This window comes from Cricetulus griseus, chromosome 2 (assembly GCF_003668045.3).
Source record: "Cricetulus griseus strain 17A/GY chromosome 2, alternate assembly CriGri-PICRH-1.0, whole genome shotgun sequence".
Lineage (NCBI taxonomy): Eukaryota > Metazoa > Chordata > Mammalia > Rodentia > Cricetidae > Cricetulus > Cricetulus griseus.
Window position 1 is genome coordinate 213840555 of NC_048595.1, and position 72089 is coordinate 213912643.

General features: G+C 39.1%; 1 pseudogene; it reads right to left on the bottom strand.

Annotated features, from left to right (window-relative positions):
- Window positions 1-23657: 23657 nt before the first annotated feature.
- LOC113834016 lies at window positions 23658-24539 on the bottom strand (annotated as a pseudogene).
- Window positions 24540-72089: the final 47550 nt, after the last annotated feature.

The following is a 72089-nucleotide window of genomic DNA, read 5'->3' on the forward strand; positions in this document are numbered from 1 at the left end:
GAGTATTGTTGAATAAAGAAATGTCTGACAATCTAACAGTGATCTCTTAGTAATTGGTGGATGGTTTCCAGTGAGTTAGTTATTTTCACTCTTGTTTAGCACATTCAGTTTAGTTTTGTCTTTTAAAGCCCTTTCTCTAATGTGTTGTCAGTACTGTTGTCTCAAGAAATGGATGACAATCTAACTTTGACCTCCTCCTAATTGAGGCATGTTTTCTGATGAGTTGATTATTTTCATCTTGTTTAGTATGATTTGCCATAATTTTGTCTTTCTTCCAACCCTTTCTTTAATAGATCCTCAATTGTACACCTTCTTTGCTAGCTAAGATATTCTCAGAGGAACTGCAAAATGCAATGTCAAGGGTCTAAAAAAGCAGGTTTTACTTCTTAGTAACTACCCAATTTGACATCATTGCAACTGTATTTAAAGGCTCAATAAAGTTTTAGTGTATAAATGAATAATGGGGAAACACTAAGTCCATGATGACTCACAGAATCCAAAGTAAACTCTGTTTCCCAACTCCAGTGGAGGGAAAAGGAGGCTATTGCAGAGACAACATGATTCTCTGAAGACCTGTTTGTACATTTGAGTGACTGGGGAATCTTGTAAAACTAATGATCCCTTTAGTAAACACTGAGGTGAAGTTTCTTTTATAAAAATTAAATTCATTCATGTTGAATATATATGTTATATATTTGAATTATATCTAGTTGTATATATACATATATATGAAAATGCGTTTCATTGAACACCTATTTGGTAAAGATGGAGTCATGTTAACTTCCAATTTCTCAGATTGTTGGTAAAGTTGAACATCTTTCCATGATCCATCAGACATTTGTTCATATTTCCTTTTTCTGTGTCAGTATTGCCTAGCATAAGAAGAATGAAGAGAATGGTTTTTTTTTTTTTTCAGGTAGAGGGCAAATGAGAAAGTGCTGTGCTCTCTGGATGGCAGCTACAGAAAAGGATCAAGAAGCTGATCAATTGGTCTAGCACTATAATTGTTGGAGTTTATCAAGTAAAATGTATGCCATTATTTTGAAATTTGCTTGCAGAAACTACTTGGAATTTGTTCACATCTTCCTTCAGGTTAACCAAATTAACTAAATTAGTTCAAAGTCTACTTCTCATATTTTGCTCCTAATAAAATAAGTCCTCTTGCAGAATATAATGATCAGGAACTAAAAAAAGTTTACCAATCAATATCTCCTGAGCTAATTGGGAGCATGGGGGGGAAGAAGGAGTTAGGAGAAAGAGAAGGAGAGAAGAGGAGGGGGGGAGGAGAACATGAGGGATCAGGAATGTCGAGTCAGAGGAAGAATAGAGGAGAGCAAGAAAAGAGATACCGAAATAGAGGGAGCCATTATAGGTTTAAAGAGAAATCAGGCCCTAGGGAAATGTCCAGAGATCGACAAAGATAATCCCACCTAACAATCTAAGCAATAGTGGAGAGGCTACCTTAAATGCTCTTCCACAATAATGAGATTGATGAGTACTTTATGTGCCATCCTAGGAGCCTTCATCCAGTAGCTGATGGAAGCAGAAGCAGACACCCACAGCTAAACACTGAGAGCTGAACTCCTGGAATCCAGTTGCAGAGAGGGAAGGGTGATGAGAAAAGGGGTCAAGACCATGCTGATGAAACCCACAGAAACCCACAGCTGACCTGAACAAGGAGGAGCTCATGGACCCCAGATTGATAGCTGGGAAACTGGTATAGGACTGTTCCACACCCCCTGAACATGGGTGTCAGTTAGGAGATCTGGGCAATCTATGGAGCCTCTGGTAGTGGATCATTATTTATCCCTAGTATATGAATGGACTTTGGGAGCCCATTCCACATGGAGAGATATTCTCTCAGCCTAGACACGCAGGAGAGAGCCTAAGCCCTGTTCCAAAAAATGCCTCACTCTCCCTGGGAAGCAGAAAGGGGATGGGATAGGGGGTTGGTGGGAGGCAGAGGAAGAGGGAAGGGAGAGGGAAATGGGATTGATGTGTAAAGCAAGCTTGTTTCTAATTTAAATAAAAATAAGTCAATAATAAAATACATAAATACTTTAAAAATGTTTACCAATCAGATTTTTTTGAAATATATTAAGTAGTGCCACTATATTTTAAAAGAAAAATGAGTTTTAAATTATTAATCTTCAAACTAGTAAGATTTTTGTTGTTAGGATTTTTATTTAATACAGAACAATATCTGGTGATGTTGATAAAAATAAAAAGTAAATTGTGATTTTTTTTATAATACCATTGTTGATAAAAATTATTATAATATGTGACAAATTATATAGAAATAAAATTTTTACTCCATATTATTATTAATTCTAAAATGCTTATGCTATCATTCTAAGCAAATATAACCAATCAACTTAGTGATGCAGTTGAGTTCAGGGTCAATGCATAATGCATAACATAACTACATAGTTTTCAAATGGCTACATTAATAATAGATAATCTAGGAGCATGATAACATCCAACTGATGGTTGTGCTGACAGAATCTGATGACATCAGATGTATGGGTTTACCATTGGGCCTTGTTGATTGAATGGGGCTATTTCCATCCAGTCTGGATCTCCACCTTCAGATGAACCTTGGGTACCAGCTTATAGTTTTTTTCTTGAACTGGAAATCACAAGAGAACACTCCAGCCACAGAACCAAATCACTGTCTCTTTCTTTGAAACATAAAATATTCAAAATTGATAGTGGTAGTAATTGCACTTTACAACACATGTAGAGATATAACAATCATGTATTCATAACTCTGTTAAACTAATTCCATGTCTGAGTAAAATTTGGCAATCCCTCACCAAACAGTGCCTGCTTTTGCTTTGTGGCTTTATTTTAGCTTGTATCTGAAAGCGTTCAATTTCCATCAATGATTTTTAATTTCATAACTCACACTACTCATAACTATTCAGAGAAATTTATATTTTGATATCTTTCTTATTTATAGGAAAACATTAGGCAACTGTAAATCATAAATATCTTAGTATCAGTTATTGTCATTTCAGGGAAAATTTCCTTTGAAAATTTGATAGAGGTAACTCTGATCAGTGGAAACAATCAGATTCTTGCATCCCTACCATCCAATCATTTGATATGACTCATATTTTGTGGGAAATAAATTATTAATACAGACTCCTGTAATTCAACAAGAAAAATAGCATTAAATATGAGTAAAACTGTTATGGCTTAAATGAAGAAGCACTACTCAGAAAAGTCCGGGTAAGTTAAAAGGTCTCTCTGATGTGTAATGTCTGAGAGCCTGCATTGGCTTCTAGTCAGATGAACTTCTATTCTTTAAAACTGTATAAATTTTTAATCACACAAATGCCTCATGAATAAATATTTCTGATGTGAATCCAACCAAATACAAAAATAAATCTAAGGCTCTTTTGACTATCTTTCCCTACCCCAACCCATGTAGCTTTATAAAAATTACTATTGTGAGTCCAGATATATTCCCTCATAGTTTTTTATATAGATTTCCCATAAATATGTTATAACCATTGGCCAATATAGCTAGACTTCCACAGGAAATATGTGTTTTTATTGATATTATGTTCACTCAAGTTTCTGCATCAAGATTTTTCCAAACTAGCAATGAACACAACTGCTTGTTTCTGTTTATTTGCTGAAGTAATTGGTGCAAATATGGGAAAATAAATGTTTTTATGTCAGCTTCTTAGTGCAAATCCAGGAGGTGTGATGTATACTTAGAATCAATGGGCAGCTTCCTGTCATCAGAGTGCTTATGCAGTCATCACCCTTAAAAATGTGACACCATATGCTACTTCCCCATTTCTACTGCACAGAGAAGTTTATTGTGTATTTCGTGTGTGTGTGTGTGTGTGTGTGTGTGTGTGTGTGTGTGTGTGTGTGTGTGTGCGCATGTGTAATCATATGTACATTCTGCATGCAGTATATGTGCATGTGTGCTTGCAAGTGAGTGTGCATATCTGTAGGGAGCTGCAGAATACCGCACCCAAAAGATGGCGCCGTTTCCGCCCTCTGCCAGCCCGACGGCGAGCGCTCTCTGTGGTAAACAACTCCAATTTTGGTAAAGGTCGTGTATCCTCTTAATTCTGCTTGGAGACAACCTATCCTGGCGCGCCACGTAGGGTTAGGTGATTGGTAGATGTAGACTATATCAGGCCCCGTCTCCCTCGACCCGGGGCCGCCACCATTATACACTGTAAAAGCAAAGAGGTTCCCGATTAAACTGTGTTGAAGAAGATTCCTCGGTGTGGCGTCGTTCTTGCTGGTCAAGGGTGAACGCCACACATATCCATGTGCTGTATGGGAGCAGAGAAGCACAGCATCCTGCTCTCTTCTCTTTATTCCCTCGAGAGAAAGTCGCTGAACCTGGAACTAGGTTCTTTTGTCTCCACTTCTGTAGTATTTAACTTGGATGTTGGGTTCAAAATGTGGCTTGGCATGTTTACATTACTGAGCCATCTCCAGCCCCAACTTTATTAGTTTTGATAAGAAGTTGAAAATCAGAGCTGGAGAGATGGCTCAGTAGTTAAGAGCACCGAATTGTCTTTCAGAGAACCTGGATTCTATTTCTATCACCTGCATGGTGGCTCACAACTGTTTGTAACTCCAGTTCAGGGGGTTTTAACAACCTCTTCTGGTCTCTTCGGGCACCTAATGTTCAGTGTACCACAGACTCGTCGGCAAAACTCCCCTACACACAATACAAAAAAAATGTTTGAAAGCTGTACCTAAGTGAGTAAGTGAGCTGCTGTAGATCAGGTAGAGACTACAACGACTCAAGTCTTTATATGTCTTCAATGTTTCTCAGATAATGCCACTCTGGCTCTGTGATAGTTTTTACAGAATAAATAGTGAGACAAAACTGTGCTCTCCTTAGGTGCCTGTGTGTGTGTGTGTGTGTGTGTGTGTGTACAATGTACCCCACTGTAGAAAAAAATATGCATAAGGAATAGTTGAAACACCTGCCAGTTTGATGGGTAATGGTAGACTGCTTATTTTAATCCTCAATTTCTCACATTTTTGTTAAATTGAAACATCTTTTTGTAACTCATGGGATATTCTTATTTTCTTCTATGACTTACATTTAATACCTTGAAAACTAAGTGTAACGGTGAACTAGTCCATAGTCTGTATTCTGAGATTCTCTATCTCTAAGGCTTTTATAAATGTAAATATAAGTATAAGGAAAGAAGATAGAATAAATGTAGTTAGCATTTGCACCTGGTTGTTACTGTCAGTTAGCATACCCACCTCCAGCTGCATTGCCCATTTGCTTGCATCCCATCCAGAGAGAAGTCTCTCTCAGCTGTACACTTCCTTGACTTCTCTTCTACTGGCTTTAGCTGGGTTGGGTGAATGGAAAGAACTGCAGGAGGACATCCAGAAAGAAAAAGCTCATAACCTGCTTCTTTCCTCTCAGCTTCTCTCTGGTAGTTGTCTACCAAAGCTCACCACATTCAACTCAAACAATTTCCTGCTTTAGTTAAATGATCTTGAAACTCTCATCTGTTCCCTGAAGGAATTCTGCTGGACATGGTTTCTAATTAGAGCACTAATGACATACTAATTTAAGAGCAGCTAAGAAAATGTCTTTCCTGATTTGGGTCCAAATCTCTCATTTTAGAGAAGTGATATTCTGCATCATCTGTTTCCCCCCCCCCACTGAGTAAATTCAATACCAGTCAATGCTATATTGAGCATTTTCATGTCTTAGGACAGATAATTTGCACTGAAAATACAATTTGAAATTCAAGCTGATGCTTAGATCGATTTTACCAATTATGTGGAATAAATGTCTACTCACACTCTTATAGAAGTGCTTTTTGCTTTGGAGGATTTCAAAGACATACAAAAGTTGACAAGATAACATAATCAGTACATATATGTGTGAAACTCAGTCTCAGTCACTATCAATCTCATCATGTTTATTCCTTAATCCACTCGCTTCCTTCTCATATTGTTTTTCAACAAACTTAAATACATAGTGATTTCTCTAAAAGGTCAAGATCTTCAAAAATATCTATCCGTGAATCATTGTTACATATTAAAATATGCCTTAAAATCACATATATACTCTTCAAACTATCTTATATTTTTATTCATTTCAATTGAAGTTTCAGTAAAGACACATGCTTTAATTATCATCTCTTTCTCCCTTCCTCCCTTTCATTCTCCCTCCCTCCCTTCCATCCTCTCTACCTTTCTTTCTGAGACAGTTTCCCTAGGTAGCTCAGACTGCCTGATACTTAATATGAAGACCTGGCTGGCTTCCATCCTGTGATGCCCCTGCCTCAGCTTCCCTTGTGTTGGGATTACAGCTGTGTGCCATCAGGTCTGGAATTGTTTCTTTTGATTCTGTTTTGAATCATAGACTCCTTGTCCACTGCTTTGTCCATTTCAATTTGTTTTTGTGGATTTGAAATCTGTTGCTTGAGGAATTTTGAATTTTCTGTTTGAATGTTGGTTTTTATTAACATGCCTCTCTAAATTATGTATTTCTTATAAATTACATGTTGTAGGTGGCAGGAAATTTATTACAGTTTGTTCCTTAGTTTTTATGGACTGTTTCATAGCTGATCATAGTGTATTTTCTCTTTGAAAATACCTAATTTCTAGTTTCTTCTCTTCAAATGTTGCTATCATGCACATTTTTCAAACCCCAGATCCATCACGTTTTGCAAAATGCAGTTGTGTCTATCTTCTGTATTTATCAGCTGGAGAACTCTCATTACAGCATTCACAACCAAACCTTCCCATTGCTAACTATTTGGTAATTCGGGGGTATAGATCATATTGGAAAGAAATGTTCAATTTTTAGATTACCTTTTCTCTTTTTAAAGTATTAAGTTAGTTTAGTATACAGTGCAGTCATAATCAGTTAGTTATTATGATTTCATGTGCTTTGAATATTGATGCAGTTCAGTTTTCTTCACTGAGAATCAGTTTGTTCAATCTCCAGCTCATGGGCTTCAACTGGGCTATGTCTTATCAACAAAACATTAACAACCTTTGGCAGCTTCCTGGTTATTTGATATTCACATTTTTGTTCTTTTCTGGCCCTAGATCTGAGATTGACACTCTCCCTAGAATTCTTACTCACTGCCCGACTCCAAATTGGAAAAAATATTATTTTCAGGGCCAGAATTCATATACTATCAGGGTATATTTCTATTAGTTTGCTCATTATTTCTAGGCATTTCTTTTGACAGAATTTAGGAGGGAAAATAAAATGATGTTTTCTTGTTTTTACCTCCTATTTGAGTACATTTGAATTACTTTTTCCTTCTATAGAATCTTAGTAACATATTTTTTTGTTTTGTCATACTAACACTAATTTTAGAAATCTGGTAAGACAACTGCCTTGTGTCAATTGGGCTCTTTTCACCACTTTACAAATATCTGGAACAATTTAAAAGAATCAAGAATTTATTTTGGCTTCTGCTTTCAAAGCATTTGTCCATCTCAGTGAGGCAGGATTAGCATAAGAGAGTGACTCTCTCCAGGGTTCAGGCAGAGGGAGGGAGGGAGGGAAAAAGGGAAAGAGAGGGAGGGGAAAGGGAGAGAGAGAAGGTGAGGGAGATGGAGAGGGGGAGGGGGAGACAGAGAAACACAGAGATAATTTTCTCTTTTATTCCATCTTGGTCTCCAGCGTATAGAACCGAGTTGCCCATGTTCCACATTCAAGATAACTCTTTCCTTTTATTAACTCTCTGTGGTTCATCCTCACAGACACATCAGAGATGTGATTTACTATTCTCCATAATGCTTTTTAGTCTAGTGGAATTGGCCATCAAGGATGCTCATCACAACCAATGATAGTATGTTTACATGAATTCATTATTGTTTGGCGATTTTGATCTTCATTCATATACCTGTTAAAATAGCATGCACTGAATCTTTGGGACTTGAGCTTCAGTGTGTGACTATTCTCTAAAGCGCATTTTAATTCAGGCTCATTTTATGTTATATTTACTGATTTCTTAACACTTTACTTTGATAACAATGTATAATATTTACAAGGTTTCAAGTTCAAACCAGCAGAACTTGTGTTGCTGTCTCCTCAGAATCTCAGGTTTTCTTCTGACTCATTGACTCGATTTCTCAGAAAGGCTCATCATCCTTAACTTTTGAGATGCTCCGAAAATGTATAGGCTTCAGAGCCAAAGCTAACACTGACATCTAATCACAGTACTTTAGTCTTGACTTAAACCTCTTACACAAGGGATCACTGAACACTGTCTTTTCCTACATGTAAGTGACAGACTCCTCCTACATCTAACACGACTATACACTTCTAATCAAAGATGTCCCCAACAGAGGGGATTTAACAGTCCTTTCTAACCCCTAGATCTGTCTTCTCTTATTTGCATTGAACTTGAATACATGTGTTCTTAAATCGGTACAGAATCTTGAGATCTTAAGACCCAGCAAATTTCGGCACAGAATAAATCTCTTATAATATCTTAAACTATAAAACAATGTATGTAAGCAGTTAAAATTATATAAAGCAGAGTATATGCCAAATATATATGTGTGTAGCTTGCTGATAGGAGAGGAAGTGAAGGGCAAAAGTTGATTTAATTTGGAGTATAAAAAATTTAATTGAAAATATTATATATAAGGCATATGTGGCATATATTATATAATCTGTTTATATATTATACAATGTGGTCATTTGTGTATTGTTAATATATGTGTTCTTTCTCTCTCTCTCTCTCTCTCTATATATATATATATATATATGTAAAGCAACACATGCCATCAGAAGATAATACACACACAAAAAAAAACATCCAGAACGTTTCCCTATAGTCTAAATAATAAAAAATATCCTGAGATTTGGAGTTTTTCAGGCAAGATTTTGTTTTAATAAATAGAATTAAGCTAAAATGTGTTTCCACTATGTCTCTCTTCTTCCTCAAAAAACATTTTATTCATAGGCCTGGAGAAATGGCTCAGTAGTTAAGAGCACTTGCTGCTCTGGCACATGAGTAGAGTTTAATTCCCAGCACCCACATGGTGGCTCACAGCCACCTGTAACTCCAGTTCCAGAGGATGTGGTACTCTCTACTAGCCTCCTTGGGCACTGCACACAGAGTGTACACACGCACGCACGCACGCACGCACACACGCACGCACGCACGCACGCACGCACACGCACGCACGCACGCACGCACGCACGCACGCACGCACGCACGCACGCACACACACACACACACACGGGCAGGCAAGCACACATATACATAAAAGGGAATGAATCTTAAAAAAGTAATTTTACTGAATTTCATCCATGTAAAGTGGATTTGGGGTCCACCCCTGCTCGCTTCTCCAACTTCCTTCTACCCCTATTACCTTCCCTTCCTTCCTATAAGTCCCTGTCCATGATTCATGTCTAATTTTGAGACCCACTAAGTTTACCCAAAATTGTCTGTGTGTGGCTGGGTTTGGAACTATCCATTAGAGCCTGGTGGGTCCTCAGTGGACCCAGTTATAGGAAATGGCTACTCCTGCCCCCGGATCTATGAGTAGTTCAACAGGGAGTATAGGGCCCTGTACTCCCCACCCTGGTCCCTGGTCCGTGATTGGCTGTTGACAGGAAAGCCAGATTCTTGAGGAAACACATTTCTGGCTGCCACACCTGCTGTGAGGTCATGGTTATGTGGGTTCTCCTATGTCCAGAAGTCAACATTTTCCGGCCCTCCTCTGTATCTTCCAGCCCTCACACTCTTCCTACCTGCTGCTCTGAGATGATGCTGAGCCTTGGAGATGGTGAAGTAAATGTTCTGTTTAGGACTAAGGACTCAACTGTCACTTATTCTCAGCACCTTGAGTAGCATGAGTCTCTGTACTCACTCATTTACTGTCATTCATTTAGGAGAGAAGTGTCTCTTGATGGAGGCTGATGTTAGTGTTTATAAGGAGACTAGAAAAGAGGCATTGAAGCTTAGGGATTCCCTAAGGGTGTCAGAACATAGGTGATAAGAAAGTTACACATCACTCCACAACATTACCACTTTCATGGGGGAGAGGCCACAAAGCCTCAACCCTACTCAAAGAACTACAGGCAACTAAGAAATACTGGGAGTGGAAGAAATAATCTTCCCTAGGGAAGAGCACACCAATTGGTTATCCAGTACCAAATGGTCAGCCCTGAAAACCTATGTACAAGTAGTACTACGAAGACTGAGCAGGTTACATTAGGAATATATATGTATACACATATAAGCATGAAACTACAATTAATGAAAAAAAGGCCATAAATTTGGAAGAGAACAAGAAGGAGTATATGGGAAGGTTTGGGGGGAAGAAAGGGAAAGAGAAATGTTATTATATTGTATTGTACTCTCAATAATTAAACAATAATTCTCAAATAACTAATAGTAATGTAGAGGTAGAAAAAATAAGAATAAAAGTAAAATATTACTGGTTAGTTGATTACATTCAAAATACTTCATCTTCAGCATATTTTTTCCTCTTTTAACCCATACACAAATGCGTACCCACAAAACTATCACCAAATACCATTTCCTCCCAAGTTACTCAATTTGTCTGCTCCAATTTTTAAGTTGCCAGGCTTTAGCACCATCTGTGATTTGTCACAGCCCACTGTTCTCTCTTCCATATCCACCTTCCATATTTCTCTTGGGAAGATTTCTTGGAATCATCCCTTAATCTCCCCTTCTACCTTGGCTTTCTCACTTGTAACTATTTGTCTTATCAATCACACACTGTATCTGTTGGTGGAATAAATCTAAATTTTGAAAACACAAATGTTCTATTTCTTTTCTTTTTGATATGTGTATGAGTGTGTGCAGGTGAACATGTACACATGTGTGGATGAATGTGAAGGTTTTTCAGCTGCTTTATACCTTCTATAGTGAAGGAGAGCCTCTGCCTGGAGATGAGGCGGCATGGTGTCTAGCCAGTCAGCTTTTCTCAGGGTTCCAGTCTCACCCTTGTCCTTCCCTACCTCTGCCGAGCAGTGGAAATACAGTCTGGCATCCATGCCCATCCAGCACTGATGAGGGTGCTGGACCCTGAATGCCAGTCCCCACACTTAAGCTACACTTTACCCACTGATTCATTTCCCCAGCTCTGTAGGCGTTGTTTCAAATTGTGTTTCTTCCATTTGCCATTTATGCTATAAATTAACCTCCGATGCTGACTTTCTTTGTCAGAAAATCTGTATGTCTTTAGTTTCTTGAAAGGCTTATTTGAGAACTTAAGATAATAAAGGTCGTGACAACTGCTCCCCCCCCCTTAAAGTGGGGATATGTGTCTCCTGGTCTTGTAGTGCCTAGACCCATGCAGTTCTCAATATTCTATCCCTGCTTCTTGTGACCATTCCTAGCCAATAACAAGTATCCCAAGGTGACTCCAAAGAGACCTTTCTCTTTCTATAAATCTGTGAGAATCCATTCACACTTTAACATTGGTAGTTCATAAAGCTCAATTGTCAAGTAAACTGTTTCAGAGTTTCCTCTCTTTCTGATAATGCCTTTTGTGTCCCCAATTTGTACAACTTCTCCCATTAAAGAAACTAGGTCTTGTTTTCTATTTCCTCTGGTCCTGAGCCCTGGGACCTTCTCGGTGAGGTTACATTATCCTAACCAGAGTTTCTGCTTTGTGCCCGGTGACATGTTTTCAAAAAACTGGGCTTTTTTCAACCTCTGCTTGTTGCCTGGTGCTCTGCCAACTGATGGCAGATTCTCCTGATAGGAGTCACCCTTGTAACTCGTTTGTGTGCTCACTCTTCTCAGTATTGTATGGGCCCAGATTTCCCACAGAATTACTGGCAAATGTCATCACACTGAAGTGATGCAGCTGTTACTTGGGCTTTCTGTTTGCAGCATCAAGTATCTTCCACTCCAGATTTGCTGCTGGGCTTGGTCTCACCAATGTGTGTTCCTTCTGAATGTATAGTTGCAGGTCACAGTTTTGACTCTTTGTTCTTCCTTTCTAGTTAATGGATATAGAAACTGTTCCATGACAAGTGACATTGTTACCTTGTCCTTGGAGTTTTGAAACATCTTCTCTTTGTTTTCAGATATGTTTTTTTGTGCATAAAGTTTCCAGCTGACTGGAACTAGACATCCCATGGAAGGCCTAGATGTCACTCATTGAAATAAACTATGTCCAAGTTACCAAGGCTGACATAGTCATTCTTCCTGAACTTTCTCTACCATGGTTTATTTCCTTTCCAACAATACTAATTTCCCTTGGCTTTCACCAGATAGTTAACTCTGAGAACAACACTGTATTCACCCTGTCCCATATCATATTTCTGCTGCTTAAGCTCAGTTTTGCAAAAAATAATCACATAGTAAAAGCTCATTTGTAGATGTGACCACTGTTAGGAAATTCTTTCTAAGGGCCCACAGTAAAGTTGCATCTCTCAAATCAATTTATATTTTATTCAGTTTTGTTGCTCATTGCACCCCATTCCAACCATGCCCTATCAACCAGCATTGATTAATCCATAAAATAACATATTCAGTTGTTATTTCCACAAGGCAATTTACACTCACTTAGCAAACTCAAACAATAACCGTCTATTAGCAAGCATTCTCCTATTTCAAGTTCTGCATGGCATAACTAAGGTTTCGCCTAGTTTCTTCCAGTGCTGAATAAGAGATATTGACAATCCTAATTTTCATCTAGACTCTAGGGAAATATGCTTGGCTTCCTCAGAGAATTCGGATCCTCCCAGTTGTGGAAGGTCTTTGTTTTCTGCTTGTCAACAAGTTTTTATTCTCTCCTCCTGCATTTGTTTTTAAGATATTGCGAGGTTGACTTTTCACCTGCAGTATCAGGGACTTCCTCACCTTGAGTCCTAGTTGCACTCTGAACCTTTACCATCTGTGTCTTTTATTCTAACACTCACATATAAAGGGTATTGTGAGTTCTTATTGGATCTACCATGTATTCTCCCTACATTGAGTCCAGCTGATTCCAGACCTTAATTACATCTGTCAAATTACTTTTTCACATAAAGTAACAAAACCACATGAGTGATCTAGTATCACAATCATAAGTGCACTTCCATAAGCACAAGAGTGTCTCACAAAGGCAGTAGCCCTGTGTGTGGGAGAGTTAGATGGAACTCTCTTCAAAAGCTTTGGACAGCTTTTCCTTTGCTTGGGAATCTTTGCTCAATCTCTATGCAACACACAGAAAACACTGAGCACTGTGATTTTTAGGTTTTTAATTTCACAGTTGTTTCCTTGTGCTTCCAGAAAAGGTGTTTGAATTATCACCTATGCTTCTTAAGGCTCTTTTGAATGTCTCTAATGGCAAAAAAAAAAAATGGTTGCTATAAAGTTTGAAGAGTTTGTTTTTTTTTTAATTTGGAATAGAAATGAAGTTCTAATATCAAAGTGCAGATCATTTAAACTCCTATATTTTATAATTTGTAATTACTTATTTTAAAAATTACATCTATTTGTGTGTATGGCTGTGTATGCAAATATATACATGCCATGGCACATATGTGGAGGTCAGGGGACAAGATATTGGGGCAGGTTATCTCCTTCCACCATCTGAGTCCAGGCATCAATCTTCAGTTGTTGGGCTCGATGGCTAATGCCTTTACCCACTGAGTCATCTCCTCCACCCTTGTAAATAGCTCTTTATGGAGTGTGAAATGAATGCATCCCCTCTTGTCACCTTGATCACGAAGACGGTATTATGTCTAGGGACTGGATGACAATGCATGCTTTCATATAATATCTTCTTACTTTATCTTTTTTGATCATTCCAGTGGATGCTAAATGCCAGAAATCAGCATCCTTCTTCCTTACCCCCCCCCACACCTACCAGAACACTAAAGAATTGATTTAGCATGATGTGTACTCAGCACAGTCATCTATCTATACTTGAGCTCCAGCTGGCCCAATGAATGAATTAGCTATGCATGTCGGGTGAGGGATCAGGTTCATATATAGCACTCTAAGATAAAAATAAAAAGGGAATTGCAGCACAGGTATTATTAAAATGAAAGGAATATATTAAGGTGTACTGTTCTGATAAAAATAGGAAATTCTACCAAGAGGATGGAATATATTAAGAAACACACCTGACTATGAAGTAGTCACTTGCCATTAGAGAAGGAAGGGTTTCAAGGTTGAGAATTCATTTTCCATTTATGATTTGTTTAAATTTCTCTTTTTAAAAGTATTTTACATGCTTATTTTGAATAGCAAAAGTGACTTTTTGTAATTATGTGACGTCAGTTCTTCTGCATGTATGTAAAATTATATGCGTTGTATTATTAAAAGATAGGTTATTGCCAATGTGGTGATGATTAGGTCATAATACTAAAATTGTTGTTTTGACTCACTGAGCACATGAACAACTGGAAAGTGCTGTAACATTCTAGAGCCCTGTTTTGCCTCTCAAATGAAGAGCAAACAGAATGCAGTCAGTAATACATTTCTTTAAGAATTGGTTGAATAAAAAAAATCTGTAACTCCTCAGGACATATTGCTATGCCCATAGTCGGTCACCACTCAATGTTTATCAAAGAAGCTTCTTACAGCAGATGATAATTAACAGAGAGACTCACAACTGGACAAGTTACAAGTGAGAGACTTTGGGCCCAGAATGATTGTAAGGATCAGAAGTGGTGGATGACTCCAAGGAAACAGCATCTTCTAAACACAACAGAACTGATGCATATATGAACTCACAGAGAATGTGGCAGCATGTACAAGCCCTGCCCAAGTCCAAGCTCCACAAAATTCCAGCACAGAAAATTGGAAGTGAACACAAAATCCCACACATAATCAAGAAGCTATTTGCAACTCAGACCTGCTTTGGAAGGGAATATCAGTTTCCTCCAATGGAAACCAGGTATATTGAGACACTCCAAAGCAGGCCCTATGTCCAGAAGTAGTTTGCCAACACAAAATGGGCTCCATTGTGTGCATGACTTTTGTTTTGGTGTGTTTTTTTCTGTTTTGTGATTTTTTTAATTTATGGGGTTTTTTTTGAGAGAGGGAGGAAAGAAAGAGAAAAAAACATGAAAAATATAGTGATGAAATAATGTTTAAAGAAAAATACATGTATGCTTTTAATTTTATAAAAACAAAAAGTGGTTTCCGCCCTTTCCGTGGACTCACCGCAGACCAGGTGAGCCACCCCCTGCTTTTACCCAATTCTTGTCCTAAGCGCCACCCACCCAGATCCCTCCAGGCTCGTCCCTGCTTGAAACAGACACGCCCAGGCAGGGTGGAGCTTCCTGAATCTGGCTTGGTTCAGGACACTCTTCCTTCCCTTTCCGTGGACTCACCGCAGACCAGGTGAGCCACCCCCTGCTTTTACCCAATTCTTGTCCTAAGCGCCACCCACCCAGATCCCTCCAGGCTCGTCCCTGCTTGAAACAGACACGCCCAGGCAGGGTGGAGCTTCCTGAATCTGGCTTGGTTCAGGACACTCTTCCTTCCCTTTCCGTGGACTCACCGCAGACCAGGTGAGCCACCCCCTGCTTTTACCCAATTCTTGTCCTAAGCGCCATCCACCCAGATCCCTCCAGGCTCGTCCCTGCTTGAAACAGACACGCCCAGGCAGGGTGGAGCTTCCTGAATCTGGCTTGGTTCAGGACACTCTTCCTTCCCTTTCCGTGGACTCACCGCAGACCAGGTGAGCCACCCCCTGCTTTTACCCAATTCTTGTCCTAAGCGCCATCCACCCAGATCCCTCCAGGCTCGTCCCTGCTTGAAACAGACACGCCCAGGCAGGGTGGAGCTTCCTGAATCTGGCTTGGTTCAGGACACTCTTCCTTCCCTTTCCGTGGACTCACCGCAGACCAGGTGAGCCACCCCCTGCTTTTACCCAATTCTTGTCCTAAGCGCCATCCACCCAGATCCCTCCAGGCTCGTCCCTGCTTGAAACAGACACGCCCAGGCAGGGTGGAGCTTCCTGAATCTGGCTTGGTTCAGGACACTCTTCCTTCCCTTTCCGTGGACTCACCGCAGACCAGGTGAGCCACCCCCTGCTTTTACCCAATTCTTGTCCTAAGCGCCACCCACCCAGATCCCTCCAGGCTCGTCCCTGCTTGAAACAGACACGCCCAGGCAGGGTGGAGCTTCCTGAATCTGGCTTGGTTCAGGACACTCTTCCTTCCCTTTCCGTGGACTCACCGCAGACCAGGTGAGCCACCCCCTGCTTTTACCCAATTCTTGTCCTAAGCGCCACCCACCCAGATCCCTCCAGGCTCGTCCCTGCTTGAAACAGACACGCCCAGGCAGGGTGGAGCTTCCTGAATCTGGCTTGGTTCAGGACACTCTTCCTTCCCTTTCCGTGGACTCACCGCAGACCAGGTGAGCCACCCCCTGCTTTTACCCAATTCTGGTCCTAAGCGCCACCCACCCAGATCCCTCCAGGCTCGTCCCTGCTTGAAACAGACACGCCCAGGCAGGGTGGAGCTTCCTGAATCTGGCTTGGTTCAGGACACTCTTCCTTCCCTTTCCGTGGACTCACCGCAGACCAGGTGAGCCACCCCCTGCTTTTACCCAATTCTTGTCCTAAGCGCCATCCACCCAGATCCCTCCAGGCTCGTCCCTGCTTGAAACAGACACGTCCAGGAAGGGAGGAGCTCCCCGAAACTGGGTACAGGCCACTCTTCATTCCATTCCCGGCGACCGATCCACCAAGAGGCCTAACGCCATCAGAGTGAGGAGGCTACGAGGAGAGGCAAAACCATCCAGAGCTTCGGACATTGAATTCCTGGCCCACACACACTACAGAGTAACAAGAGGAGATAGAGAGATCCTACCTGCACTCACTGGAAAAAGATATGGGAAGAAGACAGAATAAGAACCCGCTCAACAACAGAAAGACCAATATGACACCACCAGAATCTAGGGACTCCACTCCAGCAAGATCTGAAAAGCCCAACACAGTGCATGAAGAAGAGATGGACCTCAAAAATTATCTGAGCAAGATGATAGAGACCTTCAAAGAGGAAACAAGAAAATCCCTTAAAGAAATAGAAGAAAAAGTAAGCAAAAAATTACACGATATGGAGGAAAAGACAAACCAAAATATTCAAGAAATAAACAAATCTCTTAAAGAAGCTAAAGAAACCCAAGATAAAACAACCAAACAAGTGAAGGAAGCTCTTGAAACAGTTCAAAACATGAAAGCTGAATTAGACACATTAAAGAAAACACAGAATGAAGCGATGCTGGAAATGGAAAGGTTGGATAAACGAGCAGGATCTAAAGATGTGAGTATAACTAATAGAATTCAAGAGACAGAAGAGAGAATCTCAGCTATTGAAGACTCGCTAGAGGATATACATTCATCAACCAAAGAAAACCTCAAGACCAACAAATCCCTAACACAAAATATCCAGGAAATATGGGACACCGTGAAAAGACCAAACCTAAGAATAATAGGTGTAGAAGAAGGTGAAGAAACACTGCTCAAAGGTACAGAAAACATATTCAACAAAATCATAGAAGAAAACTTCCCCAACCTACAGAAAGATATGCCTATGAAAGTACAAGAAGCTTATAGGACACCAAACAGACTGGACCACAAAAAGAAGTCCCCCCGACACATAATAATCAAAACTCCAAATCTACAGAATAAAGAAAAAATATTAAGAGCTGCAAAGGAAAAAGGCCAAGTAACATATAAAGGCAAACCAATCAGAATCACACCCGACTTCTCAATGGAAACTATGAAAGCCAGAAGGTCTTGGATAGATACACTACAAGCACTAAGGGAGCATGGATGTCAACCCAGACTACTGTACCCAGCAAAACTTTCAATCACTATAGATGGAGAAAACAAGATTTTCCATGACAAAAACAGATTTAAACAATACATATCCACAAATCCAGCTCTACAGAAGGTTCTGGAAGGAAAACTCCAACTCAAGGAACATAACTACATGCACAAAAACACAGGCAATAGATAATCTAATATTGCCAAACACAAAAAGAAGCAGGAGAGCAAAATCCACACACAATGACACCAACAACAATAAATCCAAACCAAGCAAGAACCAACGAACAATGGACATTAATATCCCTAAATGTCAATGGCCTTAACTTACCCGTAAAAAGATATAGGCTAACAGAATGGATACGAAGACAGAATCCATCTTTCTGCTGTTTACAAGAAACACACCTCAACTTCAAAGACAGGCGATACCTCAGAGTAAAAGGATGGGAAAAGATTTTCCAATCAAATGGCCTCAAGAAACAAGCAGGTGTAGCAATCCTAATATCTAACAAAATGGACTTTAAACTAAAATCAATCAAAAGAGATGAAGAAGGGCATTTCATACTCATCACAGGAAAAGTCCATCAAGATGAAATCTCAATCCTGAACATCTATGCTCCAAATACGAAGGCACCCACATTTGTGAAAGAAACATTACTAAAGCTCAAACCACACATAAAACCACACACACTTATAGTAGGAGACTTCAACACCCCCCTTACACCACTAGACAGGACCACCAGACAAAAACTTAACAAAGAAACAGAGGATCTGAAAGAAGTCATGGCCCAACTGGGGTTAACGGATATCTATAGAGCATTCCATCCAAACTCAAAAGAATATACCTTCTTCTCAGCACCACATGGCACCTTCTCCAAAATTGACCACATAGTAGGCAACAAAGCAAACCTCCACAATTACAAAAGAATTGAAATAACCCCCTGTATCTTATCAGACCACCATGCATTAAAGCTAGAATTCAGCAACAATACAAATGGCAGGAAACCTGCAAACTTTTGGAAAATGAATAACACCCAATTGCACCATTCCTGGGTTGAGGAAGAAATAAAAAAACAAATTAAAGACTTCCTAGATTCTAATGAAAATGCAGACACAACATACCCAAACTTATGGGACACTCTGAAAGCAGTCCTAAGAGGGAAGTTCATAGCACTAAGTGCCCACATGAAGAAACTAGAAAAAAGTCACATTAGAGAACTGACAGAACAACTGAAAACACTAGAGCAAAAAGAAGCAAACTCACCAAGGAGGAGTAGACGCCAGGAAATAATCAACCTGAGAGCTGAAATCAATAAAGTAGAAACTAGGAAAACATTACAAAGAATCAATGAAACAAAGAGTTGGTTCTTTGAGAAGATCAACAAGATAGACAAACCTCTAGCCAAACTAACCAAAAGGCAGAGAGAGAGCACACTAATTAACAAAATCAGAAACGAAAAGGGGGATATAACAACGGACACTGTGGAAATCCAGAGAATCTTTAGGTCATACTTTGAAAATCTGTACTCCACAAAATTCGAAAATCTAATGGAAATGGACAGTTTCCTGGATAAATATCACTTACCAAAATTAAATCAAGATCAGATAAACAATTTAAATCGACCCATAACCCCTAATGAAATAGAAGCAGTCATCAAAAGCCTCCCAACCAAAAAAAGCCCAGGACCAGATGGCTTCACTGCAGAATTCTACCAGAAATTCAAACAAGAGCTGATACCAATACTCCTCAAACTGTTCCGCACAATAGAAGCAGATGGGATATTGCCAAACTCCTTCTATGAGGCTACAATCACTTTGATACCCAAGCCACACAAAGATAAGAATAAGAAAGAGAACTACAGACCAATATCTCTCATGAACATTGATGCTAAAATACTCAATAAAATATTGGCTAATCGAATCCAAGAACATATCAGAAAAATCATCCACCACGATCAAGTGGGCTTCATCCCAGGGATGCAAGGATGGTTCAATATACGAAAAACCATCAATGTAATCCACCATATAAACAAACTGAAAAAGAAAAACCACATGATCATCTCACTAGATGCTGAAAAGGCCTTTGACAAAATCCAACATCCCTTCATGATAAAGATCTTGGAGAGAACAGGAATAACAGGAACATATCTAAACATGATAAATGCGATATACACCAAACCAATAGCCAACATCAAACTAAATGGAGAGAAACTCAAAGCATTTCCTCTAAAATCAGGAACAAGACAAGGATGTCCACTCTCTCCATATCTCTTCAATATTGTTCTTGAAGTTCTAGCTAGAGCAATAAGACAAGATCAGGATATCAAAGGGATACAAATTGGAAAGGACGAAGTCAAACTTTCACTATTTGCAGATGACATGATAGTCTACATAAGTGACCCGAAAAACTCTACCAGGAAACTCCTACAGCTGATAAACACCTTCAGCAAGGTAGCAGGATACAAAATTAACTTAAATAAATCTGTAGCCCTACTGTATACAGATGATAAACTCAATGAGAAAGAAATCATGGAAACATCACCTTTCACAATATCCACAAGCAACATAAAATATCTGGGGGTAACACTAACCAAAAAAGTGAAAGACCTGTACAATAAGAACTTTGAGACTTTAAAGAAAGAAATTAAAGAAGATACCAGAAAGTGGAAAGATCTCCCGTGCTCTTGGATAGGCAGAATTAACATAGTAAAAATGGCAATCTACCAAAAGCAATCTACAGATTTAATGCAATCCCCATCAAAATCCCAACACAGTTTTTCACAGACATTGAAAGAACAATACTCAACTTTATATGGAAAAATAAAAAACCTAGGATAGCCAAAACAACTCTTTACAATAAAAGATCCTCTGGAGGCATCACCATCCCTGACTTCAAGGTCTACTATAGAGCCATAGTTCTGAAAACAGCTTGGTATTGGCACAAGAATAGACAGATAGACCAATGGAATCGAATTGAAGACCCAGATATTAACCCATGCACCTACGAACACCTTATTTTTGACAAAGGTGCTAAATCCATACAATGGAAAAAAGATAGCATCTTCAACAAATGGTGCTGGCACAATTGGATTCGAACATGCAGAAAATTGCAGATAGATCCATACTTGTCACCATGCACGAAACTTAAGTGCAAATGGATCAAAGATCTCTCCATAAACCCAGCCACACTGAATCTTTTAGAAGAGAAAGTGGGAACAACCCTTGAACAAATTGGCACAGGAGAACGATTCCTGAACATCACGCCAGAAGCACAGACACTGAGGTCTGCAATTAATAAATGGGACCTCTTGAAACTGAGAAGCTTCTGTAAGGCAAAGGACACAGTCAGTAAGACAAAACGACCACCCACAGAATGGGAAAAAATCTTCACCAGCCCCACATCTGACAGAGGACTGATTTCCAAAATATACAAGGAGCTCAAGAAGCTAGCCACCAAAATCACCATACAATGAAATTAAAAAGTGGGGTGCAGAACTAAACAGAGATTTTTCAACAGAGGAATCTGAAATGGCTGAAAGACACTTAAGAAAGTGCTCAAAATCCTTGGCCATCAGAGAAATGCAACTCAAAACAACTCTGAGATACCACCTCACACCTGTCAGAATGGCTAAAATCAAAAATACCAATGACAACCTATGCTGGAGAGGTTGTGGAGAAGAAGGAACACTCCTCCATTGCTGGTGGGAGTGTGAACTTGTAAGACCACTTTGGAAATCAGTATGGCGGTTGCTCAGAAAAATGGGAATCAATCTACCTCAAGATCCAGCCATTCCTCTCTTGGGTATATACCCAAATACTGCTTGTCCATACAACAAGGACATATGTTCAACCATGTTCATAGCAGCATTGTTTGTAATAGCCAGAACCTGGAAACAACCTAGATGCCCCTCAACTGAAGAATGGAAAGAGAAAATGTGGTACATTTATACAATGGAGTACTACTCAGCAGAAAAAAGCAATGGAATCTTGAAATTCGCAGGCAAATGGATGGAACTAGAAGAAACCATCCTGAGTGAGGTAACCCAATCACAAAAAGACAAACATGGTATGTACTCACTCATATATGATTTTTAGACATAGAGCAAAGGTTTACCAGCCTATAATCCTCTACCCCAAGGAAACTAGAAATCATGAATGACTCTAAGGGATAAATGGACCCCAGGAATGGGAAATGGCATGAACTCCCGAGCTAATTGAGAGCATGAGGGTAGGGAAGTGGGTGCTGCCACAATAAGAGCACAAGATGAAGAGTAGAGGAGAAGAAATGGAGGAGCAGATATATTGAGTTGGGGGAAGAATAGAGGAGAGAGAGCAGGATGAGAGATACCATATCAGAGGGAGTCACTATAGGTCCGAGAAGAGATCTGGAACTAGGTAGATCTTCAGAGACCTATAAGGATGACACGATCTGACAATCTGGGCAGTGGAGGAGAAGTTGGCCTAGAAACCCTTCCCCTAGAATGAGATTGATGAATACTCTCTATGCTATTCTAGAGTCCTCATCCAGTGGCTGATGAGAGCAGAGACAGACATCCACAGAAATACACTGAGCTGAAATCTGGAACTCAGTTGAAGAGAGGGAGGAATGAAGAACGAAGGGGTCTGTACCTGGTTGGAGAAACCCACAGAAACAGTTGGCCTGAAAAAGGGAAAGCATATCGACCCCAGATGCTCTTTGGGAGGACAGTACAGGACTAATCCAGCCCCCTGATCATGGATGCCAATGGGGAGGCCCCTGCACTCCTGGGATTTTTAGACATAGAGCAAAGGTTTACCAGCCTATAATCCTCTACCCCAAGGAAACTAGAAATCATGAATGACTCCAGAGGGAGGTGGACTGGCGTTTTGCCCTGGTGGGTGGGAGGGACTTCGAGAGCCCATCCCACTTGAAGGGATTCGCTCTGTCTCTGAACACATGGGGAGGGGCCTAGGCCCAGCACAGGAAGATTTGGTAGACTTGGTGGAACCCTGGTTGGGGGCCCTACCCTGCCTGGGGAATGGTGGGTGGATGGGGTGGGGGGTAGGTTGGAGGTGGGGGAGAAGGAATGGGGGTGGGGGAGGGAGAGGGAGAGGGAAAGTATATGTGAAAATATTAATAATTTAATAAAAAAAAGAAAAAAAAAAAAAAAGAAAAAAAAAAAGCTTAAAAAAAAAAAAAAAAAAAAAAAAAAAAGTGGTTTCCTATGATTGTTTTCACATAAGAACAAAATTTCAAATGGCATATACCAAACCTGCCTCTGGACATAAATAAGGGGGAAGATTTTTGCTTTTTATTTTGGACATTTATTTATTCATGAATATATTTTCAGTAAGCCAGATTTCTCCTTGAAGCCTCAGAAATTAATAGCCATGGGGTTCTTCAGAAAACAACAAGAAAAATGAGTCAAAAGTTACCTACATAACAGCCCAGCTGTTGCTTCAAAGGGGGAAACCTGAGTTTATATCAGACACTTGTTGAGTTGAGGAAGTGGACAGTAAGGTTCCATAACGCCATGGAAGAAGAAACTGCCCAAATAATCAGAAGTAACCAGAACACAATTTAGATAGGTAACACTTGAGTTGCTGAGAATCCTTGGTGAAAAATATACATATAAGTTACATTTTTGATGGGTGCAGTGAACTTTATTGATGGTATTCAAGAGAGTAGGGCTCCCTAAGCCCCTGCTTATTCTGGGGGTCTGGGATGGAAACTGTGAGGGAGATTATCAGTGTGGGTTTGTTGGACAGGGACTGCTCAGCAGCCAGAGCCTTTCTCTTGCTCAAGTCCTTGCTGGGGATGGATGGTCCAGGGTGTGCTTCGAACTCCTTGGAGGCCATGGAAGCCTTGAGGTCCACCACCCTGTTGTCATACCAGGAAATGAGCTTTACAAAGTTGTCATTGAGAGCAATGCCAGCCTCAGCTTCAAAGGTGGAAGACTGGGAGTCAACTGTTGGAGTCGCAGGAGACAACCTGGTCCTCGGTGTAGCCCAGGATGCCCTTCAGTGGGCCCTCGGATGCCTGCTTCACCACCTTCTTGATGTCTTCATACTTGGCAGGTTTCTCCAGGTGACATGTCAGATCCACGACAGAGACATTGGGGATAGGAACATGGAAGGCCATGCCAGTCAGTTTCCCGTTCAGCTCTGGGATGATTTTCCCCACAGCCTTGGCAGCGCCAGTGGATGCAGGGATGATGTTCTAGGCATCCCCACGGCCATCACACCACAGCTTCCCGGAGGGGCCATCCACAGTCTTCCTGGTGGCAATGATGGCATGGACTGTGGTCACGAGTCCTTCCACAATGCCAAAGATGTCATGGATGACCTTGGCCAGGGGGGCTAAGCAGTTGGTGGTGCAGGACGCATTGCTGACAATCTTGAGTGAGTTGTCATACTTCTCATGGTTCACACCCATCACAAACATGGGAGCATCAGCAGAAGGGGCAGAGATGATGACCCTCTTGGCCCCGCCCTTCAAGTGGGCCCCTGCCTTCTCCAAGTGGTGAAGACGCCAGTAGACTCCACACATACTTGGCGCCAGCATCACTCCATTTGAATATGTTGGCGGAATCTCGATCCTGGAAGACAGTGATGGCCTACCCACTGATGACAAGCTTCTCAGCCTTGACTGTGCCTTTGAACACATGGGTAAAGTCATACTGGAACATGTAGACCATGTAGTTGTGGTCAATGAATGGGTCATTGATGGCAACAATCTCCACTTTGTCTGTAGTGGAGGGAACCCTGGCAACCAGGCATCCAATACAGCCAAATCCGTTCACTTCGACCTTCACCATTGTGTCTCAGGAACGAGGCTGACACTGCATGAAAAGATGTGGCTGTCTCTAGAACAGGGAGGAGCAGAGAGCCCATATAAGTTATTTTAAAAGGAGAATGGAAACAACTAACTGAAAACACAGTTAAGGCACCAGTTGCAAGGTAGTGTTCTGCCACCAGGAAGATCCATCTTTAGGACATGCACATGCTTCTAGATGAACTGGAAATCTAAGGTCAAAACAAGGGTCGCCTGGCATAACTTCCAGTGACCAGCTGGGGGACTTTGTACCACCCATCGGAGCAAAAAGGATATGTCAGACTTTGAAGACCCCCCTGCAGAAGGCCTCACCTTCCTTGGGGAGCAGAAAGGGTATGGGATAGGTAGGGTATTAGTTAGGGGGGCAGGGGAGGAGGGGATGAAGAGGGACCTTGGATTAACATATCCTTTGGGATAGGGCCTAGGAAACCGCCTTGTGTCTAGGCTCAGGGAGCATCCTTCCATGTGGGATGGGCTCCCAGAGTCCATTCCTATGCTAGGGTATGTACTGAACTACTACAAGAGGCCCCATAGATTTCCAAGGTCTCCACACTGACACCCACATTCACGGGTATCTGGATCAGTCCCATGCTGGTTTCCCAGCTGTCAGTCTGAGGACCAAGCACTCTCTGTTGTTCAGGTTATCCGTTTTTGTGGGTTTCATCAGCCTGGTATGGACCCCTAGGCTCATCTGTCCTCCTTCTCTGCATCTGGATTCCAGTTCAGTTCAAAGTTTAGCTGTGGGTGTCTGCTTCTACTTCCACCAGCTGCTGGATGAAGGCTATACAGTGCCATATGCGTTAGTCATCAATCTCATTATCAGAAGAGGGCATTTAAGGTAGGTCTCCTCTGTTGCTTAGATTGTTAGTTGGTGTCATCTTTGTAGCTCTCCAGACATTTCCCTAGTGCCTGATTTCTCTTTAAAACTATAATATCTCTCTCTATTATATTATCTCTTTTCTTGCTCTCTTCTGTTCTTCCCCCTACTCAACCTCCCTGCCCCATCATGTCTTCTCCTCCTCCTCTCCCCTTCTCAATCTCCTAGTTCCCTCCCCTCCACATGCTCCCAATTTGCTCAGGAGATCTTGTTCCTTTCCCCTTCCCCAGGGGGCCATATATGTCTCTCTTTGGGTCCTCCTTGTTTACTAGCTTCTCTGGCAGTGTGGATTTCCTTCCATCTCATTCTTCAGAGGCATCATATTTGCTTCATAGTTTGAAAACTTCCAAGACCTTCAGTTTCTTTCCAGTCAGACCTTGCCTCAAATTTCTCCTATGTGTGATTTCATTTTAAAAGCTTGTTTTGCCTAGGTGAGTGAGTCTCTGCCCTTTCCCAACTCCCGTCTAAAACATCACTCACCCAGAACCACCCCCACCACCATCCCCCCACCTGCCCCCTGCACCTGCAGCAGCGGGCTTGGAGTAGACACACCCAGGCAGGGAGGAGCTCCATGCTCCCTGAATCTGCTAGCACCCTACTCTTCCATTCTGCCAACTGACCCAGGAACTAGTGAGGAGACTACCAGGAGAGTCAAGACCATCCAGAGTTGTGGACATTGAATTCCTGGCCTCCACACACCACTGGGTCACAAGAGGAGACAGAAAGACCCCACCTGCACCCACTAAAAGAAGATATGGGAAGAAGACAGAATAAGAACTCACTCAACAACAGAAAGACCAATAAGACACCACCAGAATCTAGGGACTCCACTCCAGCAAGATCTGAAAAGACCAACACAGAGCATGAAGATGAGATGGACCTCAAAAGTTATCTCAGCAAGATGATAGAGACCTTTAAAGAGGAAACAAGAAAATCCCTTAAAGAAATAGAAGAAAAAGCAAACAAAGAATTAAACAAAATGGAGGAAAAGACAAACCAAAAATTTCAAGAAATAAATAAATCTCTTAAAGAATCTAAAGAAAGCCAAGAAAAAACATCCAAACAAGTGAAGGAAGCTCTTGAAACAGTTCAAAGCATGAAAGCTGAAATAGACACAATAAAGAAAACACAGAATGAGACCATGCTGGAAATGGAAAGGCTGGATAAACGATCAGGAACTAAAGATATGAGTATAACCAATAGAATTCAAGAGATGAAAGAGAGAATCTCAGCTACTGAAGACTCGCTAGAGGATATACATTCATCAATTAAAGAAAACCTCAAGTCCAACAAATCCCTAACACAAAATATCCAAGAAATATGGGACACCGTAAAAAGGCCAAACCCAAGAATAATAGGTATAGAAGAAGGTGAAGAAACACTGCTTACATGTACAGAAAACATACTCAACAAAATCATCGAAGAAAACTTCCCCAACCTACAGAAGGATATACCTATGAAAGTACAAGAAGCTTACAGGACACCAAACAGACTGGACCACAAAAAGAAGTCCCTCTGACACATAATAATCAAAACACCAAATCTACAGAATAAAGAGAAAATATTAAGAGCAGCAAAGGAAAAAGGCCAAGTAACATATAAAGGCAAACCAATCAGAATCACACCCGACTTCTCAATGGAAACTCTGAAAGCCAGAAGGTCTTGGATAGATACCCTACAAGCACTAAGGGAGCATGGATGTCAACCCAGACTACTGTACCCAGCAAAACTTTCAATCACTATAGATGGAGAAAACAAGATATTCCATGACAAAAACAGATTTAAACAATACATATCCACAAATCCAGCACTACAGAAAGTTCTGGAAGGAAAACTCCAACCCAATGAACATAACTACACTCACAAAAACACTGGCAATAGATAATCTAATTTACCAAACACAAAAAGAAACAGGAGGGCAAAATCCACACGCAATGACACCACCAACAATAAATCCAAAACAAAGAAGAACCAATGAACAATGGACATTAATATCCCTAAATGTCAATGGTCTTAACTTACCCATAAAAAGATATAGGCTAACAGAATGGATACGAAGACAGAATCCATCCTTCTGCTGTTTACAAGAAACACACCTCAATTTCAAAGACAGGTGATACCTCAGAGTAAAAGGATGGGAAAAGATTTTCCAATCAAATGGGCTCAAGAAACAAGCTGGTGTAGCAATCCTAATATCTAAAAAATTAGACTTTAAACTGAAAGCAATCAAAAGAGACGAAGAAGGGCATTTCATACTCAGCACAGGAAAAGTTCATCAAGATGAAGTCTCAATCCTGAACATCTATGCCCCTAATACGAAAGCATCCACATTTGTAAAAGAAACATTACTAAAACTCAAACCACACATAAAACCACACACACTTATAGTAGGAGACTTCAACACCCCTCTTACACCACTCGACAGGACCACTAGACAGAAACTTAACAAAGAAACAAAGGATCTGACAGAAGTTATGACCCAACTGGGTTTAACAGATATCTATAGAACATTCCATCCAAACACAAACGAATATACCTTCTTCTCAGTGCCACATGCAACCTTCTCTAAAATTGACCACATAGTTGGCAACAAAGCAAATCTCCACAGATACAAAAGAATTGAAATAACTCCCTGTATCTTATCAGAACACCATGCTTTAAAGTTAGAATTCAACAGCAATACAAATTGCAGAAAACCTACATTTGCGTGGAAAATGAATAACACCCAATTGCACCATTCCTGGGTTGAGGAAGAAATAAAAAAAAAGAAATTAAAGACTTCCTAGAATTTAAGGAGAATGTAGACACAACATACCCAAACTTACGGGACACTCTGAAAGCAGTGCTAAGAGGGAAGTTCATAGCACTAAGTGCCCACATGAAGAAACTGGAAGAAAGTCACATTAGAGAATTGACAGAACAACTGAAAGCTTTAGAGCAAAAAGAAGCAAACACACCAAAGAGGAGTAGATGCCAGGAAATAATCAACCTGAAAGCCAAAATCAACAAAGTTTAGAAACTAGGAAAACAGTACAAAGAATCAATGAAACAAGAGTTGGTTCTTTGAGAAGATCAACAAAATAGACAAACCTCTAGCCAAATTAACCAAAAGGCAGAGAGAGAGCATGCTAATTAACAAAATCAGAAATGAAAAGGGGGATATAACAACGGACACTGAGGAAATCCAGAGAATCTTCAGGTCATACTTTGAAAACCTGTACTCCACAAAATTGGAAAATCTAAAGGAAATGGACAGCTTTCTGGATAAATATCACTTACCAAAATTAAATCAGGATCAGATAAACAGTTTAAATCGACCTACAACCCCTAATGAAATAGAAGCAGTCATCAAAAGCCTCCCAACCAAAAAAAGCCCAGGGCCAGATGGCTTCACTGCAGAATTCAACTAGAAATTCAAACAAGAGCTAATTCCAGTACTCCTCAAACTGTTCCACACAATAGAAGCAGATGGGATATTGCCAAACTCTTTCTATGAGGCTACAATCACTTTGATACCCAAGCCACACAAAGATATGACTAAGAAAGAGAACTACAGACCGATATCCCTCATGAACATCGATGCTAAAATACTCAATAAAATATTGGCCAACCGAATCCAAGAACATATCAGAAAAATCATGATCAAGTAGGCTTCATCCCAGGGATGCAAGGATGGTTCAACATACGAAAATCCATCAGTGTAATCCACCATATAAACAAACTGAAAAAGAAAAACCACATGATAATCTCACTAGACGCTGAAAAAGCCTTGGACAAAAATCCAGCATCCCTTCATGATAAAGATCTTGGAGAGAACAGGAATAACAGAAACATATCTAAACATGATAAATGCAATATACACCAAACCAATAGCCAACATCAAACTAAATGGAGAGAAACTCATAGCGTTTCCTATAAAATCAGGAACAAGACAAGGCTGTCCACTCTCTCCATATCTCTTCAATATTGTACTTGAAATTCTGGCTAGAGCAATAAGACAAGAACAGGGGATCAAAGGGATACAAATTGGAAAGGATGAAGTCAAATTTCACTATTTGCAGACGACATGATAGTCTACATTAGTGACCCGAAAAACTCTACTAGGGAACTCCTACGGCTGATAAACACCTTCAGCAAGGTAGCAGGATACAAAATTAACTAAAAAAAAAAAATCAGTAGCCCTACTATATACAGATGATAAATCCAATGAGAAAGAAATCAGGGAAACATCACCTTTCACAATATCCACAAGCAACATAAAATATCTGGGGGTAACACTAACCAAAAAAGTGAAAGACCTGTACAATAAGAACTTTGAGACTTTAAAGAAAGAAATTAAAGAAGATACCAGAAAATGGAAAGATCTCCCATGCTCTTGGATAGGTAGAATTAACATAGTAAAAATGGCAATCCTGCCAAAAGCAATCTACAGATTCAATGCAATCCCCATCAAAATCCCAACACAGTTTTTCACAGACATTGAAAGAACAATACTCAACTTTATATGGAAAAATAAAAAGCCCAGGATAGCCAAAACAACTCTTTACAATAAAGGATCTTCCGGAGGCATCACCATCCCCGACTTCAAGCTCTACTATAGGGCCATAGTTCTGAAAACAGCTTGGTATTGGCACAAATATAGACAGATAGACCAATGGAATTGAATTGAAAACCCTGATATTGACCCACGCACCTCCGAAAACCTTATTTTTGACAAAGGTGCTACATCTATACAATGGAAAAAAGATAGCATCTTCAACAAATGATGCTGGTACAATTGGATTGCTTGCAGAAAACTGCAGATAGATCCATATCTGTCACCATGCACAAAACTTAAGTCCAAATGGATCAAAGATCTCGGCATAAATCCAGCCACACTGAATCTTCTAGAAGAGAAAGTGGGAATTACCCTTGAACAAATTGGCACAGGAGACCGCTTCCTGAACATTACGCCAGTAGCACAGACACTGAGGTCTGCAATCAATAAATGGGACCTCCTGAAACTTAGAAGCTTCTGCAAGGCAAAGGAAACAGTCAGTAGGACAAAACGACCACCCACAGAATGGGAAAAGATCTTCACCGATCCCACATCTGACAGAGGACTGATTTCCAAAATATATAAGGAGCTCAAGAAGCTAGCCACCAAAACACCAAACAATGAAATTAAAAAGTGGGGTGCAGAACTAAATAGAGAATTCTCAACAGAGGAATCTGAAATGGCTGAAAGACACTTAAGAAAGTGCTCAAAATCATTGGCCATCAGAGAAATGCAACTCAAAACAACTCTGAGATACCACCTCACACCTGTCAGAATGGCTAAAATAAAAAATAGCAATGACAATCTATACTAGAGAGTATGTGGAGAAAAAGGAACACTCCTCCATTGCTGGTGGGAGTGCGAACTTGTAAGACCACTCTGGAAATCAGTATGGCTATTGCTCAGAAAAATGGGAATCAGTCTACCTCAAGATCCAGCCATTCCTTTCTTGGGTATATACCCAAATAGTGCATGTTCATACAAGGACATATGTTCAACCATGTTCATAGCAGCATTGTTTGTAATAGCCAGAACATGGAGGCAACCTAGATGCCCCTCAACTGAAGAATGGATTGAGAAAATGTGGTACATTTATACAATGGAGTACTACTCAGCAGAAAAAAGCAATGGAATCTTGAAATTCGCAGGCAAATGGATGGAACTAGAAGAAACCATCCCGAGTGTGGTAACCCAGTCATAAAAAGACAAACATGGTACGTACTCACTGATATATGAATTTTAGACATAGAGCAAAGGATTACCAGCCTATAATCCTCTTCTCCAAAGAAACTAGGAAACATGAAGGACTCTAAGGGATAAATGGTCCCCAGGAATGGAAGTGGCATGAACTCCTGAACTAATTGGGAGCATGAGGGTAGGGGGGAAGGAGCTGCTACAATAAGAGCAAGAGAAGAGGAGTAGAGAGAGGAAATGGGGGTGCAGAAATATTGAGTTGGGGGAAGAATACAGGAGAGAGAGCAGGATGAGAGATACCATATCAGAGGGAGCCACTATAGGTCCGAGAAGAGATCTGGAACCAGGGATATCTCCAGAGACCTACAAGGATGACACGATCTGACAATCCAGGCAATGGTGGAGAGGATAACCTAAAAGCCCTTCCCCTAAAATGAGATTGATGACTTCTCTTTATGCCATCCTAGAGCCCTCACCCAGTGGCTGATGGAAGCAGAGACAGACATCCACAGATATACACTGAGCTGAAATCGGGAATTTAGTTGAAGAGAGGGAGGAATAAAGAACAAAGGGGTCTGTACCAGGTTGGAGAAACCCACAGGAACAGTTGGCATGAACAAGGGAGAGCACATGGACCCCAGATGCTGTCGGGGAGGCCAGTACAAGACTGATCCAGACCCCTGAACATGGATGTCAATAAGGAGGCCTCTGCACTCCAGGGAGCCTCTGGTGGTGGATTAGTATTTTTCCCTGGTGCAAGAAGGGACTTTGAGAGCCCATCCCACGTGAAGGGTTACACTCTGGTCCTGGACACATGGGGAAGGGCCCAGGACCAGCACAGGAAGATTTGGTGGACTTTGCAGAGCCCCCGTTGAGGGCCCTACCCTGCCTGGGGAGTGGTGGGTGGATGGGGTGGGGGTAGGCTGGGGGTGGGGAGGAGGGATGGGGGTGAGGGGAGCGAGAGGGAGAAGGGACTTGAAACAAGCTTGTTCCCTAACTAGAACTAATAAATAAAAATTTTAAAAAAGTTTGTTTTGCAAAACCTGAGGTGGTACCCAGCTTATCAGAATGTTAATATTCAGGTAACATAGGGCTTAGAGGTAAACTCATATCATTATAGCCTATCCAGAAAAGTAAAGGAAATTGCTAAGTTAATAGTCTAAACTGTAAGAAACTAGAAAAAAAAATAAACTAATCTAAGAGAAGGTAAGGTAAGCACACCAAGTAGTGATAAGGTAATTTTAAAAATTAATTAATTGAAAATTGTAAAAATGGAAGAAAGCCAATGAAACTAACACCTTTTAAAAGGTAAAAAAGGTTTAGGTTTCCAGTCAAACCAGTTGAAAGTAAAACATACACAAATACAATGCTAAGTATTGATAATAAAATAGGAAATGTCAGCATGACCTGAAAAATGCCAATTAAATCAAGCATTAGAAGTAATAACACAAATATTGAAATGCAAGAACTCCTTAAGTTCACTCATGGGAAAATATTTACACTGAAAAATTATGTGTCTATTAAAGAAAATTAATTACAGTGCATTTCTACAATTTTCTTACTGATAAACTTACAGTCAAGATGGATTTTCTTGTAAATTTTACCAGCTGTTTAGGGAAATAGTGAAAATTGACACAAGCATCCCAGAGAAATAGAATAAATGTGGATTACTTATGATGAAATTCATGAGGCTGATGTCAGCCTGATATAAAATGCAGGTAAAAGCATTTAAGGAATAGAATACCTCAGACCATTATCTTTCATGAGGTCAGGTGTAAACCTTAACTGAAATGTAGATAATTTAACCCAGCACTATGTATGAAAGGTCAGGTGATGTTTGTCCAAAGTCTATTTGATTTTTTTTATAACATTCAAAATTCAATCAGTGTAATTCCTCTATCAACTCTGATGATCCTAATAGATATGAGGAAAACACATAAAATTTAACACCAATTCCTAATATAAATTCATTAGAATATAGGAATAGAAAATAATTGTACTGTGTCTGTTAAAATTCTTTATACAGTGCCTCAAACACTTTTGTAAAAGTTTTATCATATGTGTGCAAGCACCCTCAGAGGCCAGGAAAGGGCAGCAGATTCCCTGTGGCTGGAGATGGAGGCAGTTGTGAGTGGCCCAGAATAGGTGACATGAAACAAATTCGGTCCTTCGCAAGAGCAACATGTGCTGAGTATCCTCTCCAGGTCCTCTAGTGGAAGTCTGAACAACATTTGATTGTTTGTTCTTACCACTACTGTTTAGTGCTCTACTGGAGATTCAAGCCAGTGTAATAAAGCATGACAAATACACAAAACAATAATTTGCCAAGGAAGTATTAAAGCTGTCTTTAGTGTTCTTCATGATTGTATGGCTCAAAAAAAAGCTAATAATATTTGGGAATGCCAAACTTCCAAGTTTTCTTGCCTTTATTTAGTTTGCTGTCAGTCAGTAGGATGAAATGATGGCTCCTGAAAAGGTAAACTATAGTATTAAAAGAACTATTTTTTAAAGAGAATAATACAGATGTTACACCAACATTTTTCCAAACCACATAGCATCAAATGATCAGTGTATATAAAGTACATTATTAAGCAAAGTCAAATAAATATAGTACCTGTTTGGATTCTGGGAAACAGGCTGATTACTGAAGCATGAGGGAAAATTATGTGTGAAAAAAATGAAGTGAATGAATATGATGCTTTCCTTCCCTCGGGGTTGTCCGTATAATTTAAGCCTTAGACTGAATTGGTAAGTAAGCAATTTTAAACCTAGATAAATTGCTATCTCCTTTGAATTATATTTCATAAGGAAGAAGAGAATTCTATTAGCATAATCGTGACTATTTGGTTTATAATTCTGAATATAAGCACAAATTGTGCAAAATTACAACAAAAAATTATAGAAATGCAGGTAATGATCAGTCAATCACAGGGATAATTTCTGGCTTTTTACCTTCAACTCTCAGATTGTCTTGGTAATAATTGTGGATTATGAATTCTGTTCTAAAATTTATAATAAAGATAGTTTAATTGTTGTGATACAAAATTACACATTTTGGCATCAAGTATTTTCTGTCTGGGATTTTTTTGCAAACAGTTGAAAAATGTTGCCTTAACACATATTACCATAGTTAGTAGTCACATAAAACTAAAACATGATAAAGAAAATTTCTTCTGACCAGACAATAGCTTGTAATTTTTCAATAGAATTATATATTCAGAGATTTCCTGTCCATATTTTAGAGAGTGAAATAGCTTCACTGACATATCATTTTTACATGATTTTGTGTGAGCAGGTATAAGAAAGTCTTCTCTTTAAAGCCACTATCTGAATTCTTCCCCACTCACATGCAATGGCTGCCATCATTGCAGATATGATTTTAGAGTAGAGATGGCATGTGATTTAGAATATAGAGTCTGTAGTTTTTGTCTCTGCCATTAATTTTGTACCAATTGGTATTCTGAGTGGGTAGGGAACTTGGTTATCTTATCAGAAATATGCAAAGAATGGTAATTATTCTATATCTCAAGTATTGAATATGTGGAAGTTACTTATTCCCTCCAAATTTATCATTTTGGCTGATTTTGTTAAATGATCTTGGCTAACATCATCTTTTAGGCTTTAGGAACTCATGAATCTTTATCTTAATCACTATCTAAATAATTGGGAAGCAAAAGTAGTATAGAGATTGCAGTTCTTTAACTACACAGACCTGCATTAGAATTCTGGCTCTAGCTTTCACTAGTTGTGAAATATCATGTACATTAATTAATGTGTTCTTGTGGCATTAGAATGGAACAGTTGGTATGTAGAATGTGTCACATACGGTATGTTGAGTGTAGGTATGGCCATCACATTTGTAATCCCCATTCTTCCTTATCCCAGAGTAATTCAGAACTGGGAGCATGCTGACAACTATATCATTATCTCACATCCCCGAGCTTGAGTCAGAGTGGAGGCAGCATCTGTAGGATTTCTACCTCTGCATTTTACTGTCAGAGTGGCCTTGGGCAAGATCTCTGGCACTACCTTTTTTCATCTGTAAAAATAGGTAATAATATCTTCTATGTAGTTTAAGAAGAATATAGACACATAAACAGTTAGGTAAACATAGGAAAAATGGAAGCATAACTTATTCCCTACAAAGTCTTTTAATTTTTCCCCGTGTTTTAGTTTTCATAGTTGTTCTTTGCCTGATATTTAGTGTTTGGTGTTTCCTATTTTATTAAGCTTGAGACTGGGGGCTGCCATTTTGTCTGGCTTTTGGAGGGGGGACTCATTAAATGCTCCTGAGGCTTTCCCCCATTGATGGTACTTTTTATTTTTAAATACCCATCTGTATAAGGTGTTGAGCAAGGAAATATTACTCCTATGACAGAGTTTGACTCTTTTTGCACATTTATCTTTGGTCTTTTGACTTCATACCTGTCTCTGACTTTGTTTGGTGGAAAAATCACCCTTTGGGATTAAAATCCATTTTAACAAATAGTTCAAAGCCCTTTTCCCCAAAGACTTACTCGAGGAGTCATGCTTCCTTGTCTTGAGGTTGGAGTATGTCAAATTCCTAATGCTGTCCCCTCCTGTTTTCCCCTTGTTGCTTAAGATTCCATGGGATATCTTCAGACAGAATAAAGCCCACCAGTCTTAGTGGGCTTTATTCATGTCATGATCTGCTGAAGGGGTTAATGTTGAAGGTGGAAAGTACACACAACTGCTATAGTTTGGATTTTAAAAGTCCCCCAAAGGCTCATGCATTCAAGGTTTGGTTCCCAGAACGAACCATCATTGAGAATTAGGATGCACACTGAAGGAGTCCTCAAGACCACAGTTTCTTTCCTCTGCTTCTTGTCTTCCACAGCGATGTGGGTAGATCACTCCATCCCACATGATATAGAATCTTGCTACCAGGTCAAACAACAAACAGAGCCAAACAACTGTAGACCAAAAACTGAGGAGACATGAGTCCAAATAAAACTTTAATTTTTGTGAGATGATGATCTCAGGTATTTCTTTCAGTAATGGAAAGCTGCAGCACATAGCCCACCACCAATGTCTCCAAAACTCACCTTTTCTTGGACCACCTGAGGGTTTCTCAGGGTCTTGTTGCAACAGTTTCTGGAGAGAAGAAATCCTTATTGCTTTAAGGACACTTTGCTGGGGCATTTTCTTGCCTTCTCTTGAAGTTACAGGGAAATGTGGTTTCTATATCCAGTGAGACTGTGGGAGGAGGGGAGGTAATTTTTAACTTTGTGAGTGGTGGTCATTTGTGACAGCTTCTGAGTTAGGGATGTGGGCTTGTGTCCATTTTTCATCTCAGGGATAGCACACAATGTGGCTTAGACCCATACAGGCCCTGTGAATGCCATCTGTCCCTGTGAGTTCCTATGTGCCCTTTTGTGCCTAGAAGACCTTGTTTTCCTGGTTTTGTCCTTCCACTCTGGCTCTTATACTCTTTCTGCCTCCTTTCCAGAAGAATTTCCTAATTCTTGGCTGAAGGGATTTGATGGAGACACCCTATTTAGGACTGAGTGTTCTTTTGCTCTCTGAACATTGTCTAGTTGTGGGTCTATGTATTCAGCAACCAACACAAAACAAACTCAATGGTATTCTTGAAGTATTTTTCTTTCACAATGATTTGTCTGGACAATTTTTAAAATGTCTTTTACTTACATATTATAGTTTCTGATGTTATGGTTTATGGAATTTCTTGTGTGCAAATGGGTGTGTCTTTTTATCTGTATATGATACTTGTGATTTTTCTTTGACATTTTTTTTCTGTTTGTTTTGTCCTTTTCTGGTTTGTTTGTTTGCTTTTTAGTTTCCTATTTGTTTTCTAGTGTGCCAGGGAAAGAAAGGGTGTGGATTTGGATGGGTGGGAAGGTGGGGGGACCCTGGAGTAGTTGGTGGTGGGGAAGCCATATCAGAATGTATTGCTTGAAAGAACAAACTATTTTCATTAAAAGAAAAAGAGGGGAAATATGCTAATTCCACCAGGCAATTTTGAGCCAATTTTCAGACAAGCTTTAATGAAATATTGGTCAGGATGATGGACTCTAGCCAAGTCTTCTCAGAAAATGGCCAAAGCTATGAAGGCCAGGTGCTTATAAAGGCAAACATATTCTCCCCACCTTCATCCAACCTTCATCCAGCATACATCCTGACATACTTCCTTTCTATGTATCTTCTGCCTGCATGTGATTATCTCAACCGTACTTGTTTAGGGAACTGAAAACCTGTGGTTTGTTACCTGATATGAACAACAGCCTCCAGCATCTCAGGGAGTGTTTGTCCTTAGGCAAGGGGCTTACAGGTTGGAGGCATTTTTGTTATATATATCTCTTAGGCACCATAATCAAAACTTAAAATATAATTTTGGCTCTCACAAGAAGAACAAAATTTGAAAGACGGTTTTATTAAAGTACCTGTTGTAAATCCATGCTCAAAACTGAAGCACAGGCTTTACGTGGGGCCTTTCACTTTAAGATCTCACTTATGTTCTCAGCCTCCAAAGTCTCAGTCTAAGGCACAGCAATCCTGTTTGAACATATGCTGGCGATATTAAATATTAGAAATAAAATTAAAGTTGGTCACCACATGTTCAGATGTAGCACACTCATTTATTTAACAGAAGTATAGTGAAAATATCCAGAAAAGAGAACAGGTATTGAATAGTAATTTGAAAATTTGAAAATTTTGCCATTGAATATACATTGACGTTTGCTGTTACTTTATTATTAACTAGCTTACTGGCAGCTATGAGGGATAATAGTAGATCAGTTAATTTTTATCACTTTTGTAAACATCTCACATGGGAAATATAATTAGAAGAGATTGGTATGTATATGACTGTATTAGTTTTGTCTCCGCTGCTATACTAAAACAGTGGCCAAACCCACTTGCTGTATGAAAGGGTTTGTAAGTCCATCATTGAGGGGAGCTGGGGTATAGGAACTCATTTTGGGAAGCTGAAATGGGAACTCAAGTAAGAACATTCTCACTTTAAAAATTAACCAGAGAAATGCCCTATATCATTCTCATAGGCCAGTCTAATGGAGACAAGTCCTCAGTTGAGGTTTCCTCTTCCCAGTGACTTATGTTTGTGTTAAGTTGACAAAAATAACCATCACAATGGCTTTGTTTAATTAGTGGAGGGTCTAGTGCCATATAGTATTTTTATGGCACATTGGGGTATCTCTTTGGTTATATAGAATAACTTGAAAGCTTTCTCTAGAAAAACACACAACAGTCTTCTTTTTGATTACCTAGGTTTTTTGTCATAAGTTCCCCTGCTTCTACTATGGATGCAGTCATATAGTTCTTATACTTGCTTACAGGAAATCTGTTTCTCCAAGTATAGCTTCCTCTAGGAAACTGGCTGTGCAAATGAGCAGTCAACCAAGCAAACCGGAAAAGCATCACCAAGAAAAGACATTGTGTCCTCTGCTCAGAACATTCAGCAGACCCAACTCTTCATTAGTCTAAGATACAACAGCACTTCTGTCTGTTGCACTAATGTCACCAACAGTTTAGTCAAGGTTGATGGAATAAAGTTGGCCCAATGACTGCCAGAGGTGGCAGACATCTTAATGGGGTTGAGAAGTCTAAAAGCTTGCAATTCAAGAGGGCTAGAAACTAGGTTGTAAGAGAAAGAGGATCACTTATGGCAAGGATTAAGGTTGAGGAGTTGAAGTTTCTCTTCTGTCTGCACACCCAAGAGATGGCCTTGGAAGTCTGATCCCTAGCAAACCTTTCTTTTTACCCATGCAGTGGACTAGTTCAGAAGTTTCCTTTCGTCATTGCTTATATTTGGTGTTGAAACCCAGGAGAGGCATTAAATCTTCCTCTTCCTGTCCCAAAGGCCCTGAATATCCTAACTGAATGAAACTGATGATTTTTGACCTTCTTGGGAACAGACCATTTGCTTCATCAGGCTCCTGACATCCATGATATTCAACTCCAGCATGCCTCTTGAGGCACTTCTCTATCTGTTTTAACTACTTGTCTCTTCTAGCCCATTTGGTGTCTCTCTTGGGTCTACCTGCTCTCTCTTGGCTCCTGGAGCCTACCACAAAAATCACCCAGGTGTGTCAGGCAGACTCCCTATGCCCTTTTGAGTGCCCCATCATGTGGAAGAGGGATACCTCTTCATTGATCCAGAGCCTCTCCCACAAGTCTATTGGTCCACTGGAGGACACCCTGGATTGAAGTTCTTGTCATGATGGCACTTAAACCCCAAAGTCTATTCCATTTCCTTCTTGTTCAGCTGCTGGCTCCCTCATCATCTGTCTCTGGTCTCCCTCCTGCTCTGTCTCTAATCATGGCTAACCACTTGTCCCACAGCCTCTACTTTAAAGCTGCCTGCTCTGTCTCTATCACTCTTGTTGGGTTTCTGGAGTCTGCTGTCTCTATCTTTGTTAGATCCTGGAGTCTACTCTAAGTCACACAGGTACATACAATTATTTTCATTGCTACTTCATAACTGCAATTTTGCTACTGTTATGAATCATAATGTAAATATCTGATATGCAGGATATCTGATATGCTACTCCTGTGAAAGCATCATTCAAGTCCCAGAGGGGTTGTGACCCACAGATCACTAGATGCTCTGTCCCTCATATCTCTAAAACTTCTGCTGAACTGTAAGCTTTGTTTCATGTCAAGATTTTAAGATTATTGTGTAAACTTTATGTATTTCAGGATTTGTAAATTCATTACATATTGTTTAAAAGATCTGTAAAATTTGTAGCAAAAGATAGGTTAATAGCGGCCTCCAACCATGGGACTTGGTAGACTGGGGCCTGTTTCCAGACACTTTCTTCTGTTCTGCTTAGGGATACCTGAGGCTGTGGGACTGCTCACAGCTGTGGATCCCATTCGGCAGGAGCCAGCACATCCAGAGACTGCCAAAGCCACATAGCAGTTATGCCTCCATCCATGGGACTAGGAAGAGGAGAGACATCTGAGTATTGGATCTGTTTACTGGAAGGGAACCTTGATCCCTGTACCCACCAGGAGAGGAACAGATTTCTTCTACACCTACCAGAAGAAGCAATGGGAAGGAGACAATATAAAAACACATTCAACAACAGAAAAACCAATATGACACCACTGGAGTCTAGGGACCCTACACCAGCAAACCTGAACATCACAACACAGATGAAGCAGAAGAGAATGATCTTAAAAAAACACCTTGATGAAAATGATAGAGGGCCTCAGAGAGGATATGAGAAAATCCCTTAAAGAAATGGAAGAAAAAAATACTAGAAATCAACAAATCTCTTAAGGAAAGCCAAGAAAATACAATCAAACAGCTGAAGGAAACAATTGAGACAGTTCAAGATCTGAAAAATGAAATAAAGACAATAAAGAAAACATAAACTGAGGGAATACTGGAAATAGAAAAGCTGAGTAAACGATCAAGAACCACAGATGCAAGTATAACCAACAGAATACAAGAGATGGAAGAGAGAATCTCAGGAGTTGAAGATACACTAAGAGAAACAGACTCATTGACAAAAGATTCTTAAATGCAACAAATCCCTAAATGAAATATCCAGGAAATATGGGACACTGTGAAAAGACCAAACCTAAGAATAATAGGTATAGAAGAAGGTGAAGAAACCCAACTCAAAGGTGCAGAAAACATATTCAGCAAAATCATAGAAGAAAACTTTCCCAAACTAAAGAAAGACATGCCAATGAAAGTACAAGAAGCATACAGAACACCAAATAGAGTGGACCACAGAAAAGGTCTCCTCACCACATAATAATCAAAACACCAAATATACAGAATAAAGAAAGACTATTAAGAGCAGTAAGGAAAAAGGTCAAGTAACATATAAAGGCAAACCAATAAGAATTACAACTGACTTTTCCATGGAAACTCTGAAAGCCAGAAGTTCCTGGATAGATATTCTACCTACACTACGAGACCACTGAGGCCATCCCAGACTACTATACCCAGCAAAGCTTTCAATCGATATAGATGGAGAAAAACAAGATATTCCACGAAAAAATCAGATTTAAACAATACATATCCACCAATCCAGCCATACAGAAAGTGTTAGAAGGAAAATTCCATCCCAAGGAAACTAACTACAAACAGAAAAACATAGGCAATAGATAATCCCACATTACCAACAGCCAAAAGAAAAATGGGGTGGAAATCCACACACAATTCCACCACCACCGCCAAATCCAAAACAAACAATAATGAACAATCAATGGTCATTAATATCCCTCAATGTTAATGGTCTTAACTCACCTATAAAAAGACACAGTCTAGCAGAATGAATAAGAAGACAGAATCCAACAATCCATCCTTCTGCTGCATACAATAAACACACCTCAACTTCAAAGACAGACTACCTCAGAGTAATGGGTTGGGAAAAGTTTTTCCAATCAAATGGACCCAAGAAACAAGCAGGGGTAGCAATCGTAATATCTAACGAAATAGACTTATACTGAAATAAATCAAAAGAGATGAAAGAGGTCACTTCCTACACATCACAAGAGAAATACATCAAGATGAAGTCTCAATTCTGAACATCTATGCCCAAAATACAAAGGCAATCCACCTTCGTAAAAGAAACACTAGTAAAACTCAAATCACACATAAAACGTCACACACTTATAGTGGGAGACTTCAACACCCCACTCTTACTACTAGACAGAAATGCCAGACAGAAACTTAACAAAGAAACAAAGAAACTAATAGAAGTTATGGCCCAATTGGGCTTAACAGACATCTATAGAACATTCCATACAAACACAAAAGAATATATCTTACTTTCAGTACCACATGGAACCTTCTCTAAAACTGATCACATACTTGGCAACATAGCAAACTTCAACAGGTACAAAAAAATTAAAATAACCCCTTGTATCTTATCAGACCACCCATGCTTTAAAGTTAGAATTCAACAACAACACAAATTTCAGAAAACCTACAAACTCATGGAAATTGAATAATGCCCAATTTCATCACTCCTGGGTGGAGGAGGAAATAAAAAAAAGAAATTAAAGATTTCCTAGAATTCAATGAGAATGAGGTCATAACATACCCAAACTCATGGGAAACATTGAAAGCAGTGCTAAGATGAAAGTTCATAGAACTAAGTGCCCACAGGAAGAAACTGGAGAATAGTCACACCAGAGAATTGACAGAACAACTGAAAGCTCTAGAACACAAAGAAGCCAATGCACCCTGGAGAAGTAGACACCAGGAAATAATCAAATTGATGGCTGAAATCAATAATGTAGAAACTAAGAAAACAATACAAATTAATACAACGAAGATTTGGTTTTTTGAGAAAATCAACAATATAGACAAACATTTATCCAAACTTACCAAATAGTAGAGAGTGAACATGCAAATTAATAAAATCAGAAATGAAAAGGGGGGCATAACAACAGACACTGAGGAAATCCAGAAAATCATCAGATCATACTTTGAAAACCTGTATTCCTCAAAATTTGAAAATCTAAAGGAAATGGACAATTTTCTGGATAGATCTCACTTACCAAAATTAAATGAAGATCAGATAAGCAATTTAAATAGACCTATAACCCTTAATGTGGAACAAAAGTAGTCATCAAAAGCCTCCCAACCAAAAAAAGCCAGGGCCAGGTGGCTTCAGTGCAGCATTCTACCAGAAATTCAAGGACACAGCTAATACCAATTCTCCTCAAAGTATTCCACACTATAGAAGCAGAAGGGTCATTGCCAAACTCCTTTTACGAGGCTTCATTAACCTTGATACCCGAGCCACACAAAGACACAACCAAGAAAGAGAACTACAGACCAATATCCCTTATGAACATTGATGCAAAAATACTCAATAAAGTACTGGCAAATGGAATACAAGAACACATCAGAGAAATCACCCACTACGATCAAGTAGGCTTCATCCCAGAGATGCAAGGATGGTTCAACATATGAAAATCCATCAATGTAATCCACCATATAAACAGACTGAGAAAGAAAATCCACATGATCATTTCACTAGATGTTGTAAAAGCCTTTGAAAAAATCCAACACCCATTAATGATAAAGGTCTTGGAGAGATCAGGAATAACAAGAACATACCTAAACATAATAAAGTCAATATACAATAAACCAACAGCCAACATCAAACTAAATGGAATGTGATTCCCCTAAAATCCAGAACAAGTCAAGGCTGTCCACTCTCTCCATACCTCTTCAATATTGTTCTTGAAGTTCTAGCTAGAGCAGTAAGACAACAAAAGGAGATCAAGTTGATACAAATTGGAAAGGAAGAGGTCAAACTTTCACTATTTGCAGATGATATAATAGTCTACATAAGTGAACCAAAAAACTCTACCAGGGAACTCGTACAGCTGATAAACACCTTCAGCAAAATGGCAGGATATATGATTAACTCAAATAAATCAGTAGCCCCACTATATACAGATGATAAATGTGCTGAGAAAGTAATTAGAGAAACAGCACCCTTCAGAATTGCCACAAACAATATAAAATACCTTGGGATAAAGCTAACCAAAAAGTGAAAGACCTGCGTCATAAGAACTTTGAGTCTTCAAAGAAAGAAATTAAAGAAGATACCAGAAAATGGAAGGATCTTCCATGCTCTTTGATAGATAGGATCAATATAGTAAAAATGGCAATCTTGCCAAAAGCAATCTACAGATTCAATGCAATCCCCACAAAAATCCCAGCACAATTCTTCACATACATTGAAAAAATAATTTTCAACTTTAAATGGTAAAAAAAGACCCAGAATAGCCAAGCCAACCCTGTACAATAAAGGAACTTCTGGGGGATATCACCATCCCTGACTTCAAGCTCTATTATAGAGCTATAGTCCTGAAAACAGTTTGGTATTAGCACAAAAATAGACAGGTAGACCAATGGAATCCAATTTAAAACCCTGATATTAACCTACACACCTACAAACACCTGATTTTTGACAAAGAACCTAAAGTTATACAAAGGAATAAAGACAGCATCTTCAACAAATGGTGCTGGCATAACTGGATGCTGGCATGTAGAAGACTGCAGATAGATCCATGCCTATCACCATGCACAAAACTTAAGTTCAACATAAATCCAGACACACTGAACCTATTAGAAGACAAAATGAGAAATACCCTTGAATGAATTGGTACAGGAGAACATTACACCTGTAGCACAGACACTGAGATCAACAATTAATAAATGGGCCCTCCTGAAACTGAGAAGCTTCTGTAAGGCAAAGGACACAGCAAGACAAAAACGCCAGCTCACAGAATGTGAACAATTTTCACCAACCCCACATCTGACAGAAGAACTCAAGAAACTAGTCTCCAAAACACCAAATAATACAATTTAAACCTGGGGTACAGAACTAAATAGACAATTTTCAATAGAGGAATCTAAAATGGCTGAAAGACACATAAGAAAGTGTTCAACATCCTTAGCCATCATGGAAATGCAAATCAAAACAACTCTAAGATACCATTTTACTCCTGTCACATCAGGAGCCAGTCCTGGTCAGATATAAAAGTCCCCTTTACAAGAGGCTTGGTGACCTCCATGCTAAACCGCCAATTAGGTTAGTGTTCGAGATAACCACAGGAAAGTTCCCCAGCACCTGCCCTGGCCTGAGAGCAGTTAACACCCATTCCTCCCCCACTTCCTCTTTCTTTACTTCCTCCTTTCTCTTTAAAAAACCCTTGTTTATAATCAATAAAATTAGACCTTGACAAGGACACTGCTTGGTCTGGCTTCTCTTTCTCCCCATTTATTTTCAGGCTTAGTCCACCTCGGACCCACGAATTACTAGAGCCCCGAGGGCCAGGGCACTGTCAGAATGGCTAAGATCAAAAACACCAATGACAGTATATGCTGGAGAGGATTTGGAGAAAGGGGAAAACTCCTTCACTGCCCTTGGGAGTGCAAACTCCTACAGCCACTTTGGAAATAAGTATAGAGATTCCTCAGGAAAATGGGAATCAGTCTACCACAAGATCCAGCAATTCCACTCTTAGGCATATACCCAAAAGAAGCACATTCATACAACAAGGACATCTGTTCAACGATGTTCATAGAAGCATTATTTGTAATAGACAGAATCTGGAAGCAACCTAAATGCCCCTCAACTGAAGAATGGATAGAAAAAAATGTGTTACATTTATACAATGGAGTACTACTCAGTGGGAAAAAAAGGCAATGGAATCTTGAAATTCACAGGCAAATGGATAGAACTAGAAGAAACCATCCTGAGCAAGGTAACCCATTCACAAAAAGACAAACAAGGTATGCACTCACTCATATATGGATTTTAGACATAGAGCAAAGGATTACCAGCCCATAAAACACATCACTAGAGAAGCTAGGAAACAAAGAGGACTCTAAGAGAGACACACATAGTCCCCCGGAGAAGGGGAAATGGACAAGATCTCCTGAGCAATTTCAGAGCATGGCAGAGGTGAGAGGGAGCTAGGAGAATGAGATGTGGAAAAGAGGAGGTGTGAGGAACACCTGAGGGAGCAGGAAGTTTGAGTCGGGAAGAGGAGAGCAACATAAGAGATACCATAATACAGGGAGCCATTATAGGTTTAAAGGGAAATCAGGTGCCAGGGAAATGTCTGGAGATCTACAACGATGACACCAAGTAACAATGCAAGCAACAGAGGAGAGGCTACCTCAAATGCCTTCCCTTGATAATGAGATTGATGACTGACTTATATGCCATTCTAGAGTCTTCACCCAACAGCTGGTGGAAGTGGAAGAAGACACCCACAGCTAAACACTCAACTGAACTGGAATCCAATTGCAGAGAAGGAGGAGTGATGAGCAAAGGGGTCAAGACCAGCCTGGTGAAACCCACAGAAACAGCTGCCCTAAACAAGGGGGAACTCTTGGTTCTCAGACTGATAGGTGGGAAACCAGCATGGGACTGAACCAGACCCAATGAATGTGGGTATCAGTGAGGAGACCTTGGAAATCTATGGGGTCTTTTGTAGTATTTCAGTACTTATCCCTAGCATAGGAATAGATTTTGGGAGCCCATTTCACACAGAGTATACTCCCTGAGCCTAGACATAAGGGGGTGGGCCTAGGCCCTATCCCAAAAGGTATGACAGACTCTGAAGAACCCCCATGGAAAGCCTTACCCTCATGAGGAGCTGAAAGCCTATGGGATTGGTAGTGTGTTAGTTGGGGGGTGGGAAGGGGAGGGGTGGCAGAGGGAACTGGGATTGACATATAAAATAATCTTGTTTCTAATTTAAATTAAAAATGGAGAGAAAAAACAAAAAAAGAGAAAAGAATAGGTTAGTAGCTACAAAAATCTACTCAATAGAAATTTTAATTTGATACAGCATGTTTGTATAAAACTTATATCCAATTCTTGTTTAGACTTTATTAAGAGGGTTGTGTCTACTTGGCTAATCTTGTAGTAAATAGCCACCATGTGGCTTGTTGCCATTTTCGCTGATGACATCCATCAGGATGGAAGCACCAACTGGCTGGTAGCCACCTTTACTAAGGTTAAAATGAGGGCATACTATGTGACTTCATTGCCATCTTGATTAAAGTGACAATGTATAAATCAACTATGACAGCACCTTTAAAACTTAGTCCTACTGAGCCCTCTGCTTATCATTGTATTTCCTTTTGCAGATAAAGGAGGCAACACCAGGTTTCCAAATGATTTTTTTCTGTGGTTTTTTTGAGACAGGGTTTCTCTGTGTATCTTTGGAACCTATCCTGGCACTCGCTCTGGAGACCAGGCTGGCCTCGAACTCACAGAGATCCGCCTGCCTCTGCCTCCCGAGTGCTGGGATTAAAGGCGTGCGCCACCAACGCCCAGCCCAAATGATTTGTTTTATTTTATTTTCCCTACATTAAAGAGGCAACAGCAGGTCTCCAAGATGTTTTCGAATATGATGGATTTTTGTATAATAAGTTTGTCTTAGGAGTAAAAAAAATAACAGATGAGGGTTAAACCTTGAACAAGTTTTGTGGAAAATACGACTTTAAAACAACATATGCTTGATGATTAAAGTTTCTAAATTTCTAAAGTTATAGTGGCCTACTCAGGTTGGTCGAAACTGACTTGTAGATATAAGTCTAACCACTTATGTCTTTGCTATGTTCAACATCAGGCCTCTAGAAACTTTTAGATGTGGAACAACATACTCAATAAATAGGGTTTATTAATATCTAAGTTCCATTCAGACTGGCAAAATAGACTTTAATATGTATTTCTATCCTCATTAGCGAATGTGGATAACATTTGCTAACTTTGTTAAGTAATTGGAGTAGTAAGGTTCCCAGTTTCTCTGTGGACTGTATTTATGGTTTGAAGTTTTATTTTTGATGCTAAAGGATCCCCAATTAAATCTTCAATTCAAATGTTTAAGGTTCACACTTAGCAGGGATAAAACAAAAAAATCTTAATCTTATAAAAGCTACTAAGTTGTTGTAAACTGTTAAAGACAATTAAGATACACAAGTTAATGGTCAGTTACCTTACAAGTGACCAAATTCTTTATTGTGCTCAGAACTATGCTTGTAGTCATCCTAAGTATAAATGTAACTCATTTACAGAGACAAGCTTTAGCCTTCTGCACATGCTGTCAAAGTTAAGCCTGAAGGAAATAACTAAAAAGTAGAGTTTATTTTAAATCTGGTATACTTAATGGACTAGATGATGGCCCTCAGACCTCTAAGAGAGACCTCCTGAATATGCCATTTAAAGTGTTTAGTGAAAAAGGTTTCCCCTGATAGCCAGAAACACCATCTTCTAGCAGCTCTGCAGTTATCTCCAAAGTAGACTACACCTAGACCTGCTGACCACCGGGCAAAGAACTGCCCCGTGCCTTGCTTATCTCCAGGGTACCGCTGAAACTGCTTACACTGTTGCATAGACTACACACTCTGCCCCAAAGTAAGCCAGTCCCTCAAGTTCCACTTTCACAAGAAAAGCTCTCAGATGGATCTGCTGAGTCTGGGGGCAAAATACGAATGCTGTCTGTCCTGTGTGGCAGGCTAAGACTTAATGCTGCTCTATTAGGTGCCTAAAGACCAACAACCTTTGTCCCCAGCAAAGCCATTGACATCACCTTGGAGGAAGCCAGGTTGGCTGTCCAGATAACAGGTAAGCCTTTGTCATTTTAAGAGGTACAAAGGCCATTTGGTCTATATTTCTGGCTCAAATTTGTCTTTCTTAGATCTCTGTAATGGCATTGATGGTGAGCCCTAGCTTTATTAGACAGTTTGGCATCAGCAAGCTGCCCTCAGCCAAACCCTGCCTCTAAGCTGCAGCTCCAGTCAGTCCACGTATAGTAAGAATCTGTTGTCTCCATAAAACATTTTGGCTACAGTAACTTAGGGTACAAGAGATGTACATGTTGCTTGCTAATGACACAAAATTAAAAACTTTAAAAGAAAATTTTCAAGTCATATACAGGGTTACCTGGCTCACAGGCCTCTTGCTGGGAAAGACAAACCTACAAAACAAGTTTCAATAAAAGACAAACTCAAGCCATTATGCTGCTATTACTAACTAAAAATTGTCATTTTTACTTTTCCTTTATTAAAAACAAAAACAAAACAAAACAAGAAAACCTTGCTTTTCAATGACTGCTCTCAGTAATCAAGCACCTATACCTCTTGGTAAATGGATGTTTCCAGATGAAAAGGGAAAAGTTTAAAAGTTATGTAGGTTGTAAAGGTCTAAGAAAGTGACTTACGGTATACAAATCCAAGTCATTAAGGTCTGAGGAAGTGATTTAGGACAAACACAAACTCAAAGAGTTTAATATAAATCAATGGAGTTCTGATAAGGTATTGATATAGCTTTGGTTAAACATTAGCTACTATTATAGTCACAGGCTCAAAATTGTAAATTTTCTTTGGTTGTTTTCTAAATATAGACTTAAAAGTGCTTCTCATTGTGCTATAAACATCTCTGTCTAATCAATATCTAAGCAGCCCTCTGGACAGAGGAAAGAGTACCCATGCTTTTATCCTCGAACCATCTTTTGGGTCCTTAAGCCCTTCTCTTTTGTTCGCTTTCCTGCCAAAAATTTCTGTCTCACTACAAATGGATGTTTATACTTCTGTCATGTTGATAACTTTTCAGGCTGTGTTTTGCTATGGCACAAAGGTGTGAGACTGCTTCAGCTGTTTACATGCACTTGTTAACTGCTTTTTCTGCAATGAGGACTTCTATGCAGAATGCCGACAGTGGTCATGCTAATACCTTTTGTTCCTAGTCTATTTTTGCCCCAACAGATTTCCATTCAGCTGGCAAACACCATCCAAGAATCAACTTTGGCCCTGCAACTAGAAAAAAAGAGAAAAATGAAAAAAAAAGGCTCACCGTGGTAGCTCCCGGTGGTCCTGAGCCCTGGTTTTGGACATGCTAAGTGAAAGAGAACTGGCTTGCAGAGTATGCTCTCCAGATGCTGTCTCCCTTGGGCCACATCTTGGCCCACTGGCCCACTAGTTTCTATGCTTTTCATTAGGAAAATGATGTGATTGCTCCCTGTCTTTCCAGGTTCTTTCAGGCAAAATAACCTGAAGGTCAGGAAAGCATATGCTTCTGAGAGAATTTCAGGTCTAACTTGAGCCCATGGTTTGAACCAATATTCTAGGCTATCCCCTCCCCCCATCTCAAGCCCCCAGTCAACAGGAAGTAGCCAGGGGACTAGTAATCCCTTATCATCACCCAAAGGCTGGAATGTCACCCTCAAAATGGCAGTGCTGGTGACACCATCCAAACAGAAGTACTTGGGCAGGTGAGCAGGATTGTTATTGGGCAAACAAACCTAAAGGTTTCAGTGTACTAGAAAAGCAGCTCTCTTAAAGTGGTTTGTGTTCACCAGGAGCCTCCTGTAATAACCTTTCCCCAAAGGTCAGCTACCTCAGGCAAAGGCACCTAGGCCTGAATAGTCCCCATAGCCTCCATCAGCTCAGACCCTCTCCCTGTTGCCTGTCAGATAAAATCTGCTTAATTTTCTGCCATTTTCTATTCTCTCTTCCTCAGATGCTCATCTTATCTGAGAGATAGTCTTGGCAGTTTGGTCCCCAATAAACCTTTCTTGCTACCTACAAAGCTATCTATTTCAATGGCTTCTCTGATCATTGCTTATAGGAGACTAGATCATGTAGTGATGTTACAGGGTTAGCCTTCACCCAAGGACAATAGATGGTCAATTTAGAACTCTAAATTTTATCATGGTATGTTGGAATTCCTCTACAGATTGTAAGTTCCTTGATGGCAGACCCATGAGTCTGTGTTCTGAATGAGGTCAGGATTTAGGCTATGTCCACAGCAGATGCTAAATAAATGTGCTCATTAGTGATAGGGAAAAATGCTGGATCTAAAAGCTTTAGTTTTATCTATGCATTTAAGTAAGAGAAAATGGACTTAGGTCAAAGGAAGGTGAAATATATACTTTTTAAAATGTTGAAGTATGTCAGGTGGTGGTGGTGTACACTTTTTAAACTTGGGAGGCAGAGGCAGGCAGATTTCATTAAGTTTGAGGCTAGCCTGATCTACAGACTGAGTTCCAGGACTACCAGGATACAGAAACCTTGTCTTGTAAAACCAAACCAAACAAACAAACAAAAATGTTGAAGTATTATTTTCTCTTTATGTGAGATTTTGAGAGAGTTAAATTGATGAAATAAAGTTTAAAGGTAGACACACTGAGGTTTTTATTCTCTACCTGAACGTAGATATTTTCTCTTTTGTTATAGTTCAAGGCATTTTTTACCTATGTATATTTATAATGTAATAACTAGACAGCAAAATGAATGTAGCCAACACCTAGTTCAATAAATAATAATAGGTTATGCTCAGAAGTAATAGAAAATACTTTTTTTCATGGTCTAATATATTGTTTTATACTTATGGTGGCAATTTTTTTAAAAAAATTAAATTTCATTTTTATTAATATAAAATCACAATATAATTTTTCAAAGTTAATTTTGATTTATTTTTTCTCATTATCTGCAAGTAGTAATGTGTTAAGCAAAGCTCATGTGCAAATAATCTACAGGATGCAATTCAGTGACCTTACTTATTGCAAGTGAGAAGGAAAGCATCACATTTACCCTTGAATAAGACTGTTTTCTGGATAGAAGCTACTATTCAGCAGCAGGATCTCTGGTTTAAGGTGACTAAGCCTGGGATCCCTTTGGAAATGTTAATAGCAGTGTTTGCAAATTGTGTTTTGAAAACATTTAGTTGAAAACACTTAAAAATAGATTCTACAATTAAATAAATTTGCATACGAATAGTTTAACAGTAACAGTGGAAATTAAAGGTAGAAAATATAGTAAGAGAGTAAGAGCATGTTCTCCAAAGATAAAAACAACTAGTGAGGCACTGGGGGTTTAGCTTAGTGCTGGAGTACCTTGCCCAGCAGGGGCAAACTTCAGGGTATCCTCTTCTTAATAGGAAAAAAAATCATGCAATGATTAAATACAGCCTTGTAGTCAAGAAAAAAGGAGAAATATTCTGATTGCATCATCTTTGGCAATGTATAGATAAAGAACTAGCATACTATAGCCCTGTCTTATTCTAAACTAAAACTTCAGAAAATATTTCTAATAAAAAGCACAAACAGATTTCATTTGTCATGTGGTTGTATGGCTGCCCAGGAAATGTCAATATAACCACTTTTAGGACCTGGTTAGTCAAGGGTTCTTTCCCTGGAACAGCTGGGCTCCAGAAGGAAAATTGAAGATAGCATAGACTAGTGATAGGTTAAGGCCATAAATGTGTAATGAAGCACATATATATCTAGTAGGCCCTTCCATTAATGATTCCAGTGCATTGTGTCAGCTCAACATGACCATTTCATAGCAATCTACAAAATTCCTTTCCACAAATTAGAAGTTCTAACCCCATGATGAAAGAGAGATGTTGGGATACAAAGACACACAAGGAAGAGGGCCCTATATTTGAAAATTAGAGACTGGAGATCTCAAACTTCAAGCCAAAGAATGTCAAAAAATTGCCAGTAACCACCAAAAGCTAGTAGCAAAGAACTTTCAGAGCAAATAGAGAAAGAACAGGTCTAGTGACAACTTGGTTTCTGAATTTTAGCATGGAGCACTCTGTGAGAATAGTTGTTTTAAATCACTCAGCTTCTTCATGGGGTATGCCTAGAAAGAAAATACACCCTGGATGAGATCTAGTCTCATTATTAGCATTTATGAATTTCCTTCCATCTCTCAAAGGTTTTTCAAGATTAAAGTGAATGAATAAAAGGTCAGTTTGAAACATCCTGTAAGTTAGAATGTAAGCAGGAGATTCCATGGGGTGGGACCCCATGTGTTTTTGTGCCCTCAACATCATGGCATTTACTGAATAAAGAGATATTCAAAAAATGTTTGGTAAATGAAGACCTGGATTTATATGCTTTTCTTAAATGTGTTTATGGATAATAAAGGCAGTATAATTTGGAAGCCAAGTCTATCAATTTCTATGAGAGAAATATTTTGATTGAATGCAAGAGACAAAGCTCAAATGAATGAGGAAGAATTAGACACCGGCTTTCTATCTTAAAAGACCCAAAGTCCAGATGTTCTAGGATGAGAAGTAATTTCCATGCTTAAATGCTAAGAGCAAGATCTTCATTCTGTTTTTCTCTCTACTGTGCTTCCAGTCATGCCATCCCTGCCTTGTACTTCATGTAGCATCTGACTGACTACCCACAAAGCAGCTAATGTACCTGTAAGCCTCACACAGCTACCTCTTCTCAACCAGGAAAGAGGAAGAGCTTAGATGAAGGCTTTTGTATGAGCTGTGACATGTGTACTCTTACTGATTCTCATTTGGGCAAGTCTATGTGCCTGCACTAGTGAGAAATCTTAATTCAAAAGCTTCAGCTAGGAATCTATTTGCTTAAAGTCATATGGATGAGAATTTAAGGGAGGGAAACTTCAGTATGAAGAAGAGTACTCCTGGTTAAAAATACATACATACATACATACATACATATATACATACATGCAAAGTAGGAGAAATTACAATGAAATTACTTCAAGTTAGAAATATTAGCTTATGAAGTGTAACAAGTCCACAATTGAGTGATTCTAGTGGGGTATAGCTAGAGGAGGACTCAGTTTTCTGCAACACAAATTGGACTTGTGATTTTTTTTTTATTCCTTCTTCTTCTTTGGGTTATGTAGCAGGCAAGTTGGGTAATGTAGGCATGTACACAGAAGCCAGGGAAAAACAGTCTAGGTCAGTTCGTTAGTGTGGGTAGTTTATAGTACCTGCTTTTGTTAGCCATATAGTAGCAGAGCTGGGAGGACTGGGAAATGAATGTGTTTGGGGTGCATGATGGGAAATCTCCAAATAATAAAAATCTTATGTTGGAAAAAAGAGAAATCTTTAGCTTATCTGTGAGAAATATTACATGAAGTAGAGTAAGCTAGGCAGCGGTTTTTACTTAATTAAAAAGATGTATTTGTTTTGTTTTATGTGTATGATTCTTGTGTATTCATGTGTACTTTATAGGTGCCTGGTGTTCCTGGAGGTCAGAAGAGAGTAACAACAAATTGCTTTGAACTGGAATTATATACAGATGATTGTGAACTGCCATGTGAGTGCTGGAAACTGAACCCAACCAAGTCTTCTGTAGGAGTAACAAGTGTGCTTAACCACTGACCCATCTCTTCAGCCTTGTTGGAGTTGATTTTAAAATGGATGGGCAAATATGAGCAAATGAATGCTAAACAGTGTCATACATCTGTTTTTAGGACATTGTTGAATTAGTTTAAACTATTTGATTCTTATGAGATAGTTATATATGCTGTAAAGAGCAGAATTATATATTTCATCTCTAATGTTTACATGTCTCTCTTATCCCATTTACTATTAAATTATGAACCTAGTGGGAGACAAATTGTTAGTCATAGAATTCAGTCATCATGAAATTCCATCTAAAATTTAATAGACATTTTTCAAAGGAATCATAAACACCATTCCATCCTCCAAATTGATATTACAAAATTGCTAACATTAATGCGATATATAAACGTTGTTGATAAATCTTTGCCTGTATTATATATGCAAACACACATATATGAAGAATTTCTTTCCAGTTATAGTTCAATGAGAAAGTATGTTAAATAAACTATTTGAAACATATATGATCCTTGGAATATTGTGATTTATACAATAATTGTATGAGAAAATTATCCTCGTTCTATTATAGACACTGATATTCAAAATTCTAATGGCAGTAGATAACTTCTACTAACTAGTTATAAATATATACAAACAAAACCACAACTGAATGAACTGAATGTTAATGTGCCATAGCACAATTTAACTTGTTGAAATTGTGCGCATATATATATATATATATATATATATATATATATATATATATATATATATATGCTTTCTCCATCTGTGTCTATCAAAACAAGTATCCGGCAGGGTATATATGCACACAGAATATTTTTGGGGGAGGAAAGGGAACATTCATTTGCTAGAATTTTCTACTGTGTCTCTAAAGAAAGATTGATAGAGTTTGCACCTAGCTGAGAGAAACGTTTCCCAGGAACCCCCAGTGATCTATTGTTTTACTTTCACTGAATAGATTTTTCTGATTAACTTCCTAAAGGTCTGATTTATGGGAAAAGGTTTGTCCTGGCCAATGGGCAAAAGTATTGATGTGAATCCTAATTGAAATTAATAATCTGACATTCTGGTTTTAAACCAGAAATGGCTTGTCACTTTATTCAAATCAGAACCCTAACAATTCCAAAAGAAATGGATGAAACTTAATTCCTGAAGCTCTGTAAATGACCACATCAGGACTTTTGCTTCATCATGGGGCCCCTACATGCTGTTTCTACTCTAAGGAAAATGAACAGGTATCCTCAATGTAAGGTTGGACAATACAAAGAGGTTTCTGTCACTTTATCAACAGGAAATAACAGGTTCAAAAAAGTGATAATGATTCTTTTTAATATAAATTTTATTTAAATTAGGAACAATCTTATTTTACTTATCAATCCCAGTTTCGTCTCCCTCCCATCCTCCATGGTGGATCATCAAAGTCTATCACATCATTTGGGGCAAGGCCTAGGCCCTCCCCCATGTATCTCGGCTGAAGGAGTATCCCTCCATGGGGAATGGGCTCCCAAAGTACATTCTTGAACTAGGGATAAATACTGATTCCACTGCCAGGCCTCCGAACTGATAACCACATTCAGGCAGCCTGGTTCAATCTTATGCAGGTTCCTCAGCTGTCAGACTGGAGTCCTTGAGCTCCCACTTGCTCAGATCAGCTGTTTCTGTGGGTTTCCCCAGCATGGTCTTGACCCCTTTGCTCATCACTCTTTCCTCTCTGCAACTGGATTCCAGGAGTTCAGCTCTCAGTATTTAGCTGTGGGTGTCTGCTTCTGCTTCAATCAGCTACTGGATGAAGGCTCCTAAGATGGCATATAAGATAGTCATCAACCTCATTGTTGGGGAAAGGCATTTAAGGTAGCCTCTCCAATATTGCTTAGATTCTTAGGTGGGGTCATCCTTGTAGATCTCTGGACATATCCCTAATGCTGGATTTCTCTTTAAACCTGTAATGGCTTCCTCTATTATGGTATCTCTTTTCTTGCTCTCCTTTATTCTTTCCCAGACTCAATTAGGATTCTTGGTTAAGAAACTTTATCCATACTAGATCAGTAGAAGTGTGACAATTCAGTTGCCAATGAAAATTGTGGAGGCCTTGGCAGTTTTCTCCACAGCCCTCAGTGAGTGCAAGGCTATGCTGCTGGAAGAAATCAAGGTACTATAGACAGAAAACACAGTGTAGGGGGTTGGGATGAGGATGCTCTAATCATGGGCTGGTGGAGTTGGCTATGGTGCACCCATCAGAAGTACAATAGCTGCTGTAATCTTGCACAGATTCCCCCTTCCTAGCATCTAAATAACTATAGTGGGCAGAAATGTTGGAAGAAGTTATATTCCTGGTAAGACACGAGCTCAGATCTGAGTCTTTCTTTGCACTATGCATTGTGAAAAATTTTTCTCTTTACTATCAAGTGGAAAGAAGCATTATTTGGTGGGCTGAGAAAAATTGATAAATTTTGCCTTCTCCTATTTAATAATCAGAATTTTTCCCTTTTCTCTGATTTTTAAATATTCTCCTCACACATTCCTCTTTAAAGTTTTCTTTCTTCTTCCCTTCTTTATTTCCCCCTTTCATTCTCTCATTTTTTCTTTTAACAAAGAACAAAGGAAAATAGCTGTTTCCATCGATCCAGGCTCCAAGTGGAAGCTGAAAGGAAGACTATGACCAGTTCCACAATTACAAGGAATGTGGCTGTGGAAAGTGTCCTGAATGAATGTGGGGAGGAATGAGAAGAAAGACGGAGCTAAACATAAGAGGGAAGATATACAGTGGATGGAAAGACAAACAGCCAGGCTTGTGAGATTCTCTGGGTATCCTGAGACACATAGGAGGATGTGTACTAAGAGAGAAGGCGGCAAGAACACATAGAAATAAGGCCCTCAATAACTAATTAGTTCAATTAGGTCTGCAATGCCCAGTTGCCCACGAGGTTCTGATAGACTCTGTGGTTAGCCCTGATCACTACAACCTGGAAATCTATCTTTCTTATGCAATCATGTGTGTATGTTTGAAGAAGGAGATTGTCTTAATTAGGGTTCCTATTGCTGTAAAGAGACACTAAGACCACAGCAGTGGTTATGAACAAAAACATTTAATTGGGATTGGCTTATGGTCCATTATCTTCATGGCAGAGTGCAGAAAGACATAGTGCTAGAGAAGGAGTTGAGTTCTACATCTTGATCTGCAGGCAGCAGATACAACAATGCCCCATACCAGGAGCAGTTTGAGCATATGAGACCTCAAAACCCATCCCCACAGTGACACACTTCCTTCAACAAACACATGCCTCCTAATTGTGTATCAGCCACACACTCAAACATATAAGTCTATGGGAGGCATTGCTATTTAAACCACCTTAGGCATCATTCTGCTTTTCCTTCATCAGCTATTATTAGGCATGTGAGATGCCTCTGGGGACAAAGGACTAACATTATTGGAGGGCAAAGCTCAGACAGAGGTGTTTGAAATGAAATGTATTCACACGTTGTTTGGCTGTGCTTGGCAGTGTATTGATGGACAGTTTATTTTTCTTCTTTAAAACATTTTTGCAGTTTATTATTTCAGTTAGGAGATTGTCATTGTTTTATATGTCTGTAAATCTCTTCAGTGTTTTAGTCACTGATGTGCAGCCAGATTGTCATAACTGCATTAAGCCTGTTTTGGATGGTTGTGCTGGCCATACCAGATAATAAGCAGTTCAAAAGTAGAACTGAATTGCATTTACTAATCATCTCAGAAAGTTATAAACAATTTGTGTTACTGCACCAAAACACTACAAGTATTAGTTTCTTGGAGATTAATTGAAATGTTCCATTTGAAGCTCACTTTCTTATATTCTTGGTTAAAGCTGAATGGATGCTTTTCCCAAGGAAAGATTTATAGCATTACAAACATGGTTGTTGGAGTTGTAGATCTTTTAAATGTTAGCACATTTAATTATGCAATATTTTATTTTATTTTGGGGGTAGGGTCTTACATAAGTACAGGTTGGAGTCAAAATCCCTATGGACATGAGGATGGTCTTAGACTACTGATCCTCCTGGTTCTATTTCCTGAGTGCCCAGACTACAGGGTTGTGCCACCTTGGCCAGATTTATACATCGTTGGGGATTTAACATAGGGGTTTGTATATGTTACATAAGGGCTCTATTAACTGAATTATATCCCAAACCCCAACATAAAATATATTCTAAAAATTGTCATTTCTCTTATCAGATAAGTAAGCTGCAATGGCCATGTTGAAATGTGTAAATTCACCCATAGTTGAGCTTTCTCTTGAAAGAATAGATTGAAACTGGAGTTACTAGTGGTTGTTAGCTAGTTGATATTGGTGCTAGAAACTTAACTAGGTTTTCTGCAAGAACAGATGTATTCTCAACAGCAGAGTTATTACTCCACACTCAGCATGAGATTTTATGAAAGAAAATATTGCAGATACATTTGAAATATTTTGCATTCTGTGTGTGCAAGCTTGTACATAATGCATGCATGTTGATCCATGTTATGTAATATGTTAGGTGGTTTATAACTTTATCCAAATTATATCTGTGTATCATGCCATACTATGCTATCTCATTTTGTAAGCATTATTGGTCAACTTACTCTATTCTTTGCTATAATATGTTTTGCAATTCTACTATGTTGGTATACTATATACCTCATTTATATTAAAGACTGCACAGATTTCTACTGTATTAATGTTACAATGCCTAACTCTCCATAAATAAACACAAACATATTACCAATTTACTTTCCATTCTCTGTAAATATCTACTGTGCACTTTCTGAAGCTTTCAAATCACCAACACTGCTGGATTTGGGGCCCAGGAACATATTGCCTTGGGCACAGGTAAAAGAATTTCTTAGAGATATTTATTTTAAAGGAGTCTTGAGCTAAAATGAACTTAAACTTCTATTATTGATATTAGAAACCTGTGTATCTATACATTGACTGCACTATGAGATACTGTTTTTCTGGTCTTAATTAGGAAATAATTGACTCTAATTAACCACTTGTTATATTATTTCTATTGGTAAAGATACTTATGACTTTAAACAGAGTGAAATCAGAGAATCATGTCTGGTAACATAATGTGTTTTTAGTTGAGAATTTGCTTATGTTTTAAGATGTATGACTGGAAAATTATAGTGTAATAACAGAATAACCTTGAATAATAGTAGTAACATTTGCAACATTAATTTCTAGAATATTTTGCTCAGCAAAGGTAAGCATAAATATTAATCTCAATCCTAACATGAGAGAAAATCAAAGACAGGAGATGGGAGTTTTCCCCCAGAGTCTGCAATCATTGCTCTAATATCTAAGGGCTGAAGGTAAACCCACAGTGTGGAATGATGGATATTCACTACCATAATGCAAAAGAAACAGACTGTGCTGCTGAAAGCTCTGTGTCATTTGTCTTCTTCAAGGTATCTCATAAGGAATTTCCATTTGTTTCCAGTTGACAAGGAACACCTTTTCCTAGAAGGACAGGGCACCTTACCATCTTTTACCTGTTGTCATTTATCTGGGAACCTTTTATTTTTTATTTGGTTGATCCAAAAATATATAAATAAGCATGTGATTCTGTAGATATATATATTATTTATCATTTATTAAAGCTTAATTGAGGATTCAGAAAGCAAAGTCAGCCACAAGCCAAAGAAGCCAGGCACACACCTTTAATCTCAACAGCCAGAAGCTAGGAGGTGGTAGTACACACCTTTAATCCCAGGACTCAGGATTAAGAGGTAGATGGACCTCTGTGAGTCCAAGACCACCCAGGTCTACACAAGAGTGAATCAGTCTAAAAGAGAATTATAGGTCACACCTTTAATCCCAACATTAGGGAAGAATATAAGGCAAAAGCAAGGTCTCGGTAGAGACTTTTTATTCTCCAGCCACTCTGAGGAGAGGTAGCAGTTTGAGACTTGGTAAAGAGCTACTTTTTGAATCAGCCCTTTCATCCCGAGCTAGAGGTGAAAGCTGGTGGCCAGCTGCTTTGTTTTCTGATCTTCAGCTTGAAGCTTGAACCCCAATATCAGTTTCTGGGTCTTTTATTTTTCATGTTACATGATTCTGTATTTGAAGACAGTGAGCGCATAAGCATGGTTGATTTTCTTTAGTCATGCATGTACAATCACACCAAACAAAGCCAACAAAGCCCCAAGTGTCAGTGCATACAGAAAACATCTACTGCTGAATGGAATAATAATGATAGGAAAAACTTGACTACTTCCTGTTAACAGAGTGTTCTTGTTAATAGAACATACATTAGAGGGAAAGCACTGCTCATGCTTGGATTTTTCTCAACAGAGAACTCATACATTATTAGTGTCGTGTGCTTTAGTTTTTCTTCCTAAAAGATATTTCCTGCCTATGGGATGTAAGCAATTAGTTCATCAATTATTATAATCCTCAATTTAGAAACTTATAAGACTGGAGTAATTAGCAGAAGTCACTTATCAAATCTAATAAATAGGCATATTTTAAATAACTGGTCTATATTATATCAGTTTTACAGAGCTGGTGATGGTTGTGCTTTTGAATAACAATTGAAAAAGAGGAGATAAAAAAATCTGCCCAATCTTTTTAAAAGAGGGTTGAAATGTAAATATAAATATTTAATTGTTGATTATTTAACCCAAAAACTCAAGATCAAGTCAAAGGGACTAGGTAAAATGGTAACAGTGTATATGTATATTTAACTGATAGCCAAAGAGTCAAATCCTGATTTTGAGTACAGATTTTTCTGGTGCATAGTAATATGCTCTTTCAAGTAGAAAATAACTCGTGTAATGTTGTAGGCTGAGGCCTGAGGATAACCATTTAAGGCTAGCATCATCTACCTGAGATAGTGAGACATCCAGTCTTTAAAAAAAAGAAATGAGGAAACTGCTAGCAACATTAAGTTCCTCTTCAACTTCAGTTTTAGATTTATACATACATAAAAAACAGGAATTCCTAACTATAGCATAGAGTAAGAAGGACATTTATAAATCAAAAATTGTCATTCTCAGACGTCACAGGCTCTGCAGCTCTTCTTTCCCATAAAACCAGAAAACTGAAGCTGGTGAGACTCAGTGGGAAAGGCACTTGCTACCAAGCCTGACAACCTCAATGTGACCACAGGGACACAGGGTAAAAGAGACAACAAACTTCCATGAGTTGTTCTCTGGTCCCCACGTGCAAGTATTTGCTGTTCAAATATGCTCATGCACACATGTGCCCCTTTGCATGCATGCACACACAATAAATACAGTGTAATAAAATGCTCCTAGACACATGGGGGAGGGCTAGGCCCTATCTCAAAGGATGTGACAGACCCTGAACACCCCCTATGGAAGGCCTCACCCTCCCCGGGTAGCAGAAAGGGTATGAGATAGGTAGGATGTTAGTTGTGGGGGGGGTAGGGGAAGAGGGGAAGGAGAAGGAACTGGGATTGACATGTAAAACAATCTTTTTCTAATTTAAATAAAAAGAATGGAGAAAAGTGCTCTAAGTACATAACAACTATGTAAACTATGAAACATAAATTGTATTTCTTGGAAAATCATGTTAAAATTAGAGATAGCATATCAAGTCTAACAAAATAAAGTCACTAAAGATCATAGCTGTCATTTCTAGGAAGGTCTCACTGCAATCAGGTAGTGTCTTCCCTATCATCTTGATCGTTTCATAACTTGGCTATCTATACTTTATAATTTTTCTCAGAACTTCTGTCAACTGAGGGATGAAACTAAGTGACCTGCCATACCAAGGTGAACTCTCTTCTGCTCTTCCATTAAAACTCTAAAATAACAAAGAATAATAATTTTGAGGCAGCTTTTTCACAAGAATCTTGGAGCCATTCTATGGCATCCCTCTCTAGCTGAAGAATGGTGCCAAGATGTTACTGCAGTTGAGAATAACAAACAAAAATTGCAACTTACTGATCCTAAGACACTTCCAAGGGAAATGCCATGAATTACATTGTAAGAGGAGGAACTTCAGAAATGTGAAAGGTAACCTGAATAAACACTATTTGGAACCATTATTTACTGAACTAAGATCATTCCTTCAACATGTATGGGTACTCCAATTACCTGGAGGATTCAACACATCTGCAGAAGTATGCTGGTGAGGCAGAGGGAAGAAGCTCCTTCTCATCCTCAGTGTCTGGGAAGAACCCTATAGTGCATTTTTGCTTGAAGACAGCAGAGCTACTTTCTTCTGATACTTGCTGAGAAGACAGATAAGGTTGAGTAATTAACACCAGCTAAGAATAGTCTGGAAACAGATGGGAAGAAGACTTGTGTATGAACCTAAGATAGTTCAAGGTGAGAGAAAATTTTAAAATAGGAACATTTTATTTAAATAAGTCTAAAAACAATTCAATTTATCACCATATTATTTAAAACATTGTGCTTCCGCTTTACTTTTGTTCAACATATAGAAATTTGAGTGGGATTGGTATGCATTGAGCATATGTGCATTGTAAACAGATATTATTTTTTTATTACAAATGAAACACAAAGGACTCTGACTAGGTGCAGATCTGAATCCCAGGACACCCACCAGCATGTCCTAGAGGCACTTGTGGAAGTATCCAGATTCTTATGTCTCAGGGCAAAGACGATACATATTTAGGGCTAGAAACAGTCTATTAGGAAAAGGAAAGTTCCCCTGAGGATGAGAGTGGGCCAGTGGGCTGAGCAGGAAGCATGAACTCAAAGAACAGGCTGTGTCACCTTTTACATGTCATGAAAGAGCATTTACTCCCCACACTGTATAAACCAGAGACTTTTTTTTAGTGTACACATCTGTTTTTACATGAAGCCCAGGTGAGGGAGGGTTTCCAGTCTTTGCAAACTGCCTGGGGCATGTGTTATTTGTTCTGTGAAGACAAGGTGAGGGAAGGCTTCTAGTCTTTCTGTACCATCTGGCCTTTTCCATGTGTTAGCCTTAATGCTTTAGTTTTCAGCCTCTACTCCTCAGCTGCAGACTTATCATATTCTCATCTGTCTGTGTTATTCAAGTCAAATCAACTAAAGACCCGCACTTCCGGGTTCTCTGTGTATCCAAGATATTGATCCAAACACTTCATTTAATTCTCACAAGAATTCTTATAATTACTAATATAATTTCCATTTTGCAGATAAAGAAGAAAGCTGAAATATGTAGTCCAAGTTCTTAAAGTAAAACTGTTTGTCCATTATGACTCTTGTATGTAGTAGTCATTTTCAAAGCTGAAAAGGATATTTCCATCTAAACAAAGACTGAGAAAATTTGTTATTAATGAGCCTGCCTTACAAGGAAGAAAAGAAAGCTCTTTAGGCTTAAAGTAGGTGACATCAGACAATGATAGTAATCAATACAAAGCCTTGGATTCAATGACTACATGGTATTGGGTTGCATGACATTGGTCATAGCATGGTAGAAATCCAGAGATTTCTGTGCTTTTCAGGATCTTTTCACAGAAGTCCGTTACTTCCCCTAACTCCAAAAGTGAGTGTCCAGTAAGCAAAGTCTCACAAGCATTTCTTTGACATTTCAAGCATTCATCTTGGATTCTGAATCAAATGTTTGTACTGTTTGGCATGTCTTCATTGGCTTCTTCTTCAGGTAATACAATTCAGCGTCAGGGGCTGTGCTATCTCCCATGGCCCTGCTGTGGGACAGTCACACGAAGCTGCCCAGTGCTTGCATGTATGGCCTGTTCCTGTTTTCACACCTTCTGGTTGTTCTTGGCCAGCCAGAGTCAGAGTACTCAGGTTGTCTCCTCCCTAAATCCTTGTGTGTAAATTTGTCCTGTGTTAAAGAACACCTGCTGCTGCTTTTTTCTCACTGACACTTTCCTTGTACTAACCAATCAAAAGAGTCACTTCTTTCTCATCTGTCATGACACTTGTTTCCTCTGGTTTTTATGAGAGCATTCATTGATTCCTATCATAAACTATTTCAGGAACTGTGTGTGACCATCTAATGAGACATGGACCAAGGTCTAGTTAGTCCACACAGAGTATCAAAAACAAACTAGAGGAAAACTCTACTGATTTGTAGCATAGTTAACTTGTGGATTTATTGAGGTTACTAGCAGGAGCTTGAGTAGCTCAAAGATTGAAATATCAAGCCAGAACCTCACAGAAACTGCATCCCCGAAGCTTACTGCCCAACTTGTAGGCAGCTTGAGGAATGCCTTCTTCTAGTGATTGCCTACTGTCTGTGTAGGGGACTGGATGCTTGCAAGTTTCATGAACTTCCTGAGCCTTACAAGCTTCCCTCTGACCTTCATGAGTAAATATTTCAAGTCAAAGAAAATAGCTACACAACAGAACTTCAGAGCAAGCAGCTGACAGGAGCATAAAACAAATAACTGTGCCTTTCTACATGAGGTTTGAAACCAATGATAAATGAGTCCAACAAATTAGAGTCAAATAGCCACTTGCTGACTTGTAGCAGTAAAACCACACCTTCTAGAACTTCCTCACCAATCATGTTGTCTCTGAAATATTTATATTATGCTTCCTTTCTTTAGTAAATGGGAGAGGAAGACAAAAATTTACCTTTGGTGTCCAGCTCATAGCTCACACTCATTACTGGATAACTTCATTTTGTGTTGAAGAGTAGAAGTGATATAGAACATGAAAAATTTTAGGAAACCCTCCTTATGAAAATCACAATGTTCTTCATTAATTTTGCTTAGTATTTTTTAAATCTCTTAACTCACTGTGCCTAATCATTAAGAATAATTAATTGTTAAGAAATGTGTCTACCCTCTTTTGGAAAAGAGGTCAGTACCTATCATAGTTTTGTCAACTTGATAACAATCTAGACATCCTTGGGAAAAAGAAATCTCAATTGGGGAATAATCTTCATTAGATTGTCCTGTGGGCATGTCTGTGAAGACAGTTTCTTGATTACTGCTTGATATGGAATGGCCCAGCCCTTGGTGGGAGGTGCAATCTCTGGGAAGTAGGATCTTGGCTACATATGAAAGGTAGCTAAGCAAGTCATGGCAGCAATCCAGTAGGTAATGTTCCTCAACAGTCTTTGTGTCAGTTCTTGCCTCCATGCTCTTGCCTTATTTCCCTCTATGATTGCCTGAACCAGTAAGCCAAATAATTTCTCTCTTCCTTGAGTTGCTTTTGGTCATTGTAGGATAACAGAAATCAAACTAGAAGCATATACAATGGAGAAGTCCTGCCCCCCATCTTCCTGAGACTGCTTATCTCTCCCTCCCCCCTCATTGATCTCATATAATATATCCTGATTGTTTCCCCTCCCTCTACTCTTCCTAGTTCCTCCCTACCTCCCCTCCCATCCAGATCCACCCCCTTTCTGTCTCTCATTAGAAAAAAAAGACTTCTAAGAGATAATAATAAAATAAAAACAAAAACAAACATATTGGAATAGGATAAAACAAAAAGAAGGAAAAAAGCCCAGGAAGAGGCATGAGAAACAGACATAGATGCAGAGATCCATTCATTGACATACTCAGGAATCCCATAAAAACATAAAATGCTCAAGAACCATAATATACACACAAGGGACACTGTCTTCTCTTCTTCATTGTTCCCTGAGCCCTGCAGGGAGGAATTTGATAGAGACATCTCATTTAGGGCAGAGTGTTGCAAGTTCTTTCATTTTCTGTATACTGTCTGGATGTGGGTCACTGTATTTGCTGCAGGAGGAAGCTTTTCTGATGATGGCTGAGCAAGGCATTGCTCTATGAGCATAGCAGAATGTTATTAGAATCATTTAGTAGAACAGTAGTATTTGGTTTTCCCTAGGTCCCAGGACTATCTAGTCTCAGGTTCTTGGTTACCCAAGCAATGTTGGATATGGGTTCCATTTCATGGAGTGGGCCTTAATCCAAATCATGTATTAGTTGATTTTTTCCCCACAATTTGTGCCATCATTGCACTAGTATATCTTGTAGGTAGAAACACCATTGTTCATCCAAAGGTTTGAATCTGGATTGGTGTTTACATTTCTCCTTTGGTAGCATGCAGAGTACATTCCTCTAGCAAAACTCACAGAGGGGAGAGCTCTGGATAGGCACCAGTTTGACTTCTCCATGATGTGTGTTGTCTTCAACAATGAGGCCTTGCTATCAGTTTGTGGAGAGAAGTTTATGGCCTTAGCAGTGGCCTGTCTAGAGGTTCCCATTAGACTGCTTTGGCCAACAACTCCCAATCTGAAGGTTCTGTGTCTGCTTCTCAATCATCACACCTTTGTAGACTTCCCAAGAATGCTGCTAGATTGAATATTCCACAGCAAAACATACGCAGAAATGTGCTTAGAAAATTGCTCTCAAAGATTCCAAGGCCACACATATGAGCTTATTTATTTACATTTACAGAGATTTTTTAATGTCACATTTGAAATCTTTTAATTTCTGTGCCTCCTTTGAAGCTCAAGAATGCATTCTGTGAGGCATTCTTCTCCAGATTGTGAAAAAAGAATTTTTAGCCAAGTATCATTGTGAAATGGGCCTCAAACTTTTGTCTTATGAGCAGTTAGGTCTCTTGGTTACCCATATAGAATTCAGGTTGGTGAGGATTCATGAGGCAATGATGGAAAGGGGTAGTACTTGGAAATCAGACATGCTTTGAAGACAGGGCAACCTGGATATGAAGGAAATTGTCTCAAGATTCTAAAGTGTTTTGGACTGAGCTACCGAACAAAAAGAAATGGAGCATAGAAGATGAGTGCCATCTAAAAAAGCTCACCCAAGAATGTTTAAGCATTTAAGTTCTGTCTTCCTGGTTGTCTCTTCCATGTCTACCAAGAGGTTTAACAGATGTCTGCTTATATCTGTATCATATTATGGCTTCCCTTCCCGATTTTCTGCCCAGACAGATCTTAGTAGTGTCTCGATGTCAACTCTCATTATGATAGGGTAGGCTTAACAGTTTGTCTACCATGGACCATTCTATGATGAATGATGTAATCTTGGTGCTTAGTTTGAAATAATGCTTTCAATAATCTAAAATAATATACTGTAAGGGACACTAATATTAGAAAAGAGTTATTAAGAAATGTTTAATGTGAGCTACAGTTATTTATGTGTCTTGTTACTAGTGCATTAAATAAAAGAGCTAATGTTAAATACAAAAACAAATATCAAAGTAATAGCAAATATAATTGGATAGTGAAAATGCAGCATGTTTTCATAGTCATCCTGGTGTATGGGCTGTCTTTGAAGGTGATTTTAACTCCTTGAATGGAACGTGCATAAACTTTGGAATGAGGTGAATATTGTATGAATAGTGGGAAAGTAGGTTCTCCTCTTCACATTAATTATATATAAAATAATTCATCCCACTTATTTGTCATTAGTCCATTTATTGTCAAAGCAACATTGAACATTAGGTATTATTCCTTTATTTTTGGTTAGGAATTCAGGGTCATTGAGTTCGATGTATTTTGTTCAAACTCTTCTTGAAACTACACATTTCCTATGTAGCACATAAATGAAGGGATTTCCTACATTGCTTGATACACAGTTCTCCCTGGGAATCCCTGATACCTTAGCACTTGGATAGTAATCTCTCAACTATGTGCCCTCTTTTGTGTCAAGATCCAGATGAGGTTGCCTTAGTACCTACCACTGGCCTAGGAGAAATGAGCATACAGCTTTAAATGTTTTATATTTTGACTTGAGATTAAAATAACTGAATATCTTTATAATACATAATAAATATAAATACATAATAATAATACATAATACATAATCACTATCTTTATGAAAAAAGAACACAAAAGTTAATGGTGGTAAAAATTCAGAATTTGATTGCTAGAGAAATCCAGGCTAGCCCTTCTTGGTCTCTTCCAGCCAGTGAGTATATCTTTGCTTGTGAATTATATACAGAGGCTGTACGAGGAACAGCAACCAAGCATCTAAATTAATGGCAATCTCACTCAAAATAAATAGGCTAATTAACATTACTATAATGAAAATACAAATCCTTACTCTGTGTTCTGGGTTATATAGTTTATTTAATGAAACACAGACATAGACATTTCTTTAACTGGGAGAAGTAATAGTTGTTAACACCAAATCATCTCTTTTTTCTGTCAGAGGCCTCTAGTATAGTAATGGCATCAAGAGCTCATTTATTTACTTTAATGCCTGGTTGTTTGGTGAAATTGAAAGTCTCTTGGGTTGCTTTAGGATTCCTAGAAATTTAATAGATACAGTGATGTGGGGAACATAGAATTTACCCTGGCTAGTTTTAATTAAAAAATGCAATACAGTGAAAAATAAAACCCTAGGTAGGCCAAAATCTTTTTTCTTCAGTGGGAAAAAAACAGACTTGTTTGCATTTACATTAATAATGAGGAACTATGGACCAAACAGAATGCATCTGTTCTTGCAGAAATGGTGATTTGTTAGTGCTAGAAGTTTTATTTCTTATTGATTAAGTCATAGATATAAAGAGACTGGATGTTCTTCAGTGTTCTGACTCAAAGAATGTTAAAATGAGACAATTTCAGAGGGGTTTGAATAAGTCTCTTGTAAAGGACAGGCATATACTGTGTGTTTTTGTCATAACTGTATTCTTCAAAAGTAGAGTCAGGTAATAAACCGGATGCCAACATGTAACCATTTATTTTTTAAAATCCCAATTTTGTGCTAGCAAACCACATTAGAAAACAGTGTTCCTATAATTTAAGAGTTGAAATATCTGGGTTACTCTCTGAGAAAACACAGCACATTGCATTATTTAGCATGTGGAACCTAAAAGGTCTAAGAACAGCAGGGCTTCCAGGTGACCCAAATGCCAAAGGAATATTTACACATTGTGTGTTATCTATTCTTAAACTTTCCTTTTAAAGATTTTGTTATTATAATTTAAGTGTGTGTGTGTGTGTGTGTGTGTGTGTGTGTGTGTGAGAGAGAGAGAGAGAGAGAGAGAGAGAGAGAGAGAGAGAGACAGAGACAGAGACAGAGACAGAGACAGAGACAAGAGACAGAGAGAGTACATATGTGTATGTACAGTATCCATGGAGGCCAGAGGCGTCTGGTCCCATCAGAGCTGCAGTTTCAGGCAGTTATTGGGAACTAAACTCAGGTCATCCGTAAGAAGAGTCTTTTCCATAGATATTCTTCACTATTCTTCATATGGCATGTTGGGTAACTTTTGTATTTTGTGCTACATGGGAGAAGACATACAGGAAACCAAACTCTGCTATTTGTTCCTATTCTTAATGTGATTAAAAGACTTGTTGGAAGAATTGTGACCACCCCTGTCCCCACTGATTGATGGGAATTTGGTGATCTGCCCAACCAACAATCCTGACTCTCTCTCTCTCTCTCTCTCTCTCTCTCTCTCTCTCTCTCTCTGTGTGTGTGTGTGTGTGTGTGTGTGGTTTGTTTTGTTTTCTTTTTGTTTTGCTGTTTGTTTGCTTTTTGTTGTTTGTTCGTTTTACTTTTTATTTAGTAAAGTGCATTGTACTTGGAAAATAGCTAATCTCTGGTTTTTATAGGTTATAAGGTAACTGGTAGCTTCAGGTAAGCAGAGGGGTAAAAACTTAAGCTTAGAGGCTCTGTAACTGACCCACCTAAGCAGATGACAGCAGTTTCTTGGAGTAGACGAAGTCTTGAAGCTGTGGAGACTTGTTTATTCATTGAAAATGCAGGGAATACACAATCACTCTTGGTGGAGGCAGAAGTGACAATACATGAAAGCTGTGTGACTAATATGTAACCCTCAGGTGGTGCTCAGTTAAGGTGAGCAGGAAGTTAGCATGTCACAATGTAAAGAGGCCATAAATGTGCTTGCACTTAGAGAGAAGTCTGATAAATGGGATAGAGAGGCCTGGGGATGGGGATAAACACTAGAAGCAGAAAACTCAACCCTAGATGTTTAGGATAGTAACCAAACATAAAAAACTGAGTGCTAAAGCAAAATGCCATTTGCTCAATTGCGACAGGGCAACAACATTGAATCAAACACATGTGATATTGATATTTTTTCATTCTGAAAATTGTTATCCACATAGATTAATTGGGATTCAGTGTAGTATTAGTGAGTTTCCACTTGAGGTGCTGTCTGCAATTGCATTGCCATCCTGCTTCTGTGAGGAGAGGAAGAAAGACTGCCTTTTACTCCATGGTTTAATGAATGTTAGTGTATATCTCACGACTGTAAAGTGTAGGGAGAAACCCTGATTATAGGTACCGCTGACGATGCCCACTTGGTCGTGGTCAGAGTTACAAAACAAGGGTTTAAGAAGAAGGGAGGTGCACAGGGGGCTTTCTTTCGCCTGGTTGAGCTGACTAGGAAGCATTTCTGGGTCTGTCCTGTTCAGGTGCAAACCTGGTCACTGGCTCCATTTCGTGAGTACTTTTCCCCAATAAACTACTATTTATCAACCTATCTCTGACTCCACTTTGTAGACATCTATAGTAAAGGGCACTCAGATATTACTGCCATGGGCACTTTATGTAAGTATAAATAGCAAGTGATACTTCAAAGCTAAGCAAAGACAGATAAACTCATTGGAACCTGGAAACTGGCCTTCATTTTGCATCAGCATTAGTGTTAGTGAGCCAATTGAAAGCAGCTGGATTGGTTAACTCAGATTTAACCAGATCTGTGATCTGTTCTGTTGTTTGTTCTCTGTGAAATCACTAGGCTGGATTTATTCTTGTTGTAATACCATGGCACTTCACTTTGAGTTCAGTAGCACCTTAGTCTTACGTTTTGCCTTGAACAACATGATTGTTTTCTGTACCTGGTTCAGAATCAATTTGGGCTACTTGTTGAATATACTTATTCTCATGTTTGAATTGAAATGATTAAGGAGAAACCACTCTGTTTTGACTCCATTTTGTATTTTCTTAGACAGTTTTTAGCCCTGTATATTCACACTAGCCACCCCCACCCCTACCAGAGTGACAAGCCTACCTTAGCAATATTCCATGGCCTTGACCATGGTCCAGATGTATTAACCAAAATAAATGGCATGCTATGACTAAAATAACTACCATTCTCTGGCAGGAATGAATGTTTCAAAGTTACTCTGACCCTCTTCTAACTTTGATGTTTTTGCCTTTTAGACTCTGTGCCCTTGAACTTGGGCACCAACAGACTTTTCAGAGGCACAAGCTGGCCCCTGGTCTTTTCATCAATAAAAAAGACTCAACACTTTTAACAAGCTTAATCAGTGAGGTTGTCAATTACCATCTTGATTGGATCATTACAAAAGGAGAACTTAAGATATTTTGGGGGGCAGGTCCTAGGCACTTGAATGGATGCTGTTGAGTGATGCTGGAAAGCTTCTAGATGCTTCTCCTTCTATGCTGCGAAGAGGAGCTTAGATGCCTCCCAGCAGGCCACATGTCAAGGTGTTGTGTGTGGAATCTGTGGGGAGAGCTCTATGCTCATCTTCTGTAGGCTTGGGTTTCATTCTGAAAATGAATCCTCCGGGACCACATGAACTAGGCAGGCCCATACATCTATCTCTACTCTTTAAGCAGAGGAACCAGAAACACAGCTTGGCCTAAACAAGGAAAAGAAAGGGAACCCTAGGTTCACATCTGACCCAGTTCATTTTCAGGTGCATGAGGATGTAGAGGCTCCATTTAGCCGTTGTGATTAAGGGGCATTGCCTGCAACAAAGCAGTTTCCCCTGTTCAATCTCACAGCTGCCCCCTTATAAACTCAACAGTACCTTGGAATTTGAAAGTTTTGGTTTACATCAATTAACTCATATTTATTGTATTAGTAATTGAAACTTAAATGTTAAACACTTGATTATCTGAAGAAAACAAAAGAAGGACTATATAGAGATCAACAATTTTACACTACTCCCTCCATGGGTTTCCCAGTGCTGAAAAAGAATCCATCCATCCATCCATCCATGGAGTCCAAACCAGAAAAGAAATAAATGTCATTTCTATTTGTTGATGACCTGATCCTATATTGAAAAATATCTAAAGGATCCATAAAAATATGATTAGAAATAATAAATGAATTCAGTGATTTAGCATATACAAAGTATAAATATGACAAATGGTTAAGAAGAAATCACTGTGCAGTGTTTTATCATTTATGTTGTCTCTCAGTTGAATGGTAATAAATGTTAGATGAGTTTAAAAGAGAACCCCAAGGTGACCTAACAGCAAGGGAATGTGTATATTAAAGAATTAGTCTTGTGTACAATAATCATTTGTAATTCCTTATGTAGAAGAATAAGGGAGTCAATGGCTGAAATAACCATAGATGAGACTGACTGACTTGCACCAAGAGCTCATCCTTAAGTTATTCTCGCTCACATCATTTCATCCTTCAGTATG